The sequence below is a fragment of the Amphibalanus amphitrite genome, unplaced genomic scaffold, assembly GCF_019059575.1.
Source record: "Amphibalanus amphitrite isolate SeventyFive unplaced genomic scaffold, NRLGWU_Aamphi_draft 002199F_arrow, whole genome shotgun sequence".
Taxonomy (NCBI): Eukaryota; Metazoa; Arthropoda; class Thecostraca; order Balanomorpha; family Balanidae; genus Amphibalanus; species Amphibalanus amphitrite.
Genome location: NW_024883690.1, coordinates 1 through 57385, shown reverse-complemented (window position 1 = coordinate 57385; position 57385 = coordinate 1). Strand labels below are relative to the sequence as shown.

Genomic DNA, 57385 nt, shown 5'->3' with positions numbered 1-57385 from the left:
CGCCGACTCGGTCTGTGCTGGATTTGTCTCGGCGAAGGACACGTGGCTCGGAAGTTGGCACTGAAACAGCGATGTCCCATTACGCCTCACTGTCACGGCCAGCACCATCCGCTGCTTCATGGTGCGCCGCCATGTTTCAGCAGCCATAGACGTCACTTCGAAAGCACCAGGAAGATCCAATCTCGTTGGCACCACGACCGAGAAGGATCATAGCAAGGTGGTGCCACAGATCCTGCCATTGACGGTAAACGGGCCCAACGGCCGGCGCACTGTAAATGTGATGCTAGATATGGGCAGTCAAATTACGCTGATCAGAGAGCAGCTTGCCGATGAGCTCGGCCTCCAGGGTCCTACCGAGAGCCTTACACTGGCCGCCGTAAGGGACAACAGAAGACGGCACGTTGAGCTCAGCCTCAGTCCAAAGAGTTTGAGCCAACACTTCCATGTTCGAACGCAGAACGACCCCAGTTCTGGACGTGGACGGGCCGACCGTTAACTGGCCGATTGTGAAGCAGAAGTGGGCCCATTTGATGGACCTGGACCTCCCCAGCGTGGATTCACGGGCTGTAGACATTCTTCTCGGATACGATGAGCTCGATCTAATAGTGCCTCGTGAAGTTCGAGAAGGCCCGCCAGGTGCTCCGTGGGCTGTGCTGACACGGCTGGGATGGGTAGCAACCGGGAGGCTCCCACAAGAGTACATCGACAGCGACCGCACACGACAAGTCAACCACATTAAACTGGTGGAAAACTCAGAGCTGCATGAAATGGTCAGCAATGGTGAAAACCGATTCGTTCGGAACTAAATACAGCAACGCCGTAAATCGCTCGAAAGAAGACGAAGCAGCCCTCGACATTTTGAATGGCACTACGAAACGGGCCGGCGAACAGTACGAGACTGGCCTGCTGTGGAAGTCTCCGAATGTGAAGCTGCACGGAAGCCTTCCTTCTGCTATGTCCCGGCTGAATTCGACGGAGAGGAAGCTGGACCGTGACAAAGAGCTAGCTGAGGCCTATTGTGCCACGATGACCGACTACATTGATAAAGGATACGTGAAAAAAAAACTGACCTGTGACGAGCTTGAAGTGAAACATGAGCGTGAATGGTACTTGCCTCACCATGCAGTGCGCAGTACTCATAAGCCAGGCAAGACCCGTGTCGTGTTCGACGCTGCTGGGCGACACGGGGGCACCTCTCTAAATGAGCAGCTGTTCACTGGACCCGATCTAACCAACAGCTTGATTGGCATTTTTATGCGCTTTCGTCAAATGCCCGTCGCGCTGGCAGCCGATATTAACGCAATGTTTCACCAGGTGAGGGTCCGTCCGTCAGATCAGCCTGCCCTGCGCTTTCTATGGCGAGGGATGGACAGACTACAACCACCAAATCACTACCAGATGCAAGTGCTCATCTTCGGGGCTGCCTCTTCGCCCTGCTCAGCGACATTCGTTCTCAGGAAATGCGCTGATGATTTCCAGACAGAGTACCCTGCTGCTGCAGCGGCAGTGTACAAACGCTTCTACGTTGATGACTACTTAGATTCACTAAAAGACGAAAATCAGGCCAGTGAGATGCAAAAGTCGCTGAGCTCACTACTGGCCAAAAGGTGGATTTACCCTATCCAAATGGGCTACTTCATCTACATTTGTAATGAAGGACATCGACTGCAGGGATCACAGCACAACGTCAGTGGACCTCAGCAAAGATGGCCAAAAGTGGGAACGCGCACTGGGGGTGTATTGGGACACCACAGTTGACATGTTCACCTTCAAAGCCACTGCCTTCACCCAGCTGGCCACAAAGAGGGACATCCTGAGTCGGGTATCATCGGTTTTTGACCCTCTGGCCATGCTGGCCCCGTGGGTTCTTCCTGAAAAGATGTCTTCTCCAGAGTATATGGAAAGCTGGCTTCAGCTGGGATGAAGAAATCAAGGATCAAAGGCTGAAGGATGCGTGGGAGAAGTGGACAGCTGATCTAGAGACGCTGAGCGACTTCAGAGTAGCGCGCTGCTACAGCCAGTGGCACAGTGCCCCAGTGAACTGCCAGCTTCACATCTTTGGAGATGCTTCCGAAGTCGCTTTCGGTGTAGTATCATACTTACGGTACACGTATGAAGATGGCCACATTAGCTGCGCTCTCGTTCTGGCTAAGAATCGCGTGGCACCCCTGCGCCAGCTCAGCGTTCCACGACTAGAGCTACAAGCGGCTGTAATGGCTGTACGCGCTGCAGTCTCCATCAAACGAGAGCATGACATCGAGATTCATTCAACTCACTTTTGGTCGGATTCGCGTACAGACTGGATAAAAAACGAAAGTCGCCGCTATCAAAACTTCGTAACGAACCGTATCGATGAAATTCAAGATGAATCAGACTGCCGCTCCTGGAGACACGTACCAGGAGTCATCAACCCCACCGACGTCTGCTCCCGAGGGTGTGGTCTGATGGAACTACTGGACAACGACAGATGGATCCACGGTCCTGAGTTTCTGAGCCATCCAGACACAGTGGCCAAGTGAACAACCTGCAAACCAGGAAGAGAACACGGCGCATACAGAAGAGCGCCGCGAAGTTCGACTCTGCATCTCGACGACAGGTGAAGAGCACGTCATCGATCTAGCGCGATTTTCAGACTGGCGCAGGCTGTTACGAGTTACGGCCTGGCTACGTAGGTTTCTGTTCAACAGTCGGAGAGCACAATCAGAGCGAAATGGTGGGCCGTTGACACCCGAGGAGCTCCGTGAGGCCGAAATCCACTGGTGTCGGAATGTACAAAGAGAGGCATTCCCTAGAGAAGTGAACGCGATACAGAAAGGAGAGAAAGTGGCTAGTGACAGCAAGCTTCTGTCGCTGAACTCCTTCATGGACAGCAGCGGCTTGATCCGTGTTGGGGGTCGACTGCGCCACGCGACCGCCGTATCATACGAAGCGCAGCATCAGGTGATCCTGCCCTCCAGACACGAGATAACAAGATTGATTGTGACTGACTTCCAAGCTGGGGCATCGCCCCAGCGAAGACGAGTATGCATTACGCGGGGCGATGCGGGGCGGGGCAGAATTCCTAGGGATTCTCTTTACTGTCCCCAACCGTGTTCGCTGGCAGTTTGTTTGATTGCGCTCAGTTAACTACACTCAATCTGCTGCTGACTAATGGATTGTATATAGGTGCTATTGTGTAGTGACACATGAAGGTGATGAGCTGCTACATAGATCTGAAAAATGTTACACCTTATAGCTTGTAACTCCGTGTTGGAGCTTGAATGTTGCACCTTGTGAACCGTATGTAAAAAAAAGAGCTGAATCCGTGGCAAAGTTGGCGACGAATACTTGCTGGCGAGAGCATGGTTCGGGAGATCTCTGATCACGTGAGATCAGCCTCGTTACCCAGCCTGCCGTGAGTGCCCTATGTATGATGTGCTTATATTGAATGAACGTTAAAAAAAAGATTGATTGTGACTGATCGGCATCGAACTCTCGCCCACGCCGGTGCGAATCACGTACTGAGTCAAATACGGCAGACGCACTGGATTCTGAGAGGACGAGCTGCCGTCAGAGCTTACACTTTCAAGTGTCCTGGTTGTGCACGAGCACGAGCACGAGCAACTCCACAGCCACCTCTGATGAGCGACCTACCCTCAGCACGTGTCGACTCTACCAGTCCTTTCTTTGCGGCCGTCGGACTAGACTTTTTCGGACCAATCCTGGTGAAGAAAGATGGAAGAGAGGAGAAGATATGGCTGCATATTTACCTGTCTCAGCATAAGAGCTGTGCATCTAGAAATGTCTCACTCTATAGACACCGACTCCCTCATCATGTGTCTGAGACGCATGATGGCAAGAAGGGGACTCCCTCGCGTTATCTACTCGGATAACGGAACTGCCATGAGAGGAGCTGAACGTGAGCTCAGAAGATGCCTCCAAAGCTGGAATCAGGCGCGGCTAGCCAGCGAGATGCTGCAGCAGAACGTGGAATGGCGTGGAATGAACGTGGAATCAATTTTATACATTGTGACCAATTTTTTTTACCAGAGGCTATGATAGGTTGGCCACAAATGACGTCAGAATGACATCATGTTCTGTCATTTTCGACCCAAAAAAGACCTTCGCGCGAAGACCTGTCAGGGCTACAGCTTTGAAGATACTGAAAAATGATCAAAACATAAAAGGTGTAGAATTGACAGGGCTACAAAACTGCTATCTCGGATTCTTGAAATTTTTGAGTTTTGACCCCCCAAAATCAAAAAAGTATATTTTTGGATATATTAGCCAAAAAAGCATAAAAGTTTTTGAGTTTCGAAAAAAACGGAATATATGTGATAGTACCTACCGTATTCTATCTACATACCAAATTTCAGATCAATAGCTCGTTTTTTGGCCAAGTTATAGCGAAAAAACTGTTCACAAATGATGACGTCAAATTTTCAAACTCAATTTTGGGCAATTCTAGACCTCGTAGAGCAAAAAAGACCACCATTAGACTCCCCGTGACGAGCGCATCGAATCGGTACCCATTTTATGCAAAAATATCAACTTTGAAATTTGACCTAATTTGACCTGACCTTGACCTGACCATCACCAAAACGTCACCTAGGCTGGCCCCAAAGGCTGCCTAACCCATATAATCGCACTTTCATGTAAAATGGATCATAAAACATGCATCACACGACACTTTCATATTGTGACCCCCGGTGACCTGACCTCGCTGTGACCTGACCTGGTATCAGTGACCTCAGATAGCAAAGTATGTGTTTGATGAACAATGTACCATCAATGGTTTTCAATAAAAACCAATTTACTCAATTTCACAACACATTCTTGAAATGCCTGTGAACGGTGAAAATCCGACCTTCGACCTGACCTGTGACGTCATCGGTTTGACCTAGGTCAATGAAATTTGGTCACGAGGTAGTTCCCGGGTAGGGCTATCGAACACCGTTTGAATTTTGAAAATCGTCCAGTAAATTTCCGAGATCTTAGGGGGGGGCCGAAACGCCCCCCCCCCTTACCGGTGGTAGGGTCCGCCGGTAGCCCTACGGGGCGCGGGTTAAGTGGTTGTGTATCTGGCTTCAGGCCGAAAGCCTGATGCGCAACGCATGCCTACACAAGCCCTTGCAAGGGGTTAAGAAGATGGGTAGGTAGGTACCTACATCAACAGAAAACATAAACAACGAACCAGAATAGAAGCACCAGCAGACAGTGTAGACATCTAATGCCAAAACCTGGGTTGTGGGACAGAACAAGAACAACAGACCCTGATGCTTTTCATTATCAATGTTATGGAAAATGAAACTGAAGTTGATGGACTGTCAAACAGTGATTGTCTAGTCAAACTCTTGCTTCTTTCTTACCTTGCATATTTTCTGGGGGTGTTATGCCAGGCTTGAAGCAGCCTTCTGAGCAAGTCTCAACTAATTTGATATGCAAGGCATCAAAACACTAGTGAGCATCCAAGAAAGAAAAACATTCATCTATTTTGATTTTTCCAATTTGATTTTCATTTTTCTTCAATCTTCGCTCAAATCACCAAGGACGTGCGAGCCACAATTGCCTCTTTCAATCAAAAATTTTATTTGAGTTTTTAATGACGTCAATAGCAAAGAAGTGGCAAAAAATTGTGTCTCTACAAACAGCCATAGAAATTATAATTAATAAATAATGAGGCTAAACAGTTAAAAACTTGCTCTCAAACAAAGATTCAGTATCAAATTTTTACAATTTCAGAAAAAGACGTCATTTTATTAGTAAAGTCAACAGCTCGCGTAAGAAATATCGTGTTCCGGGTTTTCACCGTCATGTGAATTAACCGTAAGTACGGTTTATCTCCCTTATAATCTAATTCCATTGGCTTCGTTGATCAGCATTTTCTGTTAGCGGTCACTCACATACCAGTTAGAACATAAAGCGGCAGTTTTATATTATGTAATTGGACTTGCCGAAAATCCAGAAAAAGAGTTATTTTAGAAAATATTTTATGAAGTCTTTACCTGCCTTTACCTAGGTTTATTTCTTTTCTATTACCTGAAAGAATTATTGAACGCTTGTCTTCAATAGCTATAAGGTGCTCTCCTAATGACCAGGTGAGATGATTTGAGAGGGATGTGACAATGCAACATGTTGCATTTTCTGAAACTGTCAAGCTCTTGATGATGAAGGAACAATTGGTACCTATAATTAGTATTCTGTACCGGAGCGCAAACTCCCCTACGGCTACGGCAAATGATAAAACCATTAAAGGTTTTCAAAGGCTTCACCACTTTCAATGTTGCTAGGCATTCTTTGCATGATTTTACAGGCTAGACTGCTTATCAGAATGTAAGATTAAGGATTTAAAATTTTATATTTGAGTATAGTCGACTACAAAATGATGTCCCACTTTTCACATGCAATTATTTGCCTGAAGTGGTAGGCTGTGCCGCATCACACGGGCTGAGTTCACAACTATAGTTTTGTCCCAATGCTTACAATCGACACGGTTAATTGCGTAATAAACGGCACAACTTAGCGCTCCGGTCAACTGATAGCTTCTGAGGAGTGGAACATCATTCTGTAGTCGACTATACTTTAGATTGAGCTTGAAATCTCACAGCCGTGGCCACAGCCGTAGCCGTGTTCTTGGAGATATTTGCAGCCGCCCCGGCCAACAGCCGTGGGGCTGCAGCCAGCCGCGGCTGCAGCCGGCCGGTGCAGACCTCTACTGACCTGCGCCTCTGCCGTGTCGTGCGGCGGCGAGCCGAGCGGGCCATCGTCCCTGGTCGAATAACCGGCAGCTGACAAATCTGGGGACATAGCACACACCTAGTCAAACAAAATTATTGACTGTAGTATACATCATACCTACACAGCCGTCAGCGAGTCAAACTTATACAGGGTGTTGCAAAGAAAGCGAGTCCCCTAACTAATATTGTCTTTATCTCCAAAACAGTATGTCCTACAACAGTCCTACGATAATGAGAGACCCCTTATTGGAAAAAACATTCAATTTCGGTTCCAATAGGCTACTAGCGTGTCTTTGAAGGAATACGTATTACACCGAACGACGACCAAAACAAAATATGTTGCGAGATCGGGTGAAATACGGCGACGGCGGTAAACGTGTATTGCTGACGGCAACGTCCGACCGATATTCGAGTGGTCAAAATAAAATAATAATTGCTTATTACTTATTTGCTGAAATAGTAATTAGTTGAATAGTTATTGGTTTAACTAGTTCACTTATTCAGTTTCCAATTTATTAAATAAAAATTCACGTGCGAAGAATGAATAAATGCACACTGGCGGTTCCAGGGGGAAAGGTTACGGGGCCAAAGCCCCCCAAAAGCCTGTAAGGGGGCAACATATATTTTGACCCCCCCACCCAAAAAAAAAAACGCATCAAGAAAATGAATGTGAAAAGGTAGCGTAGTAGATACCAACTAGAATCAGCAGCATGATTCAATAGCATAGAGAAGCTACCGTATGTTCACTATCTTAAAAAGTCTGTGCCACTAGCTAATCCGGCCGTTTTTAAAGGGAGGGGCCAAAGCCGGCCAAGAAGTCATTGGTCTCCGATGGTCAACAATGAAAAAATCCCCATTTTGATATAATCGGCTAATTGGGATAAGGAATGAGAATGTATTGACTCATCTTGCATGCATGTCGTCATCTTTTGTGAATTGTGGTCCAGTGAATATTCTGAAGGGAAGGATTCGATTTGGAAAAGGGGGAAATCATGTTTTGGCCGCCCCCAGGGGGACGACGACCGGGACTTTGACCCGGTTGCCCCCCCCCCCTCCCCTCTGGATCCGCCAGTGTCTGTGAGCTTGATAAAAGCGTTGTCAGGTCTGTCTTCACCCGAAAAGGTTTTATTGAATACCTATCGATCGACGTGTGAAGTTAACAAACTTCCTCTGGGGCCTGACCTGACCTGACCCGGCAATTTTTCATTGACAGAATGTGCGCATGGACTAGAACACTCACCGAATTTGCGTTGAACAACTTGCTTTGTTTGGTAATGATACATCATACAAGAAACATATTTCGCCCCTTCCCGCGAATAACGGCAAGATGAAAAAAGGTAAGAGATGAGGTAAGAAATGAGGCTGGGGGATCCGTGCTATCGTAAGTTATATCGGACGTGGCTGCGATACTTCTCTCGGTATGAAACTTCTCTCGATCGGAAGAAAATCGGAGCGACCCATCGGAACTACGTTATACGTAAGCTTTTTCGCAGCGTTTAAATACCAGTTTTACTATGGTTTAAATGGCAGGCAGATCAGATGACTTCGTTGTACCATGTCGATAAGGTCGAATTCCCCAATCGTCTATATTGTAAAAGTTAGTGGTGTCAATCGGTTACCAAAATTTCGGTATACCGATACCGAACCAATACCGATTTGGTATTCGGTATATATACCAAAAGCATTTGGTTTTGTCGGTATTATAATAATTAACTACTACCATAAAAGATTTGAAGCATTTTTGAAAAACCTGAACTCAAATTTGATTTGCTAAATGACATTGGATGAAGAAAAAATGGCAAGCATGACACATTTCTCCCAATTGCATGATGTCCTAACAAATCGGCAAACACGTTAACTGTAATACCAAACACATCAGTCTACCATTGTTAAATGGCAACTTATCAGTGCTAGCAAATTCCAATACCAAGAGGATAATTACTTACAAAGAAAGCTAATGTGCAAGACATAAACATGTATGAATGTTAAGCTCACTGTATGCTGGAAAACATACTTGAATAACAGTGTATATAAATACCTAAAACACTTTAATTTAAATTACTTAAATAGACTTAAATTACCTTACTCAAAATTTCCAAAACATTTATGAGCAACAAATTTGACTTTGTTTTGAGGAGTCCGTGATTGATCTTGACCCTGTCTTGCTCTACATTTCACTGCAATGCAAGTACATTATCCAAAACAAATGGTGTCCTCTATCGAAAATCCTAGTGCCAAAATACGGGGAATCCATCAGGGGGGCCACAAATAAAAAAAACAGTATGCCCTCAGGGCACAATCGACGAACTTTGAAAACCCTACTTCTAGCCGTCAAAACAGCTAAAAATGCACGTCATTCGAAAGAGGACAAAATTTTACGTACAACGGTACCAAATTTAGGGGGCTAGCGCCCCCCTGAACCGAACAAAACAGCTTCAAATGTATGGGCCCGGGAATATGCCCTCGGGGCATAAATAAACGCTTTCAACAATTTCAGGCCTATAACATCGACAAAATCCAGCAATATGCACATCATTGGAAAGAGCGTAATTTCCCAAAAAAAAACCCAAGTAACATTTTTCGATGGGGCCCACCTGGGGCCCACGGGACCCAATTGAAATTTGGGGCCCAATGGGGCGGCCCCTACGATTTTCTTCAAAATTTGCACAGACACTCTCCTGGGCCCCCAATTCAATCTGGCTGAAGAAACCTACCGGGGAATCCAAAGGAAGGGGCCCAAAGAGGGCCTCAAAGAGGCCCTTTCTAAGTATTGCCCCTAATTTCGCGACCAACCCCGGCAATATGCACATCATTGGAAAGAGCGTAATTTCCAAAACAAAAAACCCAAGTAACATTTTTCGATGGTGCCCACCTGGGGCCCACGGGACCCAATTGAAATTTGGGGCCCAATGGGGCGGCCCCTACGATTTTCTTCAAAATTTGCACAGACACTCTCCTGGGCCCCCTCTTCAATCTGGCTGAAGAAACCTACCGGGGAATCCAAAGAAAGGGGCCCAAAGAGGGCCCCAAAGAGGCCCTTTCTAAGTATTGCCCCTAATTTCGCGACCAACCCCGGCAATATGCACATCATTGGAAAGAGCGTAATTTCCAAAATAAAAAACCAAAGTAACATTTTTCAATAGGGCCCACCTGGGGCCTACGGGACCCAATTCAAATTTGGGGCCTAATGGGGCGGCCCCTCGATTTTCTTCAAAATTTGCACAGACACTCTCCTGGGCCCCCTCTTCAATCTGGCTGAAGAAACCTACCGGGGAATCCAAAGGAAGGGGCCCAAAGAGGGCCCCAAAGAGGCCCTTTCTAAGTATTGCCCCTAATTTCGCGACCAACCCCAACAATATGCACATCATTGGAAAGAGCGTAATTTCCCAAACAAAAAACCCAAGTAACATTTTTCGATGGGGCCCACCTGGGGCCCACGGGACCCAATTGAAATTTGGGGCCCAATGGGGCGGTCCTACGATTTTCTTCAAAATTTGCACAGACACTCTCCTGGGCCCCCTCTTCAATCTGGCTGAAGAAACCTACCGGGGAAACCAAAGGAAGGGGCCCAAAGAGGGTCCCAAAGAGGCCCTTTCTAAGTATTGCCCCTAATTTCGCGACCAACCCCGGCAATATGCAGATCATTGGAAAGAGCGTAATTTCCTAAACAAAAAACCCAAGTAACATTTTTCGATAGGGCCCACCTGGAGCCCACGGGACCCAATTGAAATTTGGGGCCCAATGGGGCGGCCCCTACGATTTTCTTCAAAATTTGCACAGACACTCTCCTGGGCCCCCTCTTCAATCTGGCTGAAGAAACCTACCGGGGAATCCAAAGGAAGGGGCCCAAAGAGGGCTCCAAAGAGGCCCTTTCTAAGCATTGCCCCTAATTTCGCGACCAACCCCGGCAATATGCACATCATTGGAAAGAGTGTAATTTCCCAAACAAAAAACCCAAGTAACATTTTTTGATGGGGCCCACCTGGGGCCCACGGGACCCAATTGAAATTTGGGGCCCAATGGGGCGGCCCCTACGATTTTCTTCAAAATTTGCACAGACACTCTCCTGGGCCCCTCTTCAATCTGGCTGAAGAAACCTACCGGGGAATCCAAAGGAAGGGGCCCAAAGAGGGCCCCAAAGAGGCCCTTTCTATGTATTGTCCCTAATTTCGCGGCCAACCCCGGCAATATGCACATCATTGGAAAGAGCGTAATTTCCTAAACAAAAAACACAAGTAACATTTTTCGATGGGGCCCACCTGGGGCCCACGGGACCCAATTGAAATTTGGGGCCCAATGGGGCGGCCCCTACGATTTTCTTCAAAATTTGCACAGACACTCTCCTGGCCCCCTCTTCAACCTGGCTGAAGAAACCTACCAGGTAATCCAAAGGAAGGGGCCCAAAGAGGGCCCCAAAGAGGCCCTTTCTAAGTATTGCCCCTAATTTCGCGACCAACCCCAACAATATGCACATCATTGGAAAGAGCGTAATTTCCCAAACAAAAAACCCAAGTAACATTTTTCGATGGGGCCCACCTGGGGCCCACGGGACCCAATTGAAATTTGGGGCCCAATGGGGCGGTCCTACGATTTTCTTCAAAATTTGCACAGACACTCTCCTGGGCCCCCTCTTCAATCTGGCTGAAGAAACCTACCGGGGAATCCAAAGGAAGGGGCCAAAGAGGGCCTCAAAGAGGCCCTTTCTAAGTATTGCCCCTAATTTCGCGACCAACCCCGGCAATATGCACATCATTGGAAAGAGCGTAATTTCCAAAACAAAAAACCCAAGTAACATTTTTCGATGGTGCCCACCTGGGGCCCACGGGACCCAATTGAAATTTGGGGCCCAATGGGGCGGCCCCTACGATTTTCTTCAAAATTTGCACAGACACTCTCCTGGGCCCCCTCTTCAATCTGGCTGAAGAAACCTACCGGGGAATCCAAAGAAAGGGGCCCAAAGAGGGCCCCAAAGAGGCCCTTTCTAAGTATTGCCCCTAATTTCGCGACCAACCCCGGCAATATGCACATCATTGGAAAGAGCGTAATTTCCAAAATAAAAAACCAAAGTAACATTTTTCAATAGGGCCCACCTGGGGCCTACGGGACCCAATTCAAATTTGGGGCCTAATGGGGCGGCCCCTCGATTTTCTTCAAAATTTGCACAGACACTCTCCTGGGCCCCCTCTTCAATCTGGCTGAAGAAACCTACCGGGGAATCCAAAGGAAGGGGCCCAAAGAGGGCCCCAAAGAGGCCCTTTCTAAGTATTGCCCCTAATTTCGCGACCAACCCCAACAATATGCACATCATTGGAAAGAGCGTAATTTCCCAAACAAAAAACCCAAGTAACATTTTTCGATGGGGCCCACCTGGGGCCCACGGGACCCAATTGAAATTTGGGGCCCAATGGGGCGGTCCTACGATTTTCTTCAAAATTTGCACAGACACTCTCCTGGGCCCCCTCTTCAATCTGGCTGAAGAAACCTACCGGGGAAACCAAAGGAAGGGGCCCAAAGAGGGTCCCAAAGAGGCCCTTTCTAAGTATTGCCCCTAATTTCGCGACCAACCCCGGCAATATGCAGATCATTGGAAAGAGCGTAATTTCCTAAACAAAAAACCCAAGTAACATTTTTCGATAGGGCCCACCTGGAGCCCACGGGACCCAATTGAAATTTGGGGCCCAATGGGGCGGCCCCTACGATTTTCTTCAAAATTTGCACAGACACTCTCCTGGGCCCCCTCTTCAATCTGGCTGAAGAAACCTACCGGGGAATCCAAAGGAAGGGGCCCAAAGAGGGCTCCAAAGAGGCCCTTTCTAAGCATTGCCCCTAATTTCGCGACCAACCCCGGCAATATGCACATCATTGGAAAGAGTGTAATTTCCCAAACAAAAAACCCAAGTAACATTTTTTGATGGGGCCCACCTGGGGCCCACGGGACCCAATTGAAATTTGGGGCCCAATGGGGCGGCCCCTACGATTTTCTTCAAAATTTGCACAGACACTCTCCTGGGCCCCCTCTTCAATCTGGCTGAAGAAACCTACCGGGGAATCCAAAGGAAGGGGCCCAAAGAGGGCCCCAAAGAGGCCCTTTCTATGTATTGTCCCTAATTTCGCGGCCAACCCCGGCAATATGCACATCATTGGAAAGAGCGTAATTTCCTAAACAAAAAACACAAGTAACATTTTTCGATGGGGCCCACCTGGGGCCCACGGGACCCAATTGAAATTTGGGGCCCAATGGGGCGGCCCCTACGATTTTCTTCAAAATTTGCACAGACACTCTCCTGGGCCCCCTCTTCAACCTGGCTGAAGAAACCTACCAGGTAATCCAAAGGAAGGGGCCCAAAGAGGGCCCCAAAGAGGCCCTTTCTAAGTATTGCCCCTAATTTCGCGACCAACCCCGGCAATATGCACATCATTGGAAAGAGCGTAATATCCCAAACACAAAACCCAAGTATTATTTTTCGATGGGGCCCACCTGGGGCCCACGGGACCCAATTGAAATTTGGGGCCCAATGGGGCGGCCCCTGCGATTTTCTTCAAAATTTGCACAGACACTCTCCTGGGCCCCTTCTTCAATCTGGCTGAAGAAACCTACCGGGGAATCCAAAGGAAGGGGCCCAAAGAGGGCCCCAAAGAGGCCCTTTCTAAGCATTGCCCCTAGTTTCGCGACCAACCCCGGCAATATGCACATCATTGGAAAGAGCGTAATTTCCCAAACAAAAAAAAAACCAAGTAACATTTTTCGATGGGGCCTACCTGGGGCCCACCGGACCCAATTGAAATTTGGGGCCCAATGGGGCGGCCCCTACGATTTTCTTCAAAATTTGCACAGACACTCTCCTGGGCCCCCTCTTCACATCATTGGGCCGATTGGTCCCTTGACCTGCCCTCCGAGGTCACTGAGACCTTGGTACCGCAGTCTGCAAGCCACTTCGTATGACATTCATGACCACAAATGTCGTTTGGGGTCTCTTGACACGATTGAATTATTGGTATCACACTGCTTCAGCATAGGCAGCATAGGTACCAAGTAAAACGTCCTTTGGGCGACAAACGAGCGAGCGAAAGGGCGAGCCTTGCACGTGTGGCATTGCGGGGGGATACTTCCAACTGACTTGTGCACTGCACCTTACTAACCGGTTTCTAGCGATGTGCCAAATGTGAGTCCAATCGGCCCAGCCGTTCTAGAGATCTGGAAGCGGCACCCTGCACGTGCGCACGTGCCAACTAGGTCCCAATTCCCAACTGACTTTTGCACGGCACCCTACTAACCGGTCCCTAACCGTGTACCAAATTTGAGCGTAATCAATCCAGCCGTTCTCGAGATCTGGAATCGATCCCTGCACGTGCGCACGTGCAGCAGCACCCCAAATGTCTGTGGCACATGGAAAGACATTGTCTAGTGGGTGCCTACTTGTATGCTAAGTTTCAGCGTATTCAGCCCAGTAGTCACCGAGATATTGCAATGCTGCAGAAGTGACACCTCTTCGTTTTGCACGTTGCACGTGCATAAGGGTTCACCCATATGTATCGAAAATAGTCAAATTCTTGGTGGAAGGAATGAAGCTACCCTACAAAAATTACCGCAAGTGAATCGGTCCAGTGGTTGTGGAAATATAATCTTCACAAAAGAGTCTAGTCGCAAATCACAAAATACCTCACGCAATTTGCAACGTGTCATCAAAACATGCTGCAATGTGGAAGTGACCAGCCGCGAACCTGGGACCTTTGAATAGGGTTGGGACCTATCTGCATGCTCTGCATGTTTTGGTAAAATAAAAAAGCTCAGAATTTTTAATGATTTAATTTAAAATCACTTTGTTAAAAAAATGCCTAGTTAGTTCAGAAATTAATTATTTGTGGCTGAAAACGACTTGCTTCTGATTGGTCGGGCTAATCATGACGTCACATGTAGGTATATAACTGTCTGTATATTTGGCGCAGTTGAGACATACATTTTCTATGTATTTTCCTATGGTAAATCGGAGTGATTGGTCGTGTTTTCAGTGTCTCTTTATTTTGCGCTGGTATTGCGTGGCTAAGAAGTTTTATCAAGAATGGCATATACTAAAATGTTCCTTTAATAATGGAGCTTCAATATCTGTGAGCTTTATTGGCAAGCGAAAACTGATTTCGCTGTTATTTTATCTGGAAATTACTCATTTTTTTAGGTCAATATTCAAAATATTTTACGGGAACAAGTTGGCACTTTTCTTGATTTTTGCACTCAAATCGCGTGCGATTCAACTGTATTGGAACTTGCAAAGAAGCTTGGTGATTAATTAACTGTGTTGTTATGGCACTGTTTGCAAAGCATGGATAATGAAACTGTGCCAAAGACTTAGCTACATAGCAATGCCTCAAGTAATACGCAGGAGGGACAGAATTCAGAGTCCGATCGAGAAGAATCGGTGCAAATGCTACGAAGACCAGGCAGCTCTGATACAAGCTAGTCGTCTCACTACTCTCACTCCATTAGACCAGCTGATTCCTGACAGCACCGACTCGGATGCAAAGATGGAGCTCATCTTCCAAGCCAGAAACCAGTTCTTTGATGGAAGATGTGATGCTGCCTCTGTCTCTGCTTTGTTGGCCACTTTGGACGGGGCGGAGCTCCGCTCCTTGCGTGAGCGGTTATTCGCCTGTCATCCAGAAATAGTTCCTTCGTTTGCTGGCCGTTCCCTGATTAGGTGCAATACGGGGAGCTGTAATCAGGGAAGTAACTTTCCATATGAAAGGGGTGCAGGTGCACCCCCGTCCCCCATCCACTAGAAGTGCACCCCCATAGGCTAAGCGGCGCCCCACACGCCGCCCCACACGATTAGCTCTAGAGCAGATGGCGAGGGTGATTTCTCGGCTACATTCCATCTCGGCGTCGTCATGCTTGTGGGCTTGGAAAGCGTCCAGTCGTATGTAGGGTAGTGTAGGGGTAGGGTTGAGTTCAATAAGGTCCTTACATTTGAAAGGTTTGAACAACCCGCAATCAGCACAACATACCACAAGTTAAATAAAAAACTACCCAACTCCGCCCAACTAATATTAATAAACATTACAGCCAAACTAATGGCCTAAATAAAAATATATCTCAAATCCTAACAGTTATCGCGGGTGATGGCGCCATGAGTTGCTATTATCCAAAACAGATGCAAATAAACATGTTTGTATGTCCTATGTATGTTTGTTTTAAAAACGTTGCAGCGGCGCTGGGAACTGCAGTCTTAGATCTGGGTATGTTTGGCATCTGCAACTCTTCATATACACATTAACCCTATTTCGGACGGGGAGACCTTTCAGGATTTTCTTGTACAATTGCCAAACGCCGCGAGACATTAAGCTCATATTTGGTGACTTCCTAAATGCTCATTGCGCACATCTCAGCAAAAAAAAAAAATGCCGGGTCAGGTCAGGTCAGGTAACCAGAGCGGGTTTGTTGACCCCACCTCAGAAAAGTTTGCAAACACGTCAGAGCTTGAGTTTTTCACGAAGTTATTTCCTCTCATCAAGTCTTCAAAACAGTACCTGCAGTATGTGTCGTTTGTATATCTCAGAATTTTTGATCTGTGACCTGAGGTTAGGTCAGAGCCGTGACCTTTACATTGCAAGCCGATGGAAAAGTATTGAAATGCGACCTGCACCTCGAGTAAACGAGTCAAAACCACCCAATTCTTTAAGAATTATGACAAGTTATCTTATCTGTAATGATCCAGGTGCCATTTACTGACAGGGACACCGGAGAGGGTTATCTGAGCCGAGATCATGTGAGGTGATATCTACCATACATCAATGCTCACAATACTTACAATATTGACAATGCTTTTGCTTACAACACTTACAATACTTACGATGAGACCAGCAAGCACTCTGCCGTTACAGTTCTAACTTCTGTTTCGAAAAACGACGTTACACACATTCGCTGCCAGCATAACATGTATTGTTTGACAGTAACAAAATACAATTGACATCTGAACCCCAAACGGACCGCCATCCACTCAAATTTTATAACCCTGACCGGTCAGGGGGCGAATGGAGGTCATTTCCTGGGCATTACACTCAGCCCTTGCACAAAATATCTCACCTCACAGTAATCATTACAACAACAGCACCGACTTGATAGTGGATTTCAAAGTACTTGCATCAGCTCTTCCTGCTATAGCAGACGATCATCTCCTCAGGGTAATGTTGTTCGGGACATGAACGAAGATCGTTTTCGGAGTTTCATAAGTGCTACTGCAACAGCCTGGCACAAAACAGGACTTGTACGCTCTTCTCTGCACTTTGCCCTTCAGTATATCACAAAAGAATTGTTTAGAATCCATCTTACGCTTCTTTCACAGTCTCCCTTGCCACCGTAGGGCGTAGATAGATTGCTGTTGCTGGTAAGTTAAGGCACGTTAGATAGAAATTACCTCGGTTCTCAACGCCTTAAGTTATTTTCATAAAAAAGAACAAATAAATGATCAATAAGATGACAGGAATGTAAACATTTTAATCGTAAAGTAGTCCAAATATTGAAATGAGCTTTTGCTTTTCAGCATCCTCCGATTCATCATCTTTATCATTTGAAAATTCGAGGTACATAAAATGTTTATCACGCGCTCATGTTAAGTGGGAATATAGTACACGGCAGACACATCAATTTTTGACACTGAACATTTCATCCGTAAATGTTTTAGCATAATTTAAAGTTAAAAACAGCGCGAATGGCAGAGTGAAGCAAACAACATCTTTCACCCATTGACATAACATGTAATCTGTGGTGCGCCAGATGCGCCATTATTTGTCAACCGCAGAAGGTGACATGTGACGTAACAGCATCAAGAGCATCTTTTTTCAAGAACTTTTCAAAACAAGTTTCCTATCTTTCTTCCCCCATTTCTCTCAGCTTATTGATTTTATGAGGCAATGGTATGCACCGTAAATTCTGTGAAAATAGTTTGATCATTTTCATGCATTCTTAAAAAATCGAGTTCCCAACCCCATTGCGAAGCGAGTTTGCTAACCATTATGCCAAGAAAAGAAGAGGGCGCCATTTGTTTATGCCGTTGCCATGGAGACGACGCCGTACGGCGCCGATGCGGCCTGGATGCGGCAAGCTTGCGGCAGCCGCATCTCGCCGCATCTCGGTGCATCCTGCCGCATTGAGCCGTATCGTGACGTGCCGCACCGCATCGCGACGTGCCGCATCATGCCGCACCGCAACCGTACCGCATGAAAAATGCACTCGTGTGGGGCGGCCCTAAGTAGCCGCCGCCATCAAGGCTGCCATTGTGGAAGAGATGACACGTGACACGTGTCAATGATTCCGTAAAATATGGACATTTTACTTAGCTTTCATCGCGATATCATTACATTGGTGTCTGATATCTATCAGTGTGCCTCGTAAGTAATTATTTATCAAGATTTGTTGTGTTAAACATTTGTTTATGAAGAAAAATTGGCTGCGTCAGTATCGTCACCATCGCTACTTGGGTTGAACTGAGCCGTGTTCGGGCAGCGCATCTTTTTTTTTTTTTTGCTCCGCCAGCCTAAAGCCAGTCTGGAGCCGGGGGTCATAACATCTGGCAATTTTGGCCAGGAACAAAGTTTTACGTTAAGCCGGTTTACGTGAACCCGGAAGCAATAGCAACGTGGGAGCCTATCCTTAGCGTGTATGAGCAAATCTAATGGGGAACTTACTTTTGCCGAAGTGCCGAAAAAGCCGGAACAAAAACACAGATGAAGAAACGGTAACATTTATTTACATCACATATTCATACACTTGTTTAAGGTGTCAGTGTACTGGTGTGGGGTGTATTGTCAGGGAAAAAGTCCTAAATAACAAAAAACCTGACGCCTATTGCAAAGGGGAAAACCCCGCGCTGAAGCCAAAGAGCGCAGGGAAAAAACCCCTACAGTTGTTTAATCTAATGTGTAGGAGGTAGAAGGGAAGGGATAATGACGGCCCCGTGCTGGGGAGGGGCGCCCGGCGACCACAGGCGTAAACACCTTGGCCGCCAGGGTTAGCATTTACACATATTCAAAAGGCACCGTTGGACAAACTGTAGGAGCGCATAGCTGCAATATCAGGCTATGGAAATTTCCTCATGTTTAGGGCACAAATTATGGAGGGGCAAGAATATACGTTTGTCCCTCCTCCAGAAGTTTCTTAGGGAACGATGCCTCCTCTGCCGCTCCGTACCTATCCGATAATCCGACGCCCCTGTAAACGTTCACTGAAGGCCTGGGTTGCCGCTGCGTCACGTTGACGCTTATAATGTCTCCAAAACTAGGTTGAAGAGAGGAAAACGTGAATTGAACGCGAACACTTGTCATTTAAGAAGGGCAACGTATGATAAAGTATATGGGCATCTGGTTACATCTTCAGATGATCGAACAGAATAATCAGGTATATGTTTCTTGTCTAGGTTTTGTCACAAATTATGGGGGGGGGGGGCAAAAAGATACTTTTGCCCCCCCACGAGTTTGCCAGGGGGGCAGCTGCCCCCCTGCCCCCCGAATCCGCCGCCCCTGAACGAGAATGTGAATATTAATATTATAATTTAGAAGACAAAGCGAAATAATGACTTGAATAAACGAGATGATGGAAAAGGGAGGGAAATGCACCGGTCTGTTGTTTGAAACAACCCAACCCGCGCGCAATTCGGATCGGAGCAACCTAACTAATGCGGACCGTGGCAGAACACGTCCGCACCCGTCGGAGCCTAGTCGCCGAATGTGTTTTTTTTTTTTTTGAATTTTGCTCCCGACAGGCCGAGGCCCTGGTCGGGGTAGGGGACGGCAGCGCATCCTATTGTAAAATTTTGCACTACGCATGCGCAGTTGGGGTCCTCGGGTGCTAAGCTCCGCCCTTCGGCATATGACGTCACACGTGTGACATAACCTCGAGCAAAATCTTTCAGTTTTGCGCAAGAAGAAAATAGTAGCTTCAGGAGGCGAACGTGGCCCAGATTAAAGTTTACCCTCTCATATTTCTGATTGCAAGTGGTTAGTATGGTGTTTTTTTTTTTGCTATCATTATCTTTCTTTTCAGTGGCACATTGGTATTGACCACATTTGAACGCATTTTACTCAGGTATTGAACGAAACCCACCAGTCCATCCGCGCCACGGTTCGCCGCGCGTCGCGTGGCCCTCGGCTTTGCGTGCCGGCGGAGAGGGGGCGGAGCCAGGCGGCCGACGTCATCGCATATGTGACTTCACACTCTGCAAAATATTTTGCGCGGACCCGAACACGGCCATGTAGGTATCAGGAGTTTGTTTACATTAATGGTATAGCCCATCATTGTCAATTGGTCAACATTTTTGGATCTTTTAATTCGTTAAGTGCTTGCTGAATGTAAGGCATTTATTTTAATCGTTTAATTGTTTTTTGAATGACCTCCTTACAAAATTATACTTTTCATTCATGTATTTTTGTTTTAGATGAATTTTCGGCCACGGGCCATGATCACATGAAGTGCGAGATATTCTAAATGATGAGACTAATTATCAGAAGCTTTCGAGCAATCCCACAGCCAAAAACGAAGCAAAGACGAAACAAATCTTCAAACAAACTTGCAAAGATAAACTTCCAGAGTCACTCATCAAGGACTTGACTTCAACGAACGCGAGAACGCCGGTCTTTTATGGTCTGCCCAAAGACCATAAGCCAGGAGTCCCTCTTAGACCCATCATTTCCAGTTGCGGTGGCCCCACTGAAAAAACGTCTTGGCTACTAGAGCGAATCTTAAACCAACTTCTCGACAAGATACCTGCTCATCTAAGAAACACAGATGAGTATCTTCGCCGACTACGAGAGCAGTACCCAGAGCACCAGCTGCCCCAAGACGCCATACTTTTCAGTATAGATGTGACAAACTTGTACGGCAGCATCCCTCTCAATGATGCTGTATCTGCTGTCGCCGAGCTTCTAGCGGAGCATGAAGATGATATCGACCTGTGCGGTCTATCCACGGAGGACGTCACACGACTTCTGACTCACGTTCTGGAGAACAACACCTTCAGATTCGATGACGACCACTACAAACAGCAAGTGGGGATCGCCATGGGGAACAAAGTGGCCCCTCCTGTGGCCATCATCTTCATGCACCACTTCGAGCAGAGCGCCATCAGAAACGCGTCTCTAAAACCAGATTTCTATGGCAGGTACATTGACGATTGCATAGGAGTGTGGACACACGGTCGCGAGAACCTTCTGAGTTTCATTGACTATCTCAATTCAATTCATCCAACAATCAAATTCACTCTTGAGGACAGCTTCTCTTCTGGTAAAGTAGCCTTTCTGGACACGCTAGTAACGGTAGATAACAATTTCAAATATTCAACAGAACTGTACATCAAGCCCAATCATTCAGGCATCATCATTCACCAAACCTCATCACATCCAATGGCCACGAAAAAGGCTGTAATACGTTCAGAGTTCCTACGGGCTATGCGAGTGTCCTCTGATACAGCCGCCACCTCCCGCTCCTGTCAAAAAATACAGGACTTATTTGAAGCCAACGGCTACCGGAAACAGCTCGTGCGACGACTTCACAGAGAGGTCGCACAAAGCTATAGGGGGGACTCAGATGCAGGAGGGCAACCCTCTCGACGCAAAAAAGAACCCGACTCTCTGGACGGATACTTAACTCTTCCTTACATTGATGAAGCTGTAAACGCCAAAGTGAAATCCATCGTTAAAAAGTCAGGCCTAAACGTACGCGTAGCATGGCGTAACACTAAAACTCTCAAAAGCGCTCTAACTCGTTCAGCTTTCTCTCAGCCACAATGCCCGTCTGGCACACGGACATGTCATGCTTGTGAGTCTGGTCTTAAAGGTAAATGCTTAACTTCTGGGGTAGTCTACAAAATCACCTGTGCGCTGTGCAAAGGGGGGAGGATGTCACATACGTAGGAGAGACAAAAAGACCCATCAGGCTGCGATTTAACGAACACCTTAGAAACGCTAAAAACAAAACACCGGATACGCCCATCGGAGATCATTTTACCGCCACTCATCAGGAGTATCTTGACACTTCAGGGAACACACCTTTATCGGTAGAAATCCTGCAAAAGACAAGTGACCATCCACACAGAAAAATATGTGAATCTATCCAAATTCGCAAACACAGACCGATTCTCAACCGAAACATATCTTCTTGGCACATTTTGTAGCTGTTATCACTCGCCGCAGACATCATGACGGACATTCATAAGTCATTAATTCATACCCAAGTATTTTGTGCCAAATGTGTATCATGGAAAGCAAAGTGTTACCTTTATAGTGATAGGATGAGGTTAAGTGTGTTTTTTCATGTTTCCATGCAGATATGTGCGAATGTAACGATTACTTGAGTGTACCCATTACCAAGTGTGAAAGTGCCTGTCATTCTTATCACGCGAAAAGTAGAAAGATAGAAACTGACGATGATTCGACTTGTACCTAATTTGTATTTTGACTTCCAATATTCTTATATTTGGCATTCATGTGATCATGGCCCGTGGCCGAAAATTCATCTAAAACAAAAATACATGAATGAAAAGTATAATTTTGTAAGGAGGTCATTCAAAAAACAATTAAACGATTAACATTTTTGGATCATGATAACACACTTAACCCTGTCTTGACCGGACTCGAATGACTTGAATTGGAAGAAGGTTTGATGGTTCAGGCATGAATGAGATTCAGGGTTCAAGTTATTGTCGAAACACCTCATGCAGATGACTTGAACCCACATCCCAGTTAAATAACTGACCTGAATATTTCTTAATAGTTACACAATATATTTATAAGTGTTTTTTTTTTTGCAATGCAAACAATTTAGAGATTCCCTGATTTGTTATTGTTACCTTATTTTAAAGTATTACCTTTCAATGCTTATCGTATGTTTTGAGAAAGTTTGAAGAGTTTGTTTGCTAATTCCCTGAATTCGGTACCTAGTCGGTATTTCCCCCTATTTCTGAAAATCGTTTGGGTTTCGGTATACTCGTACTTTCAGTGGTTTTGGTCGGCATCGGTTTGGTATCGGCCTCCAAAATTTCTGAAATTGACATCACTATAAGCATTGGAACAACTTCTACCAGAAAATATATTTTGCAGTGGCTAATATTGCTGTTATTACAATTTGAGAGCCTCTGAGTGTCCAAAGTTTGAATCACATGCTGATACTTTTTTGTACAAAATCAAAAATACTGGCATGCTACCGGCAAGACATGCCAGATACCACGAAAAAAACCTGCGGTAGTGAAAAATTACCGACATGCCGGTAGTGCGGCAGGGAAATTTGGCAACTGTAATTAACAACAGTTATCGCCGAGACACCCAAACACTGTTAGCTGTATTATTCAACAGCCGTCACCGGGCTAGAAAAAAGTGTAAAATTCATACACAGCCGCCATCGGGTGTAACAAACTGATCGACTACAATATCAATCGAAACTTTGCTACGGTTCGACTGCTGGCTATGAATGTCGATTCGGCGCAGAACTCACCTGCTGCACCCCATCCAAACATCTGATCCAGACTGTCCAGCACGATCGGCACCAGGGGCAGATAGAGGAGTGCCACGCGTGCGCGCGCACACTGCTCCTGGAAGCGCGGGTCGGCGTCGTGCCAGGCCAGCAGACTGCGCACCAGAGCGACAGCGCGCCGCTGCGTGCCTGGGCCGCTGCCGCCGCCGCCGGTCCGTCCACTGCAGCGAGCAAAGTCAACACACCTTCAGACCGCCGTCAAACTTCGACAACTTTTGACAAACCACGGTGCATGGCTCAGGAATGCATAGAGCCCTACAGCGACACGGAACGGCGCAAACGTTCTTTTAACATTCTTCCGCTAGCATGTCCTCAGATTTCACGTAAGGTCCACGGTTTAGCCTGCAGGGGACATAAACAGCCAAAATAGACGATTCTGCAGAAACAATTTTCTGCAATACACTGTAAAAAAAGTTTACCAACTAGTTAGTTATCCGGCCACTTTTCACTAACCATAGGCGTGTAAGCAAAACACGCATTTCATGACTAAGTGTGTTTTCAATTACACGCAAAAGGTTGAATAGCGTGTTTTGAAACACACCTCCTAGTTTTCGAATATTTGCCAGGTTACTAAGATAAGCCGTGTAAGCGTGTTTATTGACTATCATCGGTGTGTTTTGTTAATAACTACAGACGTGTTAGGTAACACATGTGTTTGTCACACGGCCACTTTTCACTAGCTATATGCGTGTACGCAAAACACACATATTGCGTGTTAGCTAACTAAGCTGTGCGTGTTAATAAACTAAATGCATTTTTGAGAACAGGCGTGTAACTTAACTAATGTGCGTGTTAGTCACCTCTTTTCACAGCCGCCCCCCCCCCAAAAAAACGAATCGAATTAAACTCATCAAACATGTTTATTCAAAACTGCATTCAAGCTCCTTTCAGCAAGCTTACAACTGCATACAGTAATATTTCTCTTATTGTACTAAAAATGAACCTAAAAAAGTAATCTTCTGTAGGAAACTGCCGAGCGGCAAAGGCGCTCCGTTCTAAAGTTACGTTCTAAGCTATAGGCACAGAGCTACGCACAGAGATGCTTGAGACTCTGGACATGTCCCAGGGCGCGGTTCGAAGGGTTAACTGCCGAGCGGAAAAGACATTCCGTTATCAAGTTCTGTGCTCAGCTACTCACAGAGCTGCTCGAGACGCTGGACGTGTCACACGGTTTGAAAGTGTTAACAGCCGAGCGGCAAAGGCGTTCCGTTCTCAGGTTCCGTTCTAAGCTACTCACAGAGCTACGCACAGAGCTGCTTGAGACGCTGGACTCGTCCCAGGACACGGTTGGAAAGAGTTTGGTTGCCCCCCTTTTCAAAGATGTTCACCGTGATAAATATCAGAGCGTTCTTAGCCTTAGACACGGGGCACTTCTGGTTGAACACTGGGAAAATCGCTGCCCACAGAAGCAGGAGATCAGCCTTGCTGCTCCGGTCCACCGACCTTGTCAAGCAGACCCCCTCGACGAAAAGGCCGATGGACCCGTCGTCGTTGACCTGGTAGTGCGGCGCGCTTCCTGATCCCTCAAAGATGTCCTCGGGGTTCGCGTCTAGGTAGTAGAGGAGAGACTCCACGCAGTCGGTGTCTGAAATAGAGGTAAATTTTCAGACTGATATTTACCTTTAACAGTATAACACTGCTACTTGCTAGCTGCTTGAGGTCTTCCGATCTCACGGATATCGTATAAAATGCCACCAAGGCCTCGAATTTCGAGACCATGCCGCTAACAACACAAATTTTGATATCTATTTTTTTTTGGGGGGGGGGAGGGTCAGTTTTCACCTGGTCATGTGAAAACTGGTCTGGTCGTCAGGTCAAGGATCAAGTGATTCGCCAATCCAATAAAGGTCGCTGAAGTATAACAGCACAAATGTCAGTATAACACCTGTTCGGCGATGAACGAACGAGCCCAAGAGGTGTCACGTTTATGAAACGCATACTGAACTAGCTGGCTGCTTTTGACCATATCACTGTTAATTCGATCAAATAAACAGCCGTGAGCCACCTCATGGGCGATGAAAGAGCGAGCGAGAGAAACAGGCGTCACAGAGTAATTTGCACGCTTAAACCTAACTAGTTAAGAGCGTTTTGAAAACAAGGATAAACAATGCACAGACAAAGCACACGACACAAGTCAGAGTAGTATTTTGAATTTAATTTTCATTCATCTGCTAGGTACTAGATTTGAAAGTAATGAGCAGAGACGTGTCTCACGTCGCCCATAGGTTAGTAGTTCGGCAGCAATCTTGCATGGTCGTAATGGGGGGGGGGGGGGGCAATAGTTGACGTGAATGGTTTACCGTATTTACCTTGACATTCTGTGATCAGTTGGATGGCGGTGAGAAAGTCGCTCAGGCGGCGCCTGTAGTCACCAAGCTTAGACGACTCCGTCTCCCCCTCCAGTTTGGCCAGCTCACGCCAGATCTGGAACAACCGGTATCAACAATATAATTAGAGGACAGTTAAGTCATATTATAGAATCCTCCATGGATGAGAAAACGTCAGAAAGCTATGGTGGGCGACGAATAAAAGCCGAAACGATGCAACACACAGGGGACATTTTATGGAATTAGAGAGTAGGAATATAATGACAATTTTACAACTTCCAAGGCATACTTAGTACTTACTTCGTCTGGGTTCCGCAAGATTGGATACAGCTCCAAAAGCTTGCGCATGCTGGTGCGGAGCGTCACCACATGCCTGCGCCTGTCTGCGAACGTCGAGTTGATCAGGGCCTCTCGCTCAGCTTTGCCTTCGCTCGTCAGGTTAGCCTCGTGTAGATGCTTCAAGAGGCGGTTTCTCAGATGCTGAACGTCTTCCTCCGGCATAGGCGGAAGGTACTCTGTCGAAATGTTCATACGAAATGTTAGAGCCAGCGGGGGAGGAGGAGGGGGAGGAGGGGAGAGAGAGAGAGAGAGAGAGAGAGAGAGAGAGAGAGAGAGAGAGAGAGAGAGAGAGAGAGAGAGAGAGAGAGAGAGAGAGAGAGAGAGAGACCGCTCTCTTCGCCCATGCCAATAACTTCATATGGCCAATGCAAAGTGGCACACTACCTTTAATATATGCAATGCAAAGCTTGCAGATGGGCAAAATATTCACCACTAGTCGCTTATCAGTCACATGTACTACATCATACTACATCGCTGTCTTGCATTTCACAATGCCCAATGCTTACCCTTGTAGCCTTCGAATCCTTCATATCGCGATCCCTTGAATGTTTTTCCGCGTGACAACCTCTTTGATGACGCTTGGAGTTCGGCATCACTTCCGTCGTCTCGTCGCTTCTCATTCCTTACGCGCCATTGTATTTTTGCTTTGACCTGCGACTGAGACAGGAAAAGCAGTGCATAAATTACAACCCAAGGGTAGATGTAACGTTAAGGGCGTTCAACATCCACTGCAGCTGGTATATAGAGGCAATGCATGGTTCACACGGAGACTGAACTAAATGGTACTTCGACTCCGCATTTAAACCAGTGCGAAGAAGCCGCCCATATTTAGAAACATTGGTCATGCAGGTATGTCAAAGTAGGGCGGGTCGGAGTCGGAGTTGGAGTCGGAGTCGATTTTTTCAAGACGCAGTCGTAGTCGGAGTCGGAGTCGCTAAAATTTGGTCGACTCCGCAGCCCTGAATATACATACAAGTATGGCCAGATCCAGGGCCGGAGCAGTTCGCAAACGCTTCAGTTCAGTTCATTCAGATCGACTTTACTTGAGGTTCAGTTCAATTACCTATTTTCCAATTCAGGACATGGTGACTAAGTGCCTCCGTTCAGTATATTCAGCTGAGTTCGATTAGATAAGTTCACGAACTGTCCCGGACCTGGACCGATGTCATTTTCTATTAGTTGATGGAATCAAACAGCAACGCAATAAGTGCTTACCAGTGCCTGTTTCGGGCTGCACCCAAAGTGCAGCGCCGGCCATTGAACAAGGGCGCGGTCAGCCAGCTCCATGTACCGAGCATGAGTAAGGTTCAGGACGCTTGGAAAAAGAAAGGGCATGGGAGAGCTTAACGACTTGGAGACGCTAGAACAGGAGTTTTCAGGGCAAGGCATAGACATAAGACATCATTTAAAGGAAATATGTAAACATGAAAGCACACCACACGAGACAGTAAAACCGACATAAAGGTGGAAGGCAGGAAGGTGTCACTGGGTCATCCGAGGTCACCTGAGGTCACAAGCGGTTTTTGTGCAATAACTTTTGATTGAATTGAGATAAACTCCGTTCGACGATTATTGTGTTTGTCTCGTCAATGCGCATCGAATGAGATGAACCTTGCCCTAAGGTCAACTTTTCAACTTGACCTTTTGAGGTCATATTATATATCATTCAACGCGCCTTGACGAGCTGAGAACAATGGCGTGCGAATTATGCCTCTATCTTTTCTGGATCAAAAGTTATTGAAGAAAAACTATCAAAAGTAAAAAAGAACATTTTTTCCTCGGTGACCTCTGGTGACCTAGTTTTTGGTCTGACCAAAACATGACAAAAATACTTTCCTACTGGTTTTTAACGCTCTTTCGAACGCCGCCTATCGCTTGTCTCAACGATGCTCAGGAGTCGAGTTAGACGGGGGGTGTAAACCCCCTGCTCCGCGGCCCGCTGTGTTACAAATGGAGTACCGGCCCGGCGCGGGTTACGGCTAGGGCTGAATAAAAAATGTACCAAAAAATGCATGATAATAGTATTTTATGTTAACTTCAATGTCCTCAACCCGCGCTACAACAACACCACGTTATCTACGGGGATGATACCTGTTACAAGCTTTCTCGAACGTCACGATGACTGTCGTCACTTCGCTCCACTCCGTCCTGGTCAGAGGTGAGCCGGGCTTTTTGCTTCGAAGCTTTTCGAGGAGTCCAGGTCTCAGCTGGCTGTCGTCAAACCGGATCACTTCCATGGCATCCAGGACTTCCATAGTATCCATCCTGCGAAGAAAACGAACCGAAATGGCATTAGTAACTGGTGGGTCGCCGCACCAGAGACCGACTACTGCGCCTAGTCACCACAGTCGAAGTCTTGCCGCGGCGCAGTATAGTCTATCCTCGCGATCGGAATAGATGTCAGTGCCAGTGGTCACCTGTCTGAGGAGCATTTTGGCAACAGGCAACCAAACTGGTGGACAAGCTGGGATTGGGTGGCACGGTTCGGCGCAGCGATCCGCGGGAAGGAAGACTGTCGATCTACTAACAAATATATAAAATTACGTAACTTTTCATACAGATTCATTCATAGAACTCTTGAGGTTTATAGAGGCCTGTGGTTCATTCGATTAAAATAAATGTAGAAATAACGATGAAAACTCGACACACCCGATTAAACAAGCGCTGAAAGGTTTAATTCCAAACGCATAAAGACAAAGTCAGCCTGACAGACTCACCGAGACACTCCTGCGGTTTGTTGAGATTCGGCCAGAGCGTCGCTTCCCGACTTCGGCCGGATCTCTGCGTCTTCCCCTGATCGACGGAGTTCGGGCGACGTTGGAGGCTCCGGTGTATCCAGCTGCGAAACCACCACTGACGAAGTGGATGTCGTCCCAGTGCTGAAAATGGATGAGAGAAGATGTTTGATACAATACCAGATTAGGATAACATATTTTTTTTCAGGACAATTTCCAACTACGCAAACATTCATAGGCCGAGCTTGTTCAATACTTACGAACGCAACTGAGCAAATTCAGTTGCAAATGATTATGGGCGTTTTTTTTTTTCTTTTAGAGTTTTATAACTGCATTCTGCATAAGCAACATTTTATTTCTCAAAACAACCTAACTTAACAGAGATCGATGTCCTACCTTTCAAGAACAACCAGATCGCCACGCATGACGGTCCTGATGCGAGGCCGAGCACCAGTTATCGCATCTTCCTCATTCAGCAGGACCCACGAGGACCAGTCGTCATCATAGATCTCCAGATCCCATTCGCCACCCTGGGGACAAAACATGTACCTCATTCGTAGCCAGGTCGGGAGTAGACCACACACATTAGTCGCTCCAAGGTGGAGAGGGGGATGGAAATGATAGGCAAACACATCCGACATTTTCATACTCAATCATTACGCATAATCATAGAGCCTTTGGTTGCACTCTTCTCTTTCCTGTTAGACTACTGACAACAGCTGCTGTAAATGGTTGATGTTGCATTTGAGACAGACTATGTATTTCCAACACATCAGCCTATTTTCAATCTGAGCCTCGTTCAGCAGCTTAACATTATGGTTTACGTAGGTATATGGCTTTGCATTACCTTAAACAAATTGTGTAAATATTTTTTTTAATGTCATTAATTAAATTTTCTCCGAATGGTATTGTTTTACGAAGGCCGCTGTATTATACTTTCCATAATATGGACTTTTTTGCTCACAGACCTTAAAATATAGTACAAAATACTATTAGGTACTATATTTTAAGGTCTGTGAGCAAAAAAAAAAACGTTATTTCAGCCTTTTACTTGAAACACGACATTGAGTCCCACCGTTAACTAAAATTATTCCGTCACTCTTCCAAAAAAACAAACAAACAAACAAACAAACAAACAAACAAACAAACAATAAACTAACCTGCAGACCGAAGAACGCTCGAACCTTTTGAACAAGGTCCAGGACAGACTCGAATTCGAAGACGCGCGCAGCACTTCGATGGTTTACTAGCGCCTTCATCGTTGACCGCTGAAAAAAATATGACAAGTGGTTACATTAATTATCTAACTACAATGTCCTAAAATCATCGATAGCCATGGAGTGGGTGAAACAGCAAGCGAAACAGCACATGGTTTACTATTTACGCACACATTAGACACGTGGGTTGCACAGCTCACTTCACGGGTGGTTGGATAACATCGGGTATCCCAATCCTAAAAGACAGACATAGCTTATTTGAAAAGCTGAGACAATGCCGATTCTGAATGTCATCCAGAACGCTGAAAACGACGTTTTATAACCATATAACGCCTTCTGAGCGGTGCACGACCGAGCAAAAGAGAGGTTTTGCAGAGTATTTTACACGCGTCATGTCGGATAGAAGTTAACGACTGGAGATTCAGCAATTATGATGATGAAGATGATTAGCCAGATGCTCATTATTTAGGAGCAAAATTGATAGAATAGTTGTATTACGTTTCACCCACGGGGCTTCTTCGGATACATATGTTTGTCATATGTATCCGAAGAAGCCCCGTGGGTGAAACGTAATACAACTATTCTATCAATTTTGATCCTGAATAATGAGCATCTGGCTAATCATCTTCATCATCATATGTAACACAATGCTCCGAACTAGCATCTCCATCCTCAAAAAAGATTCAGCAATTAACCTCGAATCTATTCAAGCCAAGACCCGGCTCGAAGGAGGTGGGGTAAGCACGTGCAGTGACGCCCCCAGTGTTGTCGAAGCTGCATGTCGGATCAGTCTCTACCTTCGTAGCAAATTTGAGCACAATCGCCTCATCCGTTCCCGAGATATAGGGGCGGTGTGTGCACGTGCGTTCATGCAATAGTTTCACACCATGGACGCGTGGAAGCCACATAACTGGCCGCTAGCTACATGTCAGATATCAGAGCCAGTGTAAGACCCGAGTGAGTGTAAGTTTGCACTCACAATAGCCATAACAGCGAAGCAAATAGCTGCAATACTGCTCAATACAAGCAGTCGCGAGTTCGCAGTAAATCTGATACTTCAAATTGAAGCAAAATGCACAGATTACTCACCTTTCAGAGGTGATTCGGAGACCTGGTATCTGGTACCTGAGGGGCACGTATTTTGCGGTCTGCACTGAATAAGTAGCCAGCGGAGTGGGGTCAAAAATCCAAGCAGAAGGGATCATCATCATCTCGCCCTTAGTCACACGGTATGCCATATAGTGCTCATCAAACGAAAGCGCCCTCAAGACGTCACCGATGATTTTGACATGGTTTACTGCATCAAACTGAAAATATGCTACGCGAAGAAGATCACAGCTCTCTGAGCTTGAAGCAGCCGGGTTTCTCACGATCAGCACATCATCGACGCAGTACTTCTGTCCCGCAAGCACTGCCATCTTGGTGTACGTAGCTCGGTCATCCACCTCCCATCCGAATGCACCTGTAACTAGGCATGGCTTGCATTTCTTCCCCATCATCTTCTTTTGCTTTCCTTCGCATGCAGCTACCGCTTCTTGGTGTCGCACTGCGAGGGTTTTACAAATGTTCTTGGTGTTGTGTGCTCGAGATGCGTAGATCTTGAACTGCTGGTGTTTAGCTTCAAAACGCATAGTCCAAGCTTTCCTCAAGGAACCAATTTGTGCTGCCCAGTGCCGGTAATGTAATAAGTAGTGGAACTTCGGCTTGATTTTGAAGTCCGGGAACATTCCACAGAACTCACGCAGCCACTGCTCTACTGAAGGTTGCATTCTTGCAAGAATTTCACCGTCCATACGTGGAGCACAAATGAGTTGTACAAGAGAAAGCAAACCGGTCACAAGAAGCCACGCCTTTTGATCTGGTGGGACCAGTGGACCGATCATGAAAGGGAGAACTCGGAGGAAAGTCCAGCACTGACTGAAAGTGCCTTTGACGAGCACTTTGCGCCCCTTTGCTTGAAGCATGGGAGGAGTGTTCGCTTTGTCGACTCTCGCATATGAGAAGGATTTCATAGCCTTTTGAACTGAGGCGAATGTGAAGAGTTTGATTTGAAAAATCAGGTATGATAGCACCAGAGCCAAGGAATGATTGACTACGCCACTTTCAAACAGATCGTGCGCGATATCTGGTGGAAACATCTCTGTGACCTTAAAGTCTTTCAGCTCATCAAACACACATTTTGAGTTGATACCAAATGCTTTTCGAGATTCCTCATTGTCTCCATTCTCACACATGTTCAGCTCTTCTTGGTACTCCTCCTCAGTACGAAGGGTCAGCTCTTGCTCTGTGAGCTTTGTACCAAAGTCCTCATTTGTGGCGTGGCATGTTCGGCATGGTCGCTGCCCTGACGAAAATGATTCCTGGAAGCCCGCCATCTTATGCACTCCCAGGTTGTCACCACACACAAACTCCACTTTGATATCAAAATGAGTGCCACAAGTATCCAGGCCATTGTTCAAGAGGTCACACAGGGAATCTGTCACAGGCTTCATGACTGTGTTCAAACCATGAAGCTTGATGAGTTTTGTAGGACATAGTAGGAGGAGATGAATGTCACTCAGCACCGACATTGACAAGCCCTCATCGACCGCAAAATAGCAACCACCCAGACTATAATCAGATGCTTTCTTCCGCAGAGGGTTACACACACCAAATTCATCAAAGTAGAGCACAAGCTTGACCAATCTGTCCCGTTTGCAGTTTTTCCAGCCTGCCATTTTCCAAGAGACTTGTCAGCTGTTTCTTGACATCCACATACTGATAGCTGGATTGGAATTCACCACCCCCTGTGGTAAGGATCTGAGTCGTAGGTGCAATGTAGCAGAGCTCCTCATGGCAGAATTTGCTCAATTTATACTCGCTTGCAAACTCTTCACAAGCCTGCTTAACTGAAGACGACTTTGATGCTCTGCTCTCATTCTGCTCCTTAAGAGCGGTGTCGACGATTTCTCCTATCTCACTAGCCACGAAAGATGTTGCAGCCCGTGACATCCCATGCTCACATTGCAATCGAAGCAAGAAACGTGCTATTTTCTCCCGGCTACTGTCTTCAGTTTTTGCTGTAGAGCCTTTCTCACCCTGATCATCCAAGCACCAGGCCTCAGTCTCAACCTCAGCTTCTTCCTGACAATGAGTACTGATTGAAGGTGACTCCTCCAGACTTTGCCTTCCTTTCTCTTTGTGCGACTGTGACGTACTTTGCTTGACAGCATGGGTTCTTTCATAATGTCTCAGCCAGTAACGTCCAGTTGTGAACCCTTGTGTACAACGCGGACAGAGAAAAAAGTTGCAGTTCTCAGATTTATCCTTGAAGTGGTTATTGATATGCTGACAAAACAAAGCAATTGAGCTAGAAGAAAACAGACATAATGGAACTGTACAACGCAGAACCACTTCTACAGTTGCCTGAAAAGAGGAAAGCCTGTTATGACTTATGATTCAGTTGGGCAAACTACGGGGAGGAAATCACAAATGTGATTAATCACAAATGTGATCATTTTACGCCTATTTTGCAGCACTTTTGGAAAATCACAAAATTTCACAAAGGTTATGTCACCTGTAGCCAGATCCCAAACACAATCAAAAACATGATAAGGAAAAGATGCCCTCCATGATGAGGGCTGTTCGGCCCGCACATCCTATTGTAAAATTTTGCAGCATGCATGCGCAGTAGGGACCTTTCAGGCCTTATGCTCCGCCCACCACCGTATGACGTCACATGTGTGACATCGGCATCTGCAAAATCTTTCAGCTTCGCGCATCCTAAAATTTCAGGATGCAGGAGGCAAAAGTGGTGCAGACTTGGCGCAGACAACGTACAGTGGCGAAGTGTGCAGTGTTAACTATAGTGAATTTATGCAGTGTTTGGTGTTATTTTGTCGGTGCATAAATTGGAAATGGGTTGGTGAAGTTTTTCATTAGTTATTACGTCGCTGCTTGCTGGAATGGAGCGGCACGATTGTCTCGCGCAAAATATGTTGAGGTGTTCGGTGCGTTCTGCGAAAGATTTTGCTCGACGGGATGGGCAGTGACATCATACAAGTGTGATGTCACAGTCGCGCAAAATATTTTGCAGCACCCGAACAGCCCTATGGTTTATCATGAAAATGATTATGCAGTCAGCTGGCTGAACAACTTTTTGAAAAGGCTGTCAGCTGGCTGATCACAATACTGATAACCAAATCAGCTGGCAAATCATGAAGTTGATCCATACATCCATCCATACATAGGTAGGTACACCAATCATCCTGCTAACAATAGTGATATAGCTGGGTGATCACCACACTAAATCAGTCCTGGTCCAGTCTGCAAAATGTGGCATTCTTCGACGAGATCTTGTCTGGGCAGACACCGCAGGTCGGGGCAGAAATAGGGGCAGGTTTCCGGAATACTGGGGCAGAAGCAGGAAAATCTGGTGCAGAAGTTTAAAAAATTGACGGAAGTGATTTTCTCAGCTTCTCACTGCTTCCTACATCATTATATCATTACATTATTTGCATCATTAGGGGCAGGAATTGGGCTACCCCTGGACTCAGCATTCTGATTCGGGGCAGGACTTTGTCTGCCCTGAAAATCTTGTCGAGCTCCCTGCCATGTTTTGCAGACTGGAAATCAGTTGGGTAAACAGTGGCAGTGGCCATCTGTTTCATTTTTGGAAGCTTCCATTTTTTTAGTATGCTCTTCCAAAAATAGAAGGGCATTTTCCAAAAATAGGGATGAAACTTCCATAAATCGGGACGGAAAAGGCCTTGTCAAATTTTGGAAAATAACACCACCCTCCAAAAATGGCTTTTAGCATAGGTGTAGGAACGTTTTGAGAAGTGTGTGTGGGGGGGGGGGGGGCAAGTCGAGCTGAGTATCCGATCTGATTGTAACGTAGCTGAAAGGTGGGTGGGCCATGGTGATGGCCCGGCCGTCCCCCCCCCCCCTGTTCCCACACCTATGGCTTTCAGTGCATTAGATCACACTTTGATGGCTTTCAATTATTCACAGAACATCAAAAATTAAACACTTTGATAACTAACTCACCTAAAATCTATAAAAATCGACAAAAATTGAAATCTTCTCGTAACGGGGTCATGCCAACAATGCGCGCCTAATCAAGGATGAAATGACTCACAAAAGAAAAATACTACATATGCAATGTGTGGGCAATAATGACGTCATAAGACCAAAAAGGAAATATCAGTAAAACTATGAAATATACTATTAAATGTCGTTTAAACAGTAAAATGGGAATAATAAACATATTTAAACCAGACTTAACAGGACCTTACCTAACCTAACTATATCTAAACTACAACCTACGGATGTTTGATGATGCGGTCTACTCGCTAGTTGCGAAAAGGGATAGGTCTTAGGCCAGGGATTTACTTATCAAAAATTAATTTTGCAAGCCACTGTACAAACAAATCTCCTTTTTTACTGATTCTTAAAGATAAACAGGCCTATCTCCGGTCATGCGGCCAGTAGTTACCCGCGGTAGTGTCGAAAATGCCGAGATAGCCCAAATATAATAGGCGGAAAAACGGCCAAGGTAACCCGGAGAGCTTTGCATTCTTGCTATTTTGGAAGATAATTTGTTGATTCATACTACAGTGACTTGCCCAAAAACCTACAATGTAACTCACATTATTTGTTTCAAATAAAAAATCGTAATTTTTATTCTAGATTTCCAAAAATGCTGCCCGCCATAAACCAGGGCATAAACTCCTTCACCTTGGCCTATCTTGGCCATTTCCGCCAATTTACATTCCGACTAGAAACGGCGGCTACGAAAGCCTGCTAGAAGCTTTAAAAAAAAAGGAACATATTACTGTTTTCCCAACTGAAGTGGGGTGGGCCTAAAATATTTGCTTTTCCCTTGCCTAACACATCTCCCATGTCAGATTTTACAGCACACACTAAGTGTGAGCTGCTCTATTGATCGATATCAAAAGTATCTGGATTACTTAATATCTAGACAAGTGATAATCAAGAGTTTCACCTTGTGATCCATTAAAGTAAGGCAATGTGAACTGCATTCTTAGTCAGTGGGTAGTTAAACTACATGTCTAAGCTGCAGCAGCAGAAGGCATAGGCCTGGGAAGAGGAGGGACAGCAGGTGCATTTGCCCCTCCCACTTTTGGACTGGAGGGGCAGCGCCCCTCCAACTTTCGGGAAAATTCAACATTAGCCTTATGGCGTTGCATGGAAAGAAAGAAATATAGAACTTTTGAGTTTTAACTTTTGCCCCCTCAACTTTTTAACCTGCCCCCTCAACTTTTCAAACGTTCCCGGGCCACTGGCGGACCGCGGAAGGCACCTCAGGATGTAAGGGCAAAGTAAATATCTAATTCTCGCATAGAAAAGCATCCCCAAGAATTGAAACCCCCATAGAAGAAAATCAATGTTAACAATTTTATCTGCAATAATGCGGTAACTCATCTTCCATTCCATATGCTCTTCTTTAAATGTCGGGTGTCAGTGAAAAGTTCCAACGGTACCTGTTCCAACATTAGTAAAAATGTAGGTATAGTATAGGTGTTTTTCGATGTGAAATATCATTGTTAGTTATTTGCAAACATCAAAAAGCTAATTAAATGCTGATTTTCCTGTTATTAGTTAATTTAGTCTACTTTCAATAACGGCACAAGTAGCTTTCGGTTGCCAATGTAGGTTGTAGGTGTATTTTTGGTAAGTTTAGGTTAGGTTTTGTTAGTTTAGGTTAGGTTAGGTAAGGTTAGGTTAGGTCTGGTTAGGTTAGGTTTGGTTATATTTTGTCCGAGCTATGTGCCTATACCCATCAGTGTTCATAATTTGGTTTAGGTGTAAATTTTCTGGCTATTTTAGGTGGTTATTGAAGTTAACACCATTGGTTAACATTAATCAATAGATATAACTAATCTAGCCACAGCGGAAAGGTAAGGTACTATTGGAAATTTCGACCCAGGTGCCCCAGCCACAATTTTGTGTGGCACATTCCCCTGTTGTGCTTCACCTTCTGCCACCCCTGTACCTTGGAACCGAATACTTAAATGATTGCCTTTATATGCAAGTTCCATTCCAGCTATACACTGGCGGAACCAGGGGAGTTAACCTGTTTCCTGAATTAAATTGACTCTCATCATTCATTTTGAGAATGTGGCAAGTTGCAACTCCCATGCTTCAATGTTGCAAAAATTATCATTTGGGACCCTACCAATAAATTTCAGAAAATGATGCCCATTTCAACTTTCACTGAACAGGAAAGAACGTAAAGAAATTTTAAATAAAAAATATTTTTAGGTGAACAAAAATGGGCAGCTTTTGCCCAATAAAGGTTATCCTATGACTGCAAGGCCACCTGAAATGCGTTAGACAGATCTTACTAGAGTTGTCCTTAGACATAGTTGTCGGGTTTGTCTTACTGGGCCACCTTATTCATGTGCAATTAAATAATTAGGGGGCTGTATCAAAGTATAATCTACAGCAACCTAGTAACCTCAGTAATAACCTATAGAATTCCTATATTTTAACCTATATTTTGCTAAGATACAGTTGGTGGTCATAATGCTGTCCCTCATTCACACAACATTCATTGCATCATCACGGTTATCACTAGCACCGAATAAAGATAAATCGATTGACAAAATTCAAGGCATACAACACAGAAGCATAATTACATCAAATTTATATCTGGCAACACCTTACTCACCATCAGAGACCCGCACGACGCGGACACAGCACAAGCCGCACAAGCCAAAGGACGCGCGCCGAAAAAACATGGCGGACGTGACGCAGTTGCACCGCAGTTGTCAAATAACTTCAAGTGTGTTTTAGCACAAAGGTACATGTTGTACAAAAGGTCGTATGTTAGTGTCCCCTGCTATGTATAGTTTGTTCGAAAACACGTTTTGCGTAAGTGTGGCATATAGTGTATAAAACACGCATAGTGCTTGCTGACACACCACTAGTTGACACACCTTGGCTTAGTTTTGTAACTTATATGTTTGTTTACCACAAATAAATGTGCTTACATACAAACCGTTTACTAACCTCATTGCTATCTTCAGCTTTTGTGTGTCTTAATACTATCTTTTTGTTGAGCAATTAACACGGTAGTTTGTAAACTTTTTTTACAGTGTAGCTTTTGGCTCTAAACTTGCTCGAGCTTTCTTTCACCAGAATCGCGTTTCTCTGGTCAAGCGCATCAAATAAACTACCTATAGTATGATCTGAGAAGGTCGCTTTATACGAAAATTAATGGAAATTTGACCTAAGATCATGACCTGACCGGAAAAAGTTCGTGATGCATATTAGTCGATTCGTATCGTCGAGCTTGAGACATCAAAGGTGTTTTCATCGCTCTAGCATGTCTCTATCAAAAGTTATAACCGAAAAAACTGTTGCATACCTTTCGCTACCTGATATGACCTCAGACGTTCGTCCAAAAAGGCGCCTTTTAGTTTTCTCCCGTTGACTTATAGGTAATTGAAGAGGTCGCAAAATTGACGTGACCTTAGGTCACCGATATCGCTATTCTGTGATGTTTATTTTGTTCATACTGCTACTCTTTTTATTCATTCATACTCTTTTATGAATTACTCCAAGTTCCAAAGCGCTCCGATACCTGGTGTAGCCATGGTAGGCACTGAAACATTTTCTGAGGTGAGGTCACTTAGCTGACCTGGTGACCTAACCTTGACAGAACTTGGTCTGAAACTTTCACTCACAACAAGTGTATAAAAGATGCTGATGTGTATCAAAAACGGTGGCGCACCGTTTTTGAGATATTAGCGAAAAACTGCAGCTGGTGTTAATGCACCCCTTCCCCATCCCCATACAGGACGTGGGTTAATAGAAGTAGTGTAGCATGGATGAACAGGTTTGGCAAAATATTGAGTAAACGCGTGCACTCGCGTAACATTAGCACTAATGGATTGTCACACATTTGATATACACCCGGCTCAGGGCCATGTAATACCGTTTCAGCTTACGCTTACGTCATTAAATTCAACGCTACAAAGATGATATTTACAAAGATCCATTGGGATCATAGCTTATAGGTGCTCAAAATGTTAACTTTCTTGCATAAGAAGTTATGAATACGAAAGTATGGTTAGAAACAAACAATCTTATACAGAGGCCATATTAGTAAAGGGCATCCAGTTACATTATACAGAACACAAAATAAAGGAGGCTCATGAGGTCACAACTTAGAGAATTGAGTGACATGAAGATTGTTCACATACCAACAGAAAAGTTTGCATTGACAATTTACATAGAGGTAAGTCAAAGTAATGACTAATGAACAATACGTTACTAGGTACCTACCACATCACAATTCATGTTAGAATCTACATAATGATAAGACAATCTTGCATTAGACAACCATGAGGCTTTCCAGTTTCCAGCTAACACAATTGATTGATAAACAATAAAAGATGGTACTGACACATGTGGCTTGGCTAGGTAAAGGTATTTCAATCTATTGAAAGAAATATTTGATAAAATAAACTGAGATAAACAAAAGTATAACCAGTATAACGCCTTTTGGGGCGACTAACGGAGCGAGCGAGAGGGTGGGCCTTGCACGTGCGAAATTTCGAGGGGTACCTCCAGCTGACTTGTGCACGGCAACGTACTAACCCGTCTCTAGCGATGTGCCAAATTTGAGCACAATCGGCCCAGCCGTTCTCGAGATCTGGAAGCGGCACCCTGCACGTGCGCACGTGCAGAATGGGTCCCAACTGACTTGTGCACGGCACCCTACTAACTGGTCCCTAACCGTGTACCAAATTTGAGCGCCATCGGCCCAGCCGTTCTCGAGATCTGGAAACGACCCCTGCACGTGCGCACGTGCAGCAGCACCCCAACTCTGGCACATGGATATGCATTACCTAGTGGGTGCCTACCTACATGCCAACTTTTAGCGCAATCGGCCAAGTAGTTACCGAGATATTGCAACAATTACAAAACTGACACCTCTTCGTTTTGCACGTGGCACGTGCATAAGGGGTCACCCACATGCATCGGGAATAGTCCAATACTTGGTAGAAGGAATGAAACTACCCTACAAAAATTACCGCGTGTAAATCGGTCAAGTGGTTGCTGAGATATAAGCGTCGCAGAATCGTGACCATGAGTGTAGATGGGTAGCCATACGGCTTCCACGGTTGACAGTGATGGCATCAGTCATCTTTTTGCAAGCTCGTTAAAGATTTGGACTATACGAATGGAGTACGAAAAACGTCATCTCATGTAATGGCCTTGGATATATACCGTAAAATGATTATTCAGTATCTAAATAGAGCTCGTGACGTCATTTCAAATAACAAATGACTGTTCTACAAACAAACAAAGTGTTCTACCTTCAAGTATAATGAAAATAAATAAAAAATCAAACTGGAAATTCAAAAGTCTGGAGTTTTTTTTTTTCTCAAAAGAATGTTCATTTTTTCTGCCTCACATAATTTTACCATACGGTTGTTTGTAAATATCATCTTTGTAGCGTTGAATTTAATGACGTAAGCGTAAGCTGAAACGGTATTACATGGCCCTGAGCCGGGTCAGTGGCGGATCCAGGGGGGGGGGGCATTTAGGGCCATGGCCCCCCCCAAAGGCCTAAAGTGGCCTGTTTGCCCCCCCCCCAAAACGTCAGAAAAATTGCTAAGAAAATATACCTTGATGGAGATTTTTAGCCACTTGGTGAAGTAAAGCTTTCCACAGCATAATGTGTAAGCAATATGGTAGCAGTGAGGGTCAGTCAAAAGCTGCGCGAGCGGAGTCGACCTTCAAAAAAAGACTGTTGTTGGCACCTGTTTATGGCGCTGCAGCTGGCAGTTGGCGGTGTTTCGCGTGGTGTGGCATCACTGGCGGATCCAGGGGGGGGGGGCATGGGAGCCTGAGGTGCCGCTGACAGGCCCGTGGTACCCTTGCTAGGCCTGTGGTGCCCCTGGACCCTGGCAGGCCTGTGGTGCCCGTGCCTCTGGCGGGCCTAGGGTGCCCCTGCTAGGCTGCTAATGCCCCTGGGACCTGACAGGACTGTGGTGCCCCTGACAAGCCTAAAGTGCCCCCAACAGGCCCGTGATGCCCCCGACAGGCCCAAGGTGCCCCTGCGTGATGCCGTGATGCCTGCGAGGCCGGTGGTGCCCCTGCGAGGCCGGTGGGGCCCCTGACAGGCCCATGGTGCCCCTGCGAGACCGGTGGTGCCCTGCTAGACCGGTGGTGCCCCTGCGAGGCCGGTGGTGCCCCTGGCAGGTCTCTGGTGTCCCTGACAGACCTGGGGAAGCCCCTGACAAGCCTGGGGCCCCTCACAGGCCCGTGGTGCCCTTGCTAGGCCTGTAGTGCCCCTGGCGGGCTGGTGGTGCCCCTGCTAGGCCGGTGGTGCCCCGGGCACCAAGGGGGGGGGGTCATGACCCATGTGGCCCCCCTTGGATCTGCCACTGATACATAATATTGATTTGTAAAGACGTTATGGCTTATGCAATTGCAGGCACTTGGTATCCCTCACTTATCCCTCATTGGGGGCTCTGGCGGGCTCCTGAGGGCCCATGTCTATCTCCGGGAGCCCTAGACGGGCTCCTTTTGGTCCTTCCAGTCCACTATAGCATAAGAGGTCTCCACGCGAGTCCTATACATCTGAGGGCGTACCCTGACGTCTGAGGTACCCAACTGCAGCTCCAATGGTCTCTTACACTGGCGGATCCAGGGAGGGGGCATTTAAGGCCATGCCCCCTTCCCAGAGGCCTAAAGTGGCCCGTTTGCCCCCTCCCCCAAACGATAATGAAACCTAGTTCAATCAGTGCGTGGCCCAGGAGCAGAGTTAGACAAGGGGTGTTTTACCACCTCCCGGCCCGCAAAGGGACCCAAGCACTGACTCGAAGCGGGTTAACTGGTCGACAAAAGCAATGGTAAGTGTTTACAAAGTAATATAAAGGCATGGGTCGGGTGGGCTACCAGTTATATATTTTTCTTTTTAGTTAAAAAAATATTGATAGTGTCAGGGCTGTGACGAAAAATAAGTGGCCTAAATCCGATGAGAAAACAGGATTTGGGGGTACCCTAGGTTTGGCTCCTGCATGAGTTGCCCCCCCCCCAAAACGCAAGCCTGGATCCGCCAGTGAGCCGGGTGTATATCAAATGTGTGACAATCCATTAGTGCTAATGTTACGCGAGTGCTACAAGTGCGCCTTGCATCTTTATTTTATTCCGACTTTTCAAAAGAATCACAACATCTTACGTTATTAGTCTGAAGGGCCTATAACGGGGAACCTTTTGGAATCATTACGGTTTTAGTCAAATTAAGATTTTTCATTGGTTAAACGATAATGACGTAATAAAACAACATTACCAAAACGTGAGCTAAAAATTTCGTTTGTCTTTTATTGGGAGACTCTCTCATAACGACAGCACAGCATGGCACCACACGTGGCACGATGCCAAAAGTAAGTAATCTGAAGAAGTTGATGCCATTTTTGAACTTGGAATTTTATTTGGAAAGTATTAGAGGTTGGTTGCTATTCTTACTATATCGAAATTGTGTTGCACATACCAATAGCTCATACGAGCATTTTGGATTGGGTTTTCATACCTGGTAGAAGTGGATTGCTGGATTATTTTGAGCAAAACTGACCTATTTGGCTTCCAGGTTTGATTTCCTAACATCTGTCCATAGGCGGCGGAACGGGGGAGGGAGTGGCATCAGGGCACCGTGCCCCCCCATAGATTTTGGCATTTTAACATTAGCCCTACTGGCGTTGCATGGAAAGAATGGGACCAAAAGTCTACAGTGCCCCGCTGCCACTGCATCTATCTGTACTGTTTGTTCATTGAATTAAAGCCTGTTGATGAGATTGTCATCAGTGCTGTCATGAAAAAGTGACAATTGGTCACAAAAAGTAGCAATGTGCATGTTCTTTGTTTATTTTTAATGTAGTACAAATGTTGTTGATTTAAATTCAAATTTAATGATGATACCTAATGATTACAACTGGTCTTAACCATGTCCACAAGTGACAATTCTCAATTGTATTGCACTGTAAGGTGTACAATTATGTAGGAAAGGGTTTCATTGGCTACATGTTGTCGTGAGATCCATACAGATCATAGGTCCTCCACAAATTTTTGCCCGCTGGTAGGGTGACCGGTTTTGCAAAAAGTTTCGAAAAGTTTTGCTCCCCAGGTCTAATCTAACGTATTTGGGGGTGCTGATCACGAAGCCGGCGGAAAAAATAAAAAAATCGATTTTTTTTTTTACCGCCCCGGCTCTTTGAATATTTCCGGTTTTCTCAATTTTTGCATGTTTTTGAATAATATGATGAATGTAATGAAAAAATATTAACAATGTATCGCTAAATGCATGTACCAGTCGATTCGGTATACAGCGGCGTCGAAATCGGCACGCCGCCTGCTTCACCGGCCTCGCAGGAAAGCATAAGGCTCGGAAGGTTTGCGTTAGTTACCCGATTCTCTCCATAGATGGCGCTGGCGTAGCCGCCCGCCGGCCGGTCGTTGCCGTGCCGTTCACGCCCCGGCGGTCACTTGCGACCGTCGTGGTCGTTATGCTACGTCTATCAAAGCACGACAGAAATGTTCACTTCATTTTTTGTTACTTCAGACATATTTTAGACCTAATGTTGAATTGGATAAATGACTGTCGTGAATTGGCGAAATAGTGGAGTGCGCTTGGGAGCCATTTACAGTAGCTAGGAACGTAGGTGGATTGATATAAGTAACATATGACACTGCGTTCACTGTTGATATGAAGTTTATTCACACTTTGTAGTCGGGTGACATGAGAACAAAGTGACTAACATACCTTGTGTACGACACATGGATGAAGCTAATGCTACTTTTCATTTTGTTTCGGTAGGCCCGTTTGTTCAGAGCGTAGCCGTCCTGTTGGTCTGCACCTGTTACAGCTGTGACTGATTCGGTGGTCAGCTTTACAGCCCTTTCGGTGGATTGGGTATGGCAGGGGACCCCCGTTTTAAGGGGAGTCTGTAGAAAGTCGCGCAGCTCATCCTCGCTCATGCGTCGTACACAAGGGGGCTCAATGTCTCGGCCCTCGTCAACCGCTCGCTGCACGTTAACCAGTTCCATATAGTTGTTCGCTTGAACGTTAATTTCCGGCAGCCGGAAGTGCCGAATGGGCTGCTGCTGTGGCGGTGGGGGTGGCAGCTTTGGCGGCGGTCGTGGTGGTGGTGGTGGTGGTGGTGGTGGTGGTGATGGCCGCCGCCGTTTCAGACGCCGCTGCTGCTGTTGTGGCGGCGGCAGCGGGGGCGGCGCCGGCGCCGGCGGCGGCGGCGGTGGCGGTGGTGGCGATGGCCGCCTCCTCTGTCGCCGCTGCTTCTGCTGTGGCGGGGGCGGGAACGGCGGCTGCTCCTGTCGCTGCCTTTTTTGACGAATGCTCTGGATTATGCGGACTGCATCTGCCCTAATGCCATGATTTTCATCGCCGAGCATGGCGAGCAGCACATTTTCCTCATGAGCCATGTAAGCATCCTCTCGACGCTACTTTGCATGCACGCCAGCGACACGCCAGTGAAGTTCAGCCGCTGGCGGCGCAGCTGCTGGCAAACGCGTCTGAAACGGCGGCGGCCATCACCACCACCACCGCCGGCACCGCCGCCACGACCGCCGCCAAAGCTGCCACCCCCACCGCCACAGCAGCAGCCCATTCGGCACTTCCGGCTGCCGGAAATTAACGTTCAAGCGAACAACTATATGGAACTGGTTAACGTGCAGCGAGCGGTTGACGAGGGCCGAGACATTGAGCCCCCTTGTGTACGACACATGAGCGAGGATGAGTTGCGCGACTTTCTACAGACTCCCTTAAACGGGGGTCCCCTGCCATACCAATCCACCGAAAGGGCTGTAAAGCTGACCACCGAATCAGTCACAGCTGTAACAGGCGCAGACCGACAGGACGGCTACGCTCTGAACAAACGGGCCTACCGAAACAAAATGAAAAGTAGCATTAGCTTCATCCATGTGTCGTACACAAGGTATGTTAGTCACTTTGTTCTCATGTCACCCGACTACATAGTGTGAATAAACTTCATATCAACAGTGAACGCAGTGTCATAATATGTTACTCAGATCAATCCACCTACGTTCCTCGCTATTGTAAATGGCTCCCGAGCGCACTCCACTATTTCGCCAATTCACGATAGTCATTTATCCAATTCAACATTAGGTCTAAAATATGTCTGAAGTAACATAAAAATGAAGTGAACATTTCTGTCGTGCTTTGATAGACGTAGCATAACGACCACGACGGTCGCAAGTGACCGCCGGGGCTGTGAACGGCACGGCAACGACCGGCCGGCGGGCGGCTACGCCAGCGCCATCTATGGAGAAATCGGGTAACTAACGCAAACCTTCCGCGCCTTATGCTTTCCTGCGAGGCCGGTGAAGCAGGCGGCGTGCCGATTTCGACGCCGCTGTATGCCGAATCGACTGGTACATGCATTTAGCGATACATTGTTAATATTTTTTCATTACATTCATCATATTATTCAAAAACATGCAAAATTGAGAAAACCGGAAATATTCAAAGAGCCGGGGCGGTCAAAAAAAAATCGATTTTTTTATTTTTTCCGCCGGCTTCGTGATCAGCACCCCCAAATACGTTAGATTAGACCTGGGGAGCAAAACTTTTCGAAACTTTTTGCAAAACCGTCACCCTACCGCTGGATCCACAGAGATCATAGATCTGACCCCTAAGTTTTGTCGAGAGATCCATTCGGATCATAGATCCAACCCCTGAATTTTGTCGAGAGATCCACTCGGATCATAGATCCAACCCCTCTATTTTGTCGAGAGATCCGCTGAGATCATAGATCCAGCTCTCGGATCCATGCATACGTCTGCCAACACGTCTGTTCATGCGGTAAACAGTGATGGTTGGTACGTTTAACGGTACAGTGCACTGCAGGGCACATACGAGTACATTCGCACACATTGGGTGAAACGTGATCATCAGTTGTCAGTATTTGCTTTTGCTAGGAGGTATTTTTTCAGTTCAAATTTTGAGGCATTCCTCATTCTAGTGGGCAAACTATTCCACAACTTAGAGCCATGATATGACAGTGAATATTTCATAAAAGCTGTTCGCGGAGCAACCAGATCTAGGTTATCCGACTGTCTTGTCTCACGGTCAGATCTTCTACTTATAAAGAGCGAGGATATCAATGGTGTTGTAATCTCCGGAAAAAGCAGACACTGACGAATTATATTCAATACAGCAATACAGTTAGATACCATTCGTGACCTAAGATGACCTCAGGGCATAAACAGGGGTCACGGACACCATTTTCATGTTCAGTGTGTCTAAACCACTTGTAATTCAGTGTTTGGGAGTGTTTATCATGTCTTTCGTCCAAAAGAGGCGCATTTCAATTTTCTCCCATTGACTTATAATGGGGAGGTCGCAAAATTGACCTGACCTTAGGTCATCGATATCAAAATTCTGAGATATATCTTTTGTACATGCTATTGCTCTTAGCAATCGCTGAAAGTTTCAAAGCGATCGGTCACTCGTTGTAGCTATGACAGACATTGAAACTTTTTATGAGGTGAGGTCACTTCAAGTGACCTGGTGACCTGACCTTGAATGACCTTCGTCTGAAATTTTCACAACATGTGTAGAATTGATGTATGATAAGGTATACCAAAAACGGCGGCGCTCCGCGCCGCCGTTTTTGAGATATTCGCGAAAAACCACAAAACTCTGAGTGCATTAATTAAATACCCAGATTTCTAATGTAAATATTTCTCTGCAAGTGCAGCAGAGAAAAATTTACCCCTCTGGCGGTAATTTTACACTTATGAGTACCGGTATCCCGATTTCTCCGGATATAAAAACCCGGACAGAAATAAGTACACACCATTTATTTTGGGTCCCTGTACACCTATGGTTCTTTTGACATACATTATAGCAAATGTACCTGGCATGGGTTTACAGTACCATGCAGATTCGGGTACCATTACCAAGAAGAGAGGGCACCTCTACCTAACAAACCAGAATCGGTGGTGTAGGGCTACTCCACCAGCATGTTTTTCTACCACTTGTTATTGAAAAACAGGTACCTATAACATGCATCAACTCGTAAGGGTGACAGACGCCTCGTGGCCGGTTGCTACCGTTCCAGTCGTGTCAGTGGACGGCGCTGAGGGCCGAACGGGATGCCGTATACCTATGAGCTGTGACTGACCTGGGTGGCAGCGTGGCCCGCAGCTCCTGCAGCACCAGGCCGGCCAGGTAGTGCTGCTGAAGGAAGTGGACGCTCAGCTCGCCGAAGCGCGGCCGCTCGTTAGCCACCAGCGTGGATAGGTAGGAGGACTGCGAGCTGGCCGAGCCCACCGACGGTGTCGGAGACGCCGCCACCAGAGCACCGCTCAGCGGCGTACAAAACGGCAGATTCAGCGAAAAGTAGTGCTCGTGCGAGCACACGATACGCAGAAAGTCCAGCTGCAATTAGGACAGTGGTTAGCTGCACAGCTGGACAGCGCAGCCACAGGCTATTTGGCCACTGTCAGGAACTCCACTGACACAGCGTACATACGCCTGAGCACCATTCGCACACCTCGCACACTCACAGGCGGCGGACCAGGGGGAGGCCTATTTTAAGGGAATTTGACTGGGGGGGGGGCAACCTGGAAAATTGTCTTTAATAATCCATTACCCCTCGCCCGTATTGGTGTTTTCCAGCTGCGAACGTATATGGGGGGGGGGGTCCGTTGGACCCTCCCCCTTGCCGTTTCGCCAGGGATGCGGAGCCGTGGAAATTTCAGACAGCTCCGGCTCCGGCTCCGGCTCCGGAGAAAAAATCGGCTCCGGCTCCGGCTCCGGCTCCGGGTGAAATGTCATGGCGGCTCCGGCTCCGGCTCCGAGTAAAATGATCCGGCTCCGGCGGCTCCGGCTCCGGCTTCTACTCACTCAGTACATCCCCTAAGCGATCAATTAAATACGGGTGGAAGAAAAAAGGCGATGGGACTGGTACACGTTGCTTCTGCATTTGTATAACAAGGCTATTTTGAATACCACATTGTTTTGCGCCTTGTACTGTCAAACCGAACTAGGTAAATAATTGTTTCCTCTTAACCCGCGACCTGGTGGGGGGGGGCTATTTTTTGCCCCCCCCCCCAGACTTTTCGATATATCTCCAGAACCGCTGCGCCGATCGTCACCAAACTTTCAGTACCCTCCCGGACATCAATTTTACACATTGTGACCAAAAACTTTTCCAAAGGCTATGATAGGTTGGCCGGAAATGACGTCAGAGTGACGTCATGTTCTGCCGTTTTCGACCCAAAAAAGGGTTTCGCGGGAAGACCTGTCAGGCCTATAGCTTTGCAAATACAGAAAAATGATAAGGACATAAAAGCTGTAGATTGGACAGGGCTACAAACTGCTATCTCGGATTTTTGAAATTTTTGGATTTTGACCCCCAAAAATCAAAAAATAGATTTTTTGGATATAATAATCGAAAAATCCAAAAAGTTTTTTGAATTTCGCAAAAACCGGAATATATGTGATAGTCCTTAACGCCTTCCATCCACATACCAAATTTGAGATTGATACCTCTTTTTTGGCAAAGTTATAGCGAAAAAAACTGTTCAAAATTGATGACGTCAAATTTTCAAACTCAATTTTAAGCAATTCTAGACCCCGTAGCGCAAAACAAAGACCACCATTAGACTCCCCGTGACGAGCTGCATCGAATCAATACCCATTTTATGCAAAACTATCAACTTTAAAATTTGACCTTTTTGGCCTGACCTTGACCTGACCTTGACCTGAACTTCACCAGAAAGTGACCTAAACCGTACCTGATAGTCTTATAACCAACACCATTGAGTTGAAAATGAAAAATTGGCCATAAAACATGTATCACACAACCTTAGTAAAGTTGGGCTCATGTGACCTATGTTGACCTCGAAAGGTCGAAAGGTCAAAAGTTGACCTTAGGTCACGTGATCTAAGGTCAACTTTTGACCTTTCGACCTTTCGAGGTCAACATACATATGTTTCGATGCGGATCGACGAGAGGATCACGATGGTGCTATTAGTTTGTTCCTAGCTGGGATACCTTGAAAGTTATTCGAGAAAAACTTTATATATGTATAGTGCCGCTATTTTGACTTCCTTTTCGCTCCTGTGACGTCATCTTTGACTTGACCTGAAAATGACCTCAGTAAAAATTATAGACCTTATCCGTGTGTACCCTTTACCGTTTACCGCTTGTCGCTATCTTGCTTTATTCTCGAGATCTCGCTGCGCTCCCGCTCGTAATAATGGACAGGTCATAAAAATGACCTGACCTGAGGTCAACGCAGGGCGATAACCACTTTTTTATTATCGCATATGAGTGACAATTGATAAGGCTTTAATCGTCATCAGACAAAATTGCAACTTTCAGTGGGGAAATATCAAGGTCACTCTTCGAAAAATAGGACAAAAGGTCACGTGATCAAAATTTTTAAAAATTGAAAATTCGAGATAGCCAAAATGTTTGTTGGTTGATTGTGAGTTGAACCATATAAAGTTTTTATCGTAAAAAACCAATAGTTTCTGAGTTATAGGCCGCCAAACATAGGGCTGCAGCGCGAACTCCAGGAATTGCCCGAGGCTATATCTCGGAAACCGTTGTTCGAAGAAAAAAATCCTTGCCACAGCTGGCTTCCCCGCCGATCACAACCCCTTACACCAGTTTTCAACGAAGAATAAAATATGATGGTGCAAATCTAATTTTTTATTTGTCGATTTGTCGTGGAACGCCCCGGAAGGAAAAAAAGAACACAATGAATTAAACGATTCCGTCCTTATTGGTTATCATAAAGGTTCCGTCCCTCCACCCCTCCCCCTTCGTTGTTTTGCTAGGATGCGTTTTTCGTCTAAATGATCAAGAGCTTTAGTAAATGAAACAGGAATTATTTCCTGCAATATTTTCTAATAAATATCGTCACAAAGAATGCAATAAGACTAAGAAAATACTGTGTGATCGCTATATAGGTATAATAAAATGAGAACCTGCAATTATTTGGGATCAAATTTGAATTTTAATGGGACCGGGGGCTGTTGTCTGCTACGACACATAGCCTTGGCTACGATCAAGGATAGAAGTATGTAATATGTTGTAGTCTTTCCTGCTAGGCTGAAACCCACCAAAGATTGTTTTTGCGTATAAATGTGGTAATGCCTATGTCTTACTCAGTGATAGGGTGTCTAATAATAAGCGGTAAGGGAACAACGCAGACACCCTGAGTTAGCGTGGCGGCTCGGGACAGGCGGTAGAGATAAAAGAGGAGGGATACTGGTAAGGCAACTTATCGCTCTAGGGGACGACGCGGCGCGCGGCGAACGCGCGCGACGGCTCGGGATGAAAGGGAGGGAGAGAGGGAAGGAGTAGGTAGAGAGAGAGAGAGAGAGGAGAGAGAGAGAGAGAGAGAGAAGAGAAGAGAGAGAAGAGAGAAGAGAGAGAGAGAGAGAGAGAGAGAGAGAGAGAGAGAGAGAGAGTGAGAGAGAAGAGACGGGGGGCGCAGGTGTTGTTTTGACGAACTGACGCTAAAGAGGGGGAGGGGCGCGGGGGAAGAAATGGCCTGTGGATCTTCTCTGTGTGGGGACAGCGAGGACAGTCCAGCGAGAGCGCTTGAGCATGGCGGAGTGTATAAATTTCTCTGCGTGCAAACAAGAATTTTAAGTGCTAACGAGAAGTTGTAGTGCCACGTGACTCAGACCTCCAACCGTGATACCAGTCGAGGCGCCAGAGGACACAGGACACAGGCCAGGTGAGGGTGGAGCTACTGGGAGGCAGTTGCAAACACCTACCACTTACTGGATATTGCATCTCAAGGTGTCCACTGTCCAATCCTGCCTGTTAATGTGTATGCCTGATAAACAACGATAGCTGCAGATCGATAAGGTGGCGGTCTATAGGTACTTGCTCTGCATGTCAAATTGACTAATTTTCGTGTGAAATAACTCCCGACCAATGTCATACAGTTCACATATCGATTAGCATACAGCCTGAAACACATTTCGCACAAGTTGCTCTCGCAACCAGCTAAATGTCGTATCAATGAAGTAAAAAAGCGCTGCTGAAGAGCAGCGCTATTTCTGATGCGTTATTTTTCACGAACAACGCAAAGTCTTACGTCACCAGAGGCGTCTTTGTCTCTTTATAATACGGAAACGCGTCCTTTTGGGTGGGGGTAGCGTCAATCTGGCTTCGTTCTTTTAACGGGTTCCGTCTTTCGTCTTCGTCCTTTTATGATAACAAAATTCCGTCTAATCTCAGAAATGACGGAGCGTCCCTCCGTTCTTTTCTTTATAAGAATGGCCACTGGACGCAGATGAAGCCGTGACGGTGGCCCCCACCGCTGCTGCGCTGCTGTACCGCTGGTGACACCGTCGGCGGCGCCGGCGCACAGTGTGGCCAAACGCCAGATTAGCGCGAATTTAATAAAAAAACGAATTTTGGAATTTTGACTTTTTATAACCATCAGTCGATAAGAAATTGTCCAAAGTATGTCAATATCACAATACTTTGGTTCAATGTCTTCCTTTCGGTGTCCAAAAAGCTAGCTAAAGTGGACATACGCAATGCCGGTCCCGGCTGTGCTGAAATCGTCGAAAACCCGCGTCACGTTTACAACGCATTTTTGCGTAATTGTCGGAAAGGTTTGGAAATAATTGGAGTGGCATATGACTACTGAGCCTATATTTGATAGTATACCCGAATTCTATAGGTATCCTTGGACTAACCGATGAGTTATGCTAATTTGAAAATGACCTTTTCAGACATCCCCTGAAAACACTGTCCATCTTAAAAACGTAGAGATATAAGAAAATGGCCAAAAAACTCCACGCCAAATCTACGATGAGAAGATTCGCCACACCTTTCTGGACATGATCCATTCAAGAAACCCTGCCCCAACCTGCCCCCCCCCCCCCGCGCCTTTGGCTCAGCTTTGAACGTATCGGGTTGGCCCGCCCGGGGAGGTCCGGCTACAGGGTGGGCCGGCGGCGGCTCCGTAACCTTACGCGGATGGCTCAACCGCTGTATTTCTAACTTGTTATATTGCAGAATACGGTCGCCAATGAATAAATCTTGGCAATTTTTTTAACCCTCGCCCATATAGGGGGTGAGGGTGGGGGTCAGAAAGGACACCTCTCGGTTTTTTGCAAAAAGCTCATGTAAAAAGCGGCCGATCGCGACGAAACTTTCAGTACCCTCGAGTTTCTCAATTTTACACCTACCCTTTAAATTTCACGACCCTGACCCCAATGACCTTTGACCTGTGACCCATTTCTCGAGACCATGTTTGGCCGGAATCAAGATTGGGCGTATGTTTGCTTGCATTAGCCGCGCGTTTGCAGTCTTTTCGTGGTTTCAAGCGTCTAAACATGTGATATTATGATGTTGGTCCCATGCATTATGGTTGGTGTCAAGATCACTTGAAGGTCAGGTCAGTTCAATGACCTTTGATGACCTCGGTTCACCTTTTTTAGTTTTACATGCTTCCAGGCTAGTTTTTGGAGCTGATTTCGAATTTAGTAAGCATTTGAACATTTAGAAAGAAGTTTTGGTGCCTTCGTAACATGCAACGAAGCAGTCACTGGCGGTTGACACCTATTAATTATAAATACCGGCAGGACTGGTTGGTCTGACCTGACCTGACCCGACCTACGTTCGCGGCTAGCAAAACACCAATACGGGCGAGGGTTAATGACATGAAGGTGCTTATGGTGTAAGTCTTTGTTTTACTCCCATTGCTGAGGTTCAGTCCTATCGGCGCGTCTATTTCAGCAACCATCTACCGATTCATGTGCTTCACCAGGAGCATTCACACAGACACATAATTAGATGGTGATTTTTTTAAAAGCAAACTTTGGACAATCATAAGAATTTACCAAAGAAATTATGATTTCGTAAACGAATCCTCCTACTAGCATGCCCATCATTGCTGGGACCCACAATTTTTTGCCTCTTATTTGCGGTTAAATTCCAGGATTCGTAATCAGAGTCGGAGTCGTTCGGAGTCAACAGTTCTGACCTCAGTCAGAGTCGGAATCGGAATCAATTTTGGAATCCGGACCAAGACTCGTAGTCTGAGTCACCGAAAATCCATCGACTGCGTGGACTTGCGATGGCTGCGGAGTCAGAGTCCGAGTCGATCGTATAAGTCGACAGTTTTGCCCGGAGTCAAAGTTGAAATTGACTTTAGAAGGCCGTAGTCGGAGTCGGATTAACTCCATCGACTTCACAGCCCTGGCCTGGTAAGCACATCACCCGTCGTAAGCTATAGTTCTCCTTACTTTTAGAGGCGGAACTATGGCATTTATGTCAGCAAGCATTTATAATGCATCATAAAAGGTCTCACATAGGTTTAAGTGTCAATTTTGAAACCAGGGAACCATTTCCAACGGATCCGAGCAGCGCTGGGATTTAATTCGCGCTAAACTGGTGTTTGGCCACACTGTGCGGCGGCCCAAGTCGCTGCCGGCGGGGCCGCACTGGAGTTCGGGCCGACGCCAGCTGGCTCCGGCGCACCGATGGATGCTGCGCCTGTGGAACCTGCTGCTGACCCGATGGCTGACATGCCTGGGACGACGGGCACCGCAGCTAGGGACGGCGAGGCTCCGGCGAGGCCGCGCTACAACCTACGGCCGCGTAAACCGCACGTTGTCAAAACTGGATGTTTTGATTCGGGTGGGAGGGATGTTGTAGACGGCCAAATACGGTACGGGGATCGGTGCGCGGGAGCGGGCCGCGGCCGCTGTGCTGTCGAGGCTCCGCCCTAATCAGTAATCACGTGATTGCCTGGAGGTGTGCGTCGGCCCAGCCCGGGTCGGCCGGCCGGGGAGAATACAGTTCATGCCGAGAGACGAGCGTGTGTGACTCTAGTGGCGGGGATGACAGACCCCATACTGCTATATGAGGGCAGGGTTTTCAAATCCCTGCAACGACTCCTAAAGCCCTGCGCTTTCCATTAACTACGGCCTTGGAGGACCCGGCACTGGCCTAAGAGCCTACATGGATATCTGAGCGTCTATGAAGGTCCCTAAATTCCCAAGCCCATGCCAGTCACTGAAAGACTAATGCGCTGTCTGATGGCTAACACCGCCCTTGGAGCGCGCAATAGCGGCCCACATTCCTCAAGAACGTTGATTTGAGAGGCCACCATGTCGGTGTCAATGGGCTCCGCTTCTCGGTTTTCGATTCCTTGTGCAAACTGGACCTTGATTTTTCGGTTTGAAACAAAATTTTCCCGATAAAATTGTTAAGTTTTCTTTGAACTTTAGAAAAAGTGAGCCTTTTCATCGATTTCTGGAGCTTCGGGGGGGGGGGGGGTGAATTCGCCCAAATACCCACTCTGGATCCACCAGCGAGGTTTTGTGCTTTGGGCCGGACCCCCCCCCCATCCCATCCCAAAACCGTGGCGGAGCCCCTGGGTATCACGGAAGTTTTTCTTAAACTACACGCCTGCCCAATGGAATCGCGTCCCTGCCGGTGTGAGAGGGGCTCGCTCAGCGGCGCTGTGTCGCAAAAGAGCGAGAGACTGGCTGGAGGGAACGCGAACGGAAACGAAGGAACGCGAAAACTTCATCATATGTGGGTAATATCCCCGCTCTTTAGGTAACATCCTAGCCAAGATACCATCCTAGTAACTAAATACAGCGAAAAATACATAATTTTGCTTTACGGGCAAACTTTTGGCATTTGCCCACCCAGTGAAAATTTGTTATCCGAGGCCCTCGATTTTGTCCCTGTGCTAAAAACGCATGGCGTAATTGAATGCTGAAGTTACGCAATGTTCGCCTCACCTTCAGATAGATGAGCTGGGCGCCGCTGGTAGTGGTGCGCTGAGACGCCATCTCACGGCAATAGAGGCGCACCAGTCCCAGGACAAAACTACGGTCCATCACCGACAGCAGGTCATTGATGAAGAACGCCAGCGCTGCGTTCAACCGGCTCACGTCCTGCCACAGAGAAAGAGATAAAACATAGGAGGAACTCTTTTCTAGGGAAGTCAGTGTGGCAAATAGGCGTCAAACCTGCAATGTCCGATGGTCAAGTTGAATAAAATGCTACACTAAATCAATCCCTATGGCAAAGATAACATGAATCTGGATTGGACACGACACCAGCCTGATGCAGAATGGGGCCGAAATTTTCGGAATGGGGAATCGACTGCTTTTCTGTGAAAACTATCCCGTTTGGGCTGCCACCTGAATGGTAATATCTTTACTTCGACGTTTTTTTATGTTTTTTGCTCACATTTCTTTAAAAAAAAAAAATGAAAAAAATGTAGTCAGCGGTCATGAGTTGAGTGAATGACATGATGTGTGATGTAGCATGATGGACACAATAGGGAATGTGAGTAGCGTATGAGTCAGGCGCGCGGCGAGACTGAGCTGCGGGACGTGACCCGGTGACCCAGTGTGAGTCATCCGCCGCCGCCGCCGGACGTCGGGGCGGCCGGGTTACGCCCCTGATCAGTTGCACAGGGGATGACGTATGACAATGTGATTGGCTAATGATGATGCGCGATGACGTGTGCGTGAGAGCTATGGTCTGGTTGGGAGTGTGATTGCTGGGCAGTTGGCTGAGAGGCTCGGAGGAGAGCGGAATATAGCTTTCTTGGTTACGTGGAAGCAGGAGTTCTAAATCGCTACAAGCTATTTCGGCATTTCGACATCATCATGGACACACCGACAGAGACGGGCGCTGTGGTGCAGGAATCTGAGCAGGTCCGTCTCGGAGCTGGACTCGATCCTCGCCTCATCGACGAGTACGACGGGAGCGGCGACGTCGTCGAATGGCACACGCAGGCGTCACTGCTCTGTGAGTATCGCGGTGTGTCGGCGGCGTGTTGCCCATGCGGCTGAAAGGTGGTGCTTTCGCCGTGTGGTCACAGCTGTCCGCGGTGGACCGCCGGTCAGCAACGGCGACACGAGACGCCTTGTTTAAGGCGTTCGCCATGGACGACTTCGCGGCTCACACAGCATTCGTCGCACGTCGGCTAGAGCCGGGAGAGAGCGCTGATGTCTTCCTGGCGAGTCTGCGCCGCTATGCTGCCCTGTTCGGCGGCGTGACGGACCGACAGCTGGTAGCTGCCTTCGTCAACGGTCTGCCGGCGTCCGTGGCGGACACAATCCGAGCAGGAACCAGGTCAGAGCAACTCAGTCTGGAGAGCACAGTCGCCCGCGCGCGGGCGGTGCTTGGTAATGACCAGACGCAAGCTGTGGCGGCGGTTCACAATGATCTGCAGCGGCGGCAGCGACCGAAGCGCCCACCTCGTCCCAGACGCTGCTGGACGTGTGGGACTGAGGGTCATCTCGCCGCGGCCTGCCCAAACGCCTCGGGGGACGTGTCAGCGCGAGCACTGTCCCCGGAGCAATAGATCGCGTCCTCCTGTGATCCAGAGCAAGGTAGACGGTCGTGAGCGGCGTGTATTAGTGGACACTGGTTGCACAGACACGCTCGTGCACAAGGATGTTGTGAGCAGTGGACACCGCGGACGGTGATGATGAGGACTGTGAACGGTGGGTCGTTGCGGTGTAGTGGGACGGCCAAAGTCACCATGGAGTGCCAAGGCAAACGAGTGACGCTCGCAGCCTTTGTCGTGCCTGATCGTCCATTGGGAGTGGACATGGTGCTGGGCATGTCGGGCATCACGGCCCTAGGTGGCATCAGCCTGAGGACGCCGACAGACGTGCGGATCTGTGCGGCGGCGGCGGCTGAGGTCGACCCCAGGGCTGGCGCTGGATGCAGCAGACTTCTCGGCCCGGTTCGAGGCACGAACTGGAGAGTGGACGGTGGCATGGAAGTGGGCAGACGGGGAAGGCCCGGAGTATCTGCAGAACCAGGTCGCCCAGTATGCCGTGCCGCCGGAAGCTCGATCAGCATATGACGCCGAGCTGGAGCTGTGGATCCGGGAAGGATGGCTGCAGCCGTACGACGAGCGGGTGGATGGCCCAGTCCGAGGTTTAATCCCTCTGATGGCGGTCCCGCAGCCAAATCAGGACAAGGTGAGGCCTGTCCTGGACTACCGTGAGCTGAATGGTCACATAATCGCACACACTGCAGATGCGGACGTTTGCGCCGATCAGCTTCGTCGCTGGCGGCGGCATGGCGCTCGCATTGCTGTAGTGGACTTGCGGAAGGCGTACCTTCAGCTCCGGTTGGATCGGCGGCTGCGACCGTACCAGACGGTGGAGGTGCGAGGTCAGAGATACTGCCTGACTCGCATCGGATTCGGCCTGAGCATCGCACCGGCTGTCATGAAGGCCGTGGTAAGAGCCGTCCTGCTCCAGGATGAAGTGGTGGCCCGAGGAGTGCTGCCCTATGTGGACGATCTCCTGGTGGACGAAGAAATCGTCAGCGCGGACCACGTGGTGGAGCACTTCGCCCGGTACGGCCTGGACTGCAAGCCGCCGGAGCGGGCGGCGGAGGGAGCACGGCTGCTCGGACTGCGGGTGAGTGCGGTCGCTGGAGAGCTGTGCTGGCGTCGTGACAACCCAGTGCCGGCGCCCCCGGAAGTGCTGACGCGTCGGGCTGTGTTT

At 46.9% G+C, this 57385-nt stretch overlaps 3 protein-coding genes across 8 annotated transcripts; 1 reads left to right on the top strand and 2 right to left on the bottom strand.

Annotated features, from left to right (window-relative positions):
* Positions 1–6699: 6699 nt before the first annotated feature.
* LOC122376560 (dedicator of cytokinesis protein 7-like) lies at positions 6700–54819 on the bottom strand (the record flags this gene model as incomplete). Its single annotated transcript, XM_043356462.1, has 4 exons — positions 54644–54819; positions 47028–47284; positions 23191–23390; positions 6700–6776 (listed from the first exon to the last, which is right to left on the bottom strand). Coding segments are annotated over exons 1-4 (633 nt in total), but the record flags the coding sequence as incomplete, so codon positions are not given.
* Positions 24071–37644, bottom strand: LOC122376559. 6 transcript variants are annotated; one of them, XM_043356458.1, is made up of 10 exons: positions 37523–37643; positions 29791–29898; positions 29027–29160; positions 28613–28774; positions 27987–28160; positions 27111–27210; positions 26402–26552; positions 25857–26071; positions 25539–25653; positions 24071–24814 (listed from the first exon to the last, which is right to left on the bottom strand). In XM_043356458.1, exons 1-10 carry the CDS (start codon positions 37523–37525, stop codon positions 24471–24473), a joined length of 1506 nt encoding a protein of 501 aa, XP_043212393.1. In that variant the 5' UTR covers positions 37526–37643; the 3' UTR covers positions 24071–24470. The 6 variants fall into 6 exon arrangements, 3 of the variants coding, with proteins under 3 accessions (XP_043212393.1, XP_043212395.1, XP_043212396.1); XM_043356460.1 differs by lacking the exon at positions 37523–37643 and adding an exon at positions 34876–34972; XM_043356461.1 differs by lacking the exon at positions 37523–37643 and adding an exon at positions 30937–32526.
* Positions 54820–55522: 703 nt separating the features above from the next.
* Positions 55523–57298, top strand: LOC122376558 (the record flags this gene model as incomplete). The annotated part of the gene is made up of 3 exons (XM_043356457.1): positions 55523–55664; positions 55763–56044; positions 56577–57298. Coding segments are annotated over exons 1-3 (1146 nt in total), but the record flags the coding sequence as incomplete, so codon positions are not given.
* Positions 57299–57385: the final 87 nt, after the last annotated feature.

Bases quoted from the DNA above. Each gene is read 5' to 3' on its own strand.
- LOC122376559 (XM_043356458.1), bottom strand. The intron at 28,775-29,026 runs GTAGGACATCGA...ATCCATTTTCAG, and splicing joins GATCTGGTTGTTCTTGAAAG to CACTGGGACGACATCCACTT. The intron at 26,553-27,110 runs GTAAGCACTTAT...TTCCTGTCTCAG, and splicing joins GCAGCCCGAAACAGGCACTG to TCGCAGGTCAAAGCAAAAAT.